Raw genomic sequence first — 62,307 nt, 5'->3', positions numbered from 1 at the left:
AGATCCTGCTGCTCTCTCTCTCTCTCTCTCTCTGTGTGTGTGTGTGTGTGTGTGTGTGTGTGTGTGTGTGTGTGTGTGTGTGTGTGTGTGTGTGTGTGTGTGTGTGTGTGTGTTGGGTGGGTGGGTGCAGTGGTCTCAGGGGTCTGGGTGCCACTCACTGTACAAATAAATACCCCCTAAAACAAATGAAAAACAGCTGCTGTACTTTGATGGAAAAACAAACCTGATTCACCCTGTTTTTGTTTTCCATCAGCTTGATAAATTATCTATGTATATATATATATATATATATATATATGTGTGTGTGTGTGTGTGTGTGTGTGTGTGTGTGTGTGTGTGTGTGTGTGTGTGTGTGTGTGTGTTATTTTTTTCTAGACTAGCTGCAGAGATACTCCTGCAGCTGCATAAAGTAAAGGTGTTATTAAGACGTCATGGTGAAGATTTACAGTGTCAGCCCTCACAGGGTCATTCCTGATGAGGGAGTGCCACCTCCACTGACAGCAGCAGAGCAAAGGGAGGAATAGACTGCTTTCCTTTGGGTTCACTGTCGTCCCATATTTAGAAAAGTAATATGACATTTATCAGATCTTAGTTCTCATCACTTAATCTTAAGGGGTGAACTTATAATTGTACAATCCTCCTCCTTCCTCTAAATGTCATTATTTATGGATCAAATAGGAAGTGGAAACCTCTGGCACTTACTACATCATGATTAAAAAATAAATAAAAAAAACACAATTTTCTTTTTATTCTCAGGTCCATAAAACGTTTTAAAGAAATTATGTCTTTTACATTGATAATTATAATTTATTCCTGTTGGATAGAAAACTTTTGATAATATGATTTATATTAATTGTGTGTGACGTGTTCATTTGAAAAAGAATATTAATTCAAAAAAAGTAAATAAATAAATAAATAATAATAATAATAATAATAATAATAATAATAATAATAATAATAATAATAATAATGAAATTATTCAGCGGCATATGGAAAAAAAAATTTATGACAAAGTTGAGTGAAATATCCTTAATTTTGTGATCTGTGCATGATTTTGACACCAGATTACTCAAAGTGTATACACAAATACTTAATATTATGCATGCAAGTAGTCTAGGTCCTAGATCATATTAAGCTGAACTTAGTACTTACGAGACTCTCGTAACTACTAAGTTCAGCTTAATATGAATCATGAACTACTTATGGAAAATATGTGTTTTTTAATTATTATTATTATTTTACGTCAGAGTTGGTTAAATATCTTTAAATTTGTGATCTGTACATGATTGTGACAGAGGATTACTCAAAAAGTACACAGTAGAAATCCTCAATATTGTGCATGCAAGTCGTATAAGAAGTGCTAAGTTCAGCGAAATATGCAACATGGACTATTTATTGAAAATAATCTTTTTATTTTACGTCAAAGTTGGATGAAATATCCTTAAATTTGTATATGAATCATTGACTACTTTATGGGAACTTTTTTTTTTCTCTCAAGTCGTCCTTTACTTTGAAATCCGGACGCACACCCTCGTGATATCTTCAGTTTATTACTGACTTTTTATTATGAATAATAATTATTACTGTAAACGTATCGTAATTTTCATGGGTCTGATTGTGAAACACAGAGTGGTCTTATTATCATTACCGTAATTCTTAGTATACTCACGCACTAGAAAACAACGTGCGGCTGATTTGACCAGGCAAACGCGAACCACGGCTGCGCCATGACCGCAGTAGTTTTAAGGAGTCTTTTTTATTTTTTTATTTTTCAATGTTATTGTAGAAATGTGTGAGGAGTCCATGGTAAATATTTAGTTGGTTTAATGACAATAATCACAATTTCACAACGTGGCTGTGTCCGCGGAACTACTTTCGAGAGAGTGGAGCATGCGCACTGATAACAAGTACGGCAACCGATAGGACACATAAGAGTCATTGTGACAGAGTGATCTACAGGTGTGCAGAAAGCCGTTAGTAAATACGTACACAAAAACTCAGGGCTGCGTTGTTATGACGACGTAGCAGCCAATAGGAAAGCGTCCTCTCCTGCACTCAGAAGTTTTAACGGTTGCTTTCATCAGTTGCTTTCATCTTTCAGCTTCTCATAGTCCACAGTGTCCACTGGTGTTATAAGATCAGCAGCTTATCAGCCTTTTACTGTACTTGTTACTTTATTATCACTTTACTGTAAATTGGTCTGTGCGTGTTCAGTTGGTTTCAATGGAGAGTTTTGTGGGAGGCACCTATGGTCCCATCTCGGTGTTGTTCAACACTCCTGTTTACGAGATGATTTTCCAGAACGTATGGAATCTGGTGACTTACAAAGATGACGTGGCAATTATGGTTGAACTCATGAGGTTGCAAAACCAGAACCAAGTGATGTGTGACATTACTCCAGAACACATGGCTCAGCACCTCCATGAAAAGAGCAAAAACACCCTGAGGGTGAAGCTCCTGGACTTCCAGCTGGAAGAATACGATGACGACGACGAGGTTAAGCTGCTTCTAAGCTTGGCGAGGGTTGTGAACAACAGTATGAGGATGAGGGACATCCAGAGAGACGCCCACAGTCTACTCAGCGCTCCAGAGCTCATGCCTCCAGCGTTTAGATGAGTTACATTTGACAGACATTTAGGGCCTGTACTACGAAGCTGGATTCCCTCCAGACAGGGTCTGTGCCTCAGCATGAATATTGTATAATCTCACTAATTTAAGCATTAACAGTCATTAATTCCTGCATTTATACCTTACTGCTTTTACTGCAGCAACAGTGTTGTTTTTGGTCTGAATCATGATTTTAATTCTTCATATTTTTTTTAATATTGGTCTAATGCTGCAATCTCCACCCCTTGGTGGATAGTGCGCACATAGCCAGGCTCAAATCACCTGTCTTAGGTAAATGCTGCTAACGGAGAGATATCCCGGATATACTTATCCAGCTTCGTAGTACAAAGTTAAAGTTTAAAGACTTGTGGTTGTGCTGCTTTTCTGCTGTTTTGAAACCAACTTTATGATTCCATTTCACAGGTTTCCAAAGATTACCAAAAAGGCACAGGTGATTTGGGAGACGCTCACTGAGAGACATCAACAAGCCTCCTCCACTGAACGTCTCCAACAGCCACGGGATGTGGTTTTGGAAGTTGTTCCAAAAGTTGTGCAGGTCTTGTGGGTGCCCAAGCAAAGGCGAGTCCTCACCATGCCTTCCCAGGAGCTGGACAAGGTGGCAGTGGGTGTGACCAAAGCAGTAGAGGAGAGTGTTCTAGCTTCCCTTGGCTCCACTCTACTGGAAATCACCATGTCACGCTCAGCCAGGGACGAGCTGATCGCTTCCATCATTGAGACAGTTGATGAAGTCTACCTCAAGGACATGTGGGACACATTTCCACCCCAGTTGCTGCGCCACATCACTCAAGTTGCAGCCAAACAAATCACTGCATTGTTTCAGCAACAAGATCCTAATGTCAGTGTTGAGAGTGACACCGATGATGGGCCCAGTGAAGACGTGAGCCAGTCTACCACACCCACACCTCCAATGACTGCTGATGAAGATCCGGCTGCTGATGAAAAGGTGGAACCAGAGGAAAACCCAAAAGTACTCTTGGATCCTCCTGCGATCAGCCAGCACTCAGAGATCCACCCACAGGAAGAATCAGATGGATCCATGACTGAACAGGTGTTCCAGCCTCTTCATCTTTCACCTGCATCTGTGATGTCTTCCGATGGAGCTCCTGTTGCTGATTCTGAGGGACCTGAGGAAGTCACGTCTGATTCCGTTCCTGATTCTCAAGCCATCAGCTCAGTTCCAGATTCCACGTGTCCCCCTGAGGCCCACGTCAGCGGTGATGTGGAGGGTCATGGTTCTGTTGAAGAGTCAGCAGTAATGGACGATAAATCTCCTAAAAAGAAGAAGAGTCGGATGCGTCGCTCCATCAGGTGGATGCAGAAGAGGCTCTTCAGCTGCATCTGGTCCCAGTTAAAAAATTGAAAACAAAACTCTGTTACGGACATTATACTGTCTCTCTGGGCACCAAGGATATATATAGTATTACATTTATTACATTTATGTGTAGACATTTCACTGTTCATATATTTACAGTATCTTTATCTGCTTTTTTTTCCTCTGTTTTTTATTATTATGAATTATTCTTCTCCTACCCCCCTTCCAGTTATTTCCTCATCTTTGGTTGGATTTGTAAATATTTGTAAATTTCTTACACTGTGTTCATCATTATCTTGTATGTGGCAAAGTTGAAAAATAAACAAATAATTAAATAAATAAACCCATGCGTACAGTATTTGAAAGATATGGCATCATTAATAACTCTATTACAACCAAAGTACAACCACTCTATAAAAAACAACAGTTCTGTTCTTAGAACTCAAAACCCCAATAGATATTAAACCCAACACTTTCACAGGATTAGTGATTACGCAGGGGTGTGAAACGAACATTCATGTGCCCGAGTTTGCACTTCCACGTATATAGATTATATTAATGATCCAAAGCAGTGACAACATCCAAGCAATAAGTGACAGACATCAGTCCCTGCAGGACCTTTACGTCTAAATCTCTTGATTTTGTGACACTTTTTTTTGTGCGTTTCAGGGGAATTTGGGGGGGATTGTTTGGGAGAAATTGCATTATTGAAAAAACATTTACAGTTCTTTACACAATTTGCAATTAAAAGTAACTGCAGTCATGTGATTTAGGCACAGAAAAACTGCGAGCACCTGCAAATATTGTACAATTCCTCTGAATTTGTGAATCTGGAAGGACTGACATAACGTCAGCTGAATTAGTGGGTAATAATTTACACAATGCATCATGCTTTCTCTGTCATTTAGATTTTCCCCATGCAGAGCCGTGTTGGATGTTCTGAAGGACCAGATTCAGCCCCCGGCCTTTGAGTTTGACACGTGTGCTCTAATGAATCAGAACCTTGGTGTTAATTGTGGAATTGGTTTTATCGTGACATTTTGAGTGAATTACTCAGTTTTAAGCTTGAACTATCTCATAACAGATAACATATGGTTTGTGTTTTAAATATGATAACAAACACGAGGGATTGACAATGGCTTTAAGATAAAAACCTACTACTTGCGAGTTCAAGAAGTGCTGAACTCTGGAGCTCAGCAGCAGCAGCAGAGTATGAAAAACACTCTCAGGTTTCCTTGAAGATCAGGTTCAAATGTCTGTTAAAGGCAACAGGTGGACGGTACTCATGCTTAGATTACTTGATGCTTATAAATATTTAATCTCAGCACAAAAGGTTGGTCAAAAGCCAAGTTAGATTAAAGAAGATGAGAGTTAAGTGTCAAATATCCAGTTGGTTTTCAGTTCTGATCACACTGTTCCCAGTTTATCCTTCGAAAATACACTAAACATAGCAAACATTTAACAACATTAGACTTTTTTTTATTGTCAAATACAGCTTAGTGCATGTCATTAATCATTTGAGTTGATGAAGGATATCAAAGGTGGCCTGAAATGAACAGCATTAACAGTAAAGGAGGTTATTATTTATAACAATTAACTTTTGTGTCCACCAGTAAGTCTTTCCTTCTCCTTCGGCTTTCTCCGCTGCACGCTGGACTTCAACCAGATTTTCTAGTTGAGGGATTTTCATTGGTGCCTAAAACAAGGCTCGATTGTTGTCACGGTGTCTGACGTGGGTGGCTGTCCAATATGAGGGTGCAGTTTAGTGTAAATTTGACATTAGTCATGTGGCTAAATGCATTTTACTGCACACTGCTGTGAGCCAATAAGAGGATTATTTCCCAAAAGGCCTTAGTTCTTTGATCTAATGATCAACTCCAACCCAATACTGTATATTCAGTTATGAACAGGGTGAAGAACGCTGTAGCACAAGATCTGAAGATCACTTCAGAGGTGGCATTAATATTTCACAGGTCAGTTCCACTATAGAAGTGCAGGGTTACAGTCAAGCATCACAATAGGACATCACACAACACCACATTAAATACAGGTTGGAAAAATCATTTAGAACAGCCACAATATGAAAAGCAAAGAGGATTTATGTGAAATGAATGCAGGGAAAAAAATACCCTGATATGGTTGAGGTGAATAACATGTTCCACTTACAACTATGTTTTCAATTACAATTCAATTACGCCTGCAATGACCAATATTTTTTTTATTCTCAGAAAGTAAATTACAATGACTTTCTCAGTTACAGTTAATCACAATTACTGGGCCTAAAATTAATAACCTAATAAAAGTTAACCTTCCTCTTGCATCAGCCTTCTGTTAGCATCTCTTTTATGATAATGAGTCCTAAATCAGCTGTAAATACACAAAAAACAAATACCTAACATCTAACGTTTTTCTCCTATCTATTGGTTTCTTTGCTAGGCTTCCTATTTAATGAAAATATAGGTTTCAGCATTTTTGGTGTGAACATCAGAGCGTTGTGTCAACAGATCCCTCGATTTCAATTTTTTTTTTAAATTAATTATCAATTACATGATTACGATTACAATTGACCCCAACCCTGATTCTGTTTAAAGAGAGTGTATGACTGCTTACCCAGGTTAAAGGTCATGAGAAAATTATTTTCGCAACCGTCTTATCCATATTTCTAATGGTTAACACTATTATAGACAAGTACACTCATTATTGTAACAGTCTATAATTACTAAGATCAGTGCTTCTCTAGTCGGGCACAACTTTCAGTCATTCTCAAGATGATTTGAAACCTTTTTTTGTTCGATTTAATGGTAAACTTTGTGTTATTTGAGATTATTTTAGAAAAGTGGCAGTTTGTATGATTTTTAAGTGTATTAAAGTACATGCACTAGGTTATCAGGCAAAAAAAAAAACATCACATCACAATGTAGAAATACTTGAATCAATCTTTATTATTATTAGTATTATAGATGCTGTACAATCTGATTACAAAATCATAATATATTCTTAGTGCATATCAATATATTTCGGTGTAAAATCATTCCCACTATTGATTTGTATAAAAGTTGCTCATTTTGTTCTAAACAAGTTCAAAAGAATTGTAACTTTTTATAAGGGCTATTGTCACATTAAAGGGTGCGTGTTTCACATTAGGCCAAACATTGTCGTTAAATATCTCACTACTAGTAAGGCACATAGCAAAAGGAAGGATCTCCTGCTTTTTCTAAACAATTCCTAAACATCTACTTAAGCTCTATGAGTTTATATAACTTCTACAAGTAGAAAAGTGAAGCTAATTACTACGGGGATTACTTGAGCGATAAGCTTTAGCTTATGAACTCTAGCTTCATCACCTTTTAGTGATGCATCATGGCTGCCTGTGTGATGAGATGAATATCTATTGTTTCCCAATACAGTCAACATTTTCCATGGTTCCACACACACCCACATCCTGTGAGTAAGCCTAGAACGTCTTTCCCCCTCGTACATTAACCCATTACTCAGAGTTAAAGTCAGCAATCACTGAATCGCAATGACAAGCATTACACTACAAGTAGTACATGATCAATAAGCCTGTTATTGCTCGATCCCGTTAGATCTCGGAAGCTAAGCAGGTCAGGGCCTGGTTAGTAGGTGAATGGGAGACCACTGAGAATTCCAGGTGCCACAGTGGGGGACAGTCGCCTCAGTGGTATCTGTCATTGTCCTTGGGCAAGACACTTCACCCACATTGCCTAGTATGAATTTAGTGAATGAGTGAGTGTTGGTCGGAGGGGCCGATGGTGCGCCATGGAGGCCTCGCTTCCATCAGTCTGCCCCAGGGCAACTGTGGCTACAATAGTAGTTTACCACCACTACGTGGGGAGTGAAAGAATAATCCCTTAATTCTGTAAAGCTACGGTGAGTGTCCAAAAAAGCGCTATAAAAAATGTATGCATTATTATTATTTTCTTATACCATGAGTTTTGCTCCCAGACATTGTATTGAAATAAAAGCATAAAAAATTCAGCAGAAGCCCATAATCATATTTTCTGTATGTTTTTGGATTTGCAGCTCACACTGTTAGGATTTTCCTTAGAAAACCAAAACATTTTTAAAACAAAAGTTATGAATTCAGTGCTGTAGCTGCTAAAGAGCATAAACCAAAAGGATACCTCGAGTTCCAACAGTTCAAACAAGTGTTATGCTGCCCCCCTGTGGTTGGACAAAGAGAAAAGTATTGGTTTAAAGTCGATGCTGAAAAACAGAACAAGTTTGTGTAGCGTTTCTTTAGCATAAGACACAACAGGCAATTATTCTCCCAACTTGAACAGAATGAAGGTAGGTTGTTGCACAATCTGTGTTGAAGTGACAGCGTTTGTGTGATTTAAAAATCTGATCTCTGTAAAATGACATTAAACAGAGACTAAAGCAGGTCCCTTCTGTCCTGCTAACCCAGCAGCACCCGCTGCAGGCGGTCAGCTGGAACGCTGGTCTCATCCTCAGAGTCTGCGTCGCTCTGTGGGTTGGAGCTGCAGGGGGAGGTGCACTCTGGGGAGCACAGATAGTGCATGAGGGGCAGTCGATACTTTCCACAGAAGTCCACAAATTTGATCTGCCGCACGCACGAGTCGAAGTACACACCTGAGACAGAGAAAAAGCCAAAAAAAACAGCTTTGTAAAAATCCCTTTTCCATTGTATGACATTTTATTCCTATCAAACCACGCTTTAATTAATATAAGTTGTCTGTGCTCGTGGGGGGGGGGTTCTCTGGTTTACCTGAAAACCTCAAAATCAGACTTTTTTTTTTTTTTTTTACAGATGCTCTAGAAAATATTGTTTGAAAAGAAGAAGCACTAAACAAAGAAAGAAAACGTACATAATTAAGTAAAAGACAGTTAATTAAATAGTGATTAAATTACAAGTGTACATTTTGTAGTATATTTTACTGGAATGTGTGCAAATACAATACAGATAAATACATATATAAAGTATGTTAGAAACATTCATTTTCTTTGATAGGAGCATGGCTGGGACTATTCAAATTAGGAAAAGGCATTAAATGTAGGGGTGTTCCGTTATAGTAAATATATAATATATATATATATATAGTCAATATATCTTGGATCACGATATATCGCCGAGCCCTATCACGCAGACAAACACCATTATTTGTCATAATCTGACTCTCACCAGCACATTTAGGGTTGGGACACTTGCTGCCGAGGTCAAGGTAGCGCAGCAGGTTTGAGGGCAGGTCGCGGGGAGAGTACGGGAGGTTCCGGCTCTTCACGGTTCGTCCTGCCAGCTCCAGCAGCGACGGGGGGTCGTACATCATCTCCTTGACGAAGCGCACCACCAGCGGGTTGCCGCGGAGACTAAGCTCTTGCAGGTGCACCAGGTTGAGGATCTCTCTTGGGAGGTAAGTGAGCAAATTGTTGTGGAGACTTAGAGATCTCAGCGAGTGCAGCCTGAGGGAGGAAACAGTTAGACTTTATATTATCCTGACTGTAGTAATCAGATGTAGCTAACTTCTATGTCTCTGATCAAACTGTATGAACTAAAGCACAGACTAGGGCAGAGGTAACTTCACCTGGTAAACTGTGGTGGGACACTTTGAATACGGTTGTCACATAGCACCAGATAGCTGAGGGAGGGCAGGTTGGCCACCTCGGGAGGAATGGCTGAGATAAGATTTCCTCCAAGATACAACACCTCCAATCTGGGAAAGAAAGAAAGGACACATGCAGTCTTCTTTAAATTTTCCTTCAATCATGAACGAAAGCAGTAGCAACATAAAAAGGTAGAAAATGTTGAGGTTTCAATATTAAACACTTTATTTCTCTATGTTAGGTTTTTAAAAAATATACTTTATATACATTGTATTATATATAATATACCACTGACCATACACCAGACCTGCAAATCAGAACATTTTAAGATGGTTAATTTAATACTAATACTTTACCAGCTGTAGTTAACTCTACTAGATACTAACTACGTCTCTTATATGTTTCGCGAGTTCGAATCCTGGAAAGCTAATCAGATTTTAGATGGAGCTCATTGGTGACTAGAGCTCCTGAGGGCCCCTCACATGCTCCATGTGGGCTACTTGGTGCCCGCGGGCACAGTGTTGGTGACCCCTGCACTGTAATGGTGTCACTGGTAAGAAAGACCCTATTTTTTGTTCACAGAAAGCACGATTGGAGATACCTATTCGTTTACATTGCTATGTTGACACTTATTTACAGAAATGTTGCACTAAAATAGCGTCACTGTCTCAATGTATTGTCTTTCAGAGATATAAAATAATTTTTAAAATTTTTTTTCTTGTTATGTCATAGATTTCTGACCAATATATCGATAATCGCAGTATCATCATATCATGAGATAATCGTCATTGTGGGCTTTGTATCGCGTATCTTTCCGTGAGGAACCCAGAGGTTCCCACCCCTACTATAAACTGTAATGTACAACAGCCTGGTGGTTTGTCAATAGATTCCAGATTAGTTCAAAGAAGTACCAAAACAAATACTTCCTGTTTTGGGAAAAAAAACAATACAATTCTGAACACCATATAATTATCCACACCATATTTCTTTGTGTGACGCTGGCTAATTGTCAGCCTCTGATGTCATTGTAAGCAGGTGTGTTTGTTATCGTTTGTCTCCATATGTTAGTTGTGTGATGGCTGCCGAAGCGTCCAGGATGTTTCCCTTTACCACCTCGTTTCCTGAGTAAACTGGATAGGCTTTAGCAACTAGCACCATGTGGTCGCCAAGATAATTAGATCAACAAATAAACAAAAATAAAAGCACCATTGATTCGCAAAAACCTGGTTTGAACAGATGATTGTGTTGGATGATGATCACACAAGAAACTAACAGTAACTGTAGGAAATACTAAGCTTTCATTTAGCTGTGTTATTTAAAGACCTTCAAGATCTCGGACACTTAGATCGATGTCCGTCATTGTCCGAGGCTATTACACCCACATGCCATGCTCCTGGTGACTGTAATTAGGATGTAGATTACATAGAGGTGTAAAGATCAAAGAAATTCAAAATATAAAGTTATTTTAAGCAAAGCAAAATCTAATTACCAATCTGACCATAAATATGAAACAAACGGGAAAAACTCAGTAACCATTCATTGCAATTACAATAGTCTTTATGGGCACATGGCTTTCATTTGTAGGCGAGTAATATGAGGACGTGCAGTACCAGCTACAATGACCGTGTTGACGATGTACTGGAAAAAGGTTTATGAGTTTGATTTTTGGCCAAACATTGACCAGAAATCCAACCACCTAGGTACTCACCGTAGTAACATTCATTAACAGATTTTACTACACGCAGAACTAATTACAATTTACTGTATAAACTTGCCTTCCACAGGTGTGTGTGTGTCCTAGTTGGGAAATCTCCCAAACCCAAGCAGGATCCTGGATATTTACTACAGTACTTTCAGGAGACAAATATCCTTCACACGCTTCAACTGCGATGAAGAAATAACGTAGAATAAAAAATGCCTAAAGTATGAATGTGTCACATAATTGTATATTTACAAGATGAAGTTGGTTTACAACAGAGAACCCAGCCCATATAAAGTAATCAAGAGCAGATGTGGTAAACAGTCAGCAGCAGCAACAAAGGCAAGAAAGCAGAGACTCTGGTAGGAGGGAACCATGAAGCATCATCTGCTGCCTATAACATGTTTTTTTTAGCTTGATTATTCATATTACAAACTCATAATAAGAATTTAGTGAGTTTACAAAGCTGTACAGTTGAATTTGGGATATTCTGTGCATTTATACAGCTTCACCTTTAGATAAGTTTAGATAAATCATCTGCTACGGGTGTGCCAAAATACTGATACAAAGATATATCGCGAGGTTTCGTCTAGTGGTACGTTATCGATTCACTGGCGCCAAATTTCGATATTCATTTATTTTTTCCCTTATTACAAGTTAAGAATAAGGCCATATAAAATCCATGTTAACGGAATCGTGGATGGAATCAAATGGACAGAATCAGCATGAAATGCGTCACCGTAAAGCAGTGCCTGCTTAACTTCAATGTGTGCCTGTGAAACGCCGTCCGTTTCTCGTCAAGCACTGAGGCGCTCTGAGCAGCTTCACTTGCTCAGTGTGTTAACAACTTCCATCAGAGCTACGGAAGATCCGTGGGAAAAGTTGCATGTTTTTGTGGACTAGATCAACACTACCGGAGTAATGCACTGACTGAAATGTTTATTTTTCATATGCAGTGAAATTTTCCAGTTTTCATAAAACAAGTTGATTCTGCTTGTTAAGCAGCACTGATATGTAGTAATGTAACGATTCACTCAACTCCCGATACGATTCACGATACCATTCTCTCACGATTTATTTTACAAAATGGGACTGTAGAAAAATTGTGACTGAAAAATATTCCTTTATTTTTTGGGGGAAAAAAACTATAAAAAACTATACTGTTTTCCTTTTATTTTTCATTGTCAAAAGAATCCCTTGATAAACTATTCAAAACAATGCAATTTAACTAAAAATAAATCTTGAATTAAATAAATAAAGGATTAATACAAATGTCATTTCACTGTATTTAGGTCAGATATTTGTTTGGACCAGCAGAGGGCGCTGGTAACCCAGTGGTCGGTTGGCATGCAGATATCTTGCAGTGAAGAAGAGATGCTATGCTAGCGGACAGAGCTAATAATAAAACGTGACTTTTACAGATATTCACGTAATATTACAGGTATTTTTTGGTGCTAAAGGGGTAAAGTATCATTTATGAACATGTTTAAAAGTAGAAGGCGGCCAGAAAGAAAGATTCCACTCGCCGCCAACTCTTCTGAATAGAAGAAAATAGAAGATAAAAAAAAGTACTGCGATTCAATTTTCACAGTATCGATGTGCATCGTGATACCTATGAATCGATTTTTAACTGCCTTACGATTAATCGTTACATCTCTACTGATGTGTCCATGTTTACAGAGAAGTTGATGCTACAAGCACTGAAATGTGTATTTTCTGCATTCTACATTCATTTCAATGATTTAAAGTTAATTTGCACAAACATCATTAACAATATTTTAGTGAAGCATTATTTTGTATCAGACTTGAGCATAAAACAAGGACATTGGACTAGTTGTGGTCAGTGTGTGTTAAGAAGAGCCACTGTGCAGTATAAACTTTGTTTTACTGGGCTGTCATTCATGTGAAATTGATTGACAATGTTTTGTAATTCCTGTGAAATGGAGTCAGTGCAGTCAATAAATTCTGAATTTAATCAGTGTCACAGGTATCGTGATGTATCGTGGATGAATTTCCCCATGATATATCCATAATTGCAGCATCATGATAATACAGTTATCGTGGGCAAAAATATCGCAAGGTACCTGGCCATACCCAGCCCTATCATCTGCTTACATATACACATCAGCAATCTCCCAACTTTCTCCTCTTCCAAAAGTTGCGTCATGTTTACACGACTGTCTACCCCCTCCCTCCGCCCCGGCTCATGTATGACACAAAGTCATGTGTTTTATGGACTCATGTAATTACATCATTACCTGCTTTTTTATAGGCCACAGGCATAATAAAAGCAGTGACCCTGGCAACAGCACTCAACAGTTTGATTGTTGGCTACTGTATCTACAAGTGCTGTCTCAGCATCATCCTTCAACATTACCGTGAGTAGATTCTCCAGCAAATCAACAACTAGATTTACTAAAGCCAGGTATATTATATGAAACCTCAGCTGATTTAATGAAAGTCAGACAGTCAGCCATTGTATTGACCCACAAAGTAGAGCCAGCATTTGTCAAAGAAAGACCCAATACACTGGGGGAAAAAAAAAAAAAAAAACCTTTGTTCGCCATTTTTGCTGAAACCGCCATTTCAAAGTACTTTCCCGCACAACTAACATTAAATAGAAATAGATGTGGGTTTTTTTTTTTTTTTTCAATAAATCAAGAATCAAATTTTACAGCTTTTCTAAGGCATGACAGTAATGTAGTAATGCAGTTAAAACATTTTCAAGCATTTAACTAGTTTCAGCATTTAAAAAAAATATACATTTTAAAGTTTAGATTTTTCTTTTGAAAAGTGTTACTTTCTTTGTTCAATTGTAAACCAGTCTTTTAATATTTCAGTCTTTTAAATATAATAATAGTAACCCCTGACCTTTAATAGACATTACAGGTAAGACCCGAATTAATGCAATCTGTGCATTTAAACACTTTCCTTTAAGTTATTTATTAGGGGTAGTGAAAAAAACGGATAACCGTCAATTAATCGCGATTTTATTATTGACGATTATGAATCAATTCATGGCTTTTGATCAATGATTTAGTCAAATAAACATCAAGATTCATTGCCATTTTGCCTTCCACTTTTATTTTTTTTTAATTTTTTTGTTAAAATACTAAACGTTAGGAGGTGAGAAGAAAAAAGATTCAAAAAATGTTTTTCGTGTAAATGCCTTAAACAGTAAGGCAATACAATCCTCAAAATGTATCAATATTGGTTTTTTATTCTTTAATGTGAAAAACCAAGCAGATTATGGTCTGATATCAATCGCAGGCCTCTAAATCGAATCAAATCGAAATCGTATCGTGGCAGGCTTTGTGACATCGGCAGATGATTTACACCCCTATAGTCAACATGCCCTGGATGACTGACACACTGAGACACAGACCACCTCCTTTACACATCAGCAGTCCAAACAGCATGCTATCAATGGACAGAGCTTTGTCCAGTGGTGGCTTTTGCTGGCTAAAGGTGGGACTCACTCACCTGCTGAGGTTTCCTATCTCTGAGGGAATGCTCGTCAGCCGATTCCCACCCAGAGACAGCGAGTGCAGACGCAGCAGTTTCATACACTGCAGCGGGATCTCCTCAAACCGGTTCCCACTAAAGTTCAACACCTCCAGCGGCAAGGAGCCAAAGTCTTTAGGCAGAGAAGCTTCCACCAGCCGGTTGTTCTTTGCTAGGAGGCACCTGAGTCTGCTCAGCCGCGTTATGTCCTCACAGATGGACGACAGCCCGTTGTTGCTGATGTCCAAAAACTCCAAGTTGCAGAAAACGGCGACGGACGTGGGCAACGAGGCCAGCCGGTTGTAGCCCAGGTACAGCTGCCTGGTGTCCTTCTTCTTCTCGTCGCTGATACTATCAACGCTTAAAGTGTTCAGACGCAGGCGGGAGAAGTCCAGAACACCGTCGCTAGTCGCCGCTGCCCTATCGTGAATCTCCATTTTGGTAACTTTAGCTTCAAATTGTAACTCTTGCAGAAGTTCGGCTGTAGCTTGAACGTCCCTGCCTGAACGCAAGTTAGCTCCGCGGGTTGTTAGCTGTTAGCCGATAGCAACATTGGTATGTGATGGTTTCCAATAGACACGCGTTGAATGTTTAACAGCATCTCTAGATGTATCGGCTGTAGCTTTTGTTACTTTGCTTTAGAAAAAGCAATAGAGGCCTCATTTAACCACGGGACGCTTCATGGGCTGAGGAGGACGTACCACGTTTACTGATTGGCTGATTCCTGAGTCCCGCCCACTAATGATGATTGGCCAAATTTACAATCCGTCATTCTATAGACCAGAGGTCTTCAACAGGGGGTCCGCGGAGGTACTGCAGGGGGGTCGCGAAAGTTTTGGTTGATTAGACATTTTTTTATATTCCCCCCCGCAATTTTTTCAATAAATTGAAATGTCTTTAAATACACATTAACATGAATCCAACACACTGTAGTGAACAGATAAATGGAGGCAGATGATGTCTTTCAGTCAGCAATGCTGACATGAATCTGTCAATTATGTTAATAGTTCAGTATTGTGTGCAAGATAACAGGTATGTTTATGCATGCCAGTGGCACTAACAAGCATCAATAATTTTCGTTTCCACATTTATGTTGAACAAAAATGTCCATTTGAACAGCTTTTATGCAAAATGTTGTTACATGCAATTTGACAGACATTGTTGATCTTGGCAGGTACCAGTTTATTATGTTATGTTATGTGTATGAATGGCAGTGGCATGGCCACCCTACTCACTGTACCTTGCACATGTTCAAACTAAAAACAAGAATATATAAACCTGTATGTTATTTGAATATCTTAGTATTGAATGCACAATAGTACATTTATACATGGCACTATAGGACCAGTTTAATATAAAACACAATTTTATACAATATATATACTGTAAGTAGGGGGTCCCCACTCCATCTCTCCATCAGTTTGGGGGTCCTTGGCCTGGAAAACGTTGAAGACCCCTGCTATAGACCCATAACTCGTTTTACACTTCATGCAGACATTAGTTACTTGGCAAATGTACAGTTGTGTGCGAAAGTCAGGGCACCCCTTTAAAAACAGCATATTTTATATATTTAAAAAGTTATATTCATATTTACTGTCTCTCTGGTATATGGGGAAAAAAAGACAATATTGTCAGGAAACATTAATGCATAGTTACATTTTATTTTATAAATTGAACAAAATTACAAAAATGAAAAACATAATTTTGGCATGTGCAAAAGTCGGGGCACCCTGAGAGTTTCAAAGTGTCAGATTCTTTTTACAAGCTCAGACCTCTACCAGCTCATTGGTCCTGAAGCATGTGTCAACAATTGTCATTAGGGAGTGCCAGCTGGTGCCAATTTGAGGGTTTCTTAAATACGGCGACTCCGCAAACCTTGTACAAACACTCAGCAACCATGGGTTCCTCTAAGAAGCTGTGTAAGACAGAAAAAATGAAAGTAATTGATGCCCACAATGCCGGGGAGGGCTACAAGAAGATAGCAAAGCATTTTCAGCTTGCAGTTTCCACAGTGCGAGGCATAATTAAGAGATGGCAGGTGAGGGGAACTGTGGAGGTCAAGAAGAGATCTGGAAGACCAAGGAAACTCTCGGAGAGAACAGCTCGTAGTCTGGTCAGAAAGGTAAACCAAAACCCACATTTGACTTCAAAAGACCTCCAGGAAGATTTAGCAGACTCAGGAGTGGTGGTGCACCCTTCCACTGTGCGCCGATACTTGCACAAACAAGACCTTCATGGAAGAGTCTGTAGAAAAAAACCTTATCTACGACCTCATCATAAAATACAACGTCAAAAATATGCAACAGAACATCTACAGAAGCCTGATGACTTTTGGAAACAAGTGCTGTGGACTGATGAAGTTAAAATAGAACTCTTTGGCCACAATAAGCAAAGGTATGTTTGGAGAAAAAAAGGAGCAGCATTTCATGAAAAGAACACCTTGCCAACTGTTAAATATGGGGGTGGATCCATCATGCTTTGGGGTTGTGTTGCAGCCAGTGGGACAGGAAACATTGCTCGGGTGGAGGGAAGAATGGATTCAATTAAATACCAGCAAATTCTGGAGGCAAATATCACAGCATCTGTAAAAAAGCTAAAGCTGAAAAGAGGATGGCTTCTACAACAGGATAATGATCCTAAACATACCTCCAAATCCACCATGGACTACTTCAAGAAACGCAAGCTGAAGGTTTTGGAATGGCCTTCACAGTCTCCCGACTAAAACATTATCGAAAATCTGTGGGTAGATCTTAAAAGAGCTGTGCATGCAAGACGTCCTAGGAATATTGCAGAACTGGAAGCCTTTTGCAAGGAAGAATGGGGAAAAATCCCAAATAATAGAATCCAGAGACTTGTTGTTGGCTATAAGAAGCGTTTACAAGCTGTGATATCTGCCAGAGGGGGTGTTACTAAGTACTGAATGTACTGATGCTGTAGGGTGCCCCGACTTTTGCACATGCCAAAATTATGTTTTTCATTTTTGTAATTTTGTTCAATTTATAAAATAAAATGTAACTATGCATTAATGTTTCCTGACAATATTGTCTTTTTTTCCCATATACCAGAGAGACAGTAAATATGAATATAACTTTTTAAATATATAAAATATGCTGTTTTTAAAGGGGTGCCCTGACTTTCGCACACAACTGTACATATTTATGCTAAGCTGTGAATAACGAAGCCATCTCATCTCAATATAAATTATTATTCGTACAGTTATTGGAGGTTGTTCTATCAAACCAGTTCCTACTGGCCTCCTGCATTATGTAACATCCACCCTTTGCTGCATTATGCAATTCCTAAAGGAACTGGTATCCACAGAATGGCTGATACAGAATATTTTAAATTCCTGTTATTTTCAACATTTTCCCTAACATCAGCACAAATCTACTGAAAAAAAGAGGCACTACTGTGACAATTGGCTATTAAGTTTCAATTTATAGCTTCAAAATATACACAGGTGTTAATAGAAGTGGCAAAGAGATCAATAACAACATATTAAAATCTTTCATTCAGTTAAGAATTGTTTTAGATTGTTTTTTGTTTGCATTGTCATAATCTTAGGTATTAAACAACTTAATTTATAGTTTCTTTCAATCACTAAATATAGCTGGAGTTTGCTTTCGTCCAAATAAACACTTTATATTCTATTTTTGCATTTGTTTATTTTAAATAACAGCATTCACACTTTCTCGTCACGCTCACAAAATAACAAAGTAGTGTTGTTGTGTACGGGCTTTATTGGCATATACATACATACACATATTTGTGTTTCCGCACTTCTAGTGGAGCGTGAACATAGCAGTCCAATTTGCACACACACTATATGAACCAGAGACAGAGTCACAAAGCACTGGTTTATTACTGCAAATCAACAATTGTTCAATGCATCGTAGAATTGCAGCCCTACGTGCACACACAGAGACTGATACTGTTGCAGGTCTAAGGCACTTAATCGTTACACATCTTAAATCAGATACAAGAGTTAAACAAAGAATATGTTTACCACACACTCTCGCACACACACACACACACGCGCTGTCTATCTGCATTAACGGTTATCGATGCATCTAAAAGCTACTTTAGCTGACAATGAGGCTAGTCCTTCGGTTAGAGTGATTTTGAAAGCACAGGTATAATGTTGTTGCTGGGTCCAGAGTAATGTTTTTACCTGGAGATTTATGCACAATTTTCAAATACTTCATCAATACTTTGGTTTCACTTTCTTTCTTTCTTTCACGTTATGCACAGATCAAGTATCGCTCGCTCGGGCCATGTTATGATCCTCAAAAACAAAGAAAGCTGGACTACTTTGTCTTTGGACCGCTGACAACCGCACAGCGCCAGAGAGACTTGAGCCTGAGCGTAACATGGACACAAAAATGTATTCCAACTCGGTTAGACAACATACTGAACAAATACGCTAACATTTTGTTACTAAAAAGGACAGTAAAGAGAGAAAGAAGCCTTTTGGATAAGCTGCAGCCTAAACAAGCTAACGAGAAAGAAAACGGAAAGTACATACTACAGGTCAAGTTGTTTTTCACCAAACATGCTTCTGTTGGTTTTTGCCTCCTTATTTCTTCATCACCACAAGCTCCAAATTTCACTTTCCTCCATTTTTTTTTGTAATTTTCAAACTGTGTAACTTGACAATTTTCCATAAAACTGTAAAAATACTAGGACTGTAACAGAAATAGCCTCACGGCTAATGTCAAACATAACAGTACTAAACACAGGGGAATCCATTTATACTTGTCGATTACCCCTGAATCTGACAAACGTCAACACAAACACTTAAACAATGTAAAAACAAACAAAAAAAAGTCAGATAATAATAATTAACATAATATAGAGACACAACAAAGTCAGTTTGATGACATGTGGCCATAAAGGCAAATCAAGTATGGAGGAAGGTGATGGCATGCATCCTCTCCTTCACTGCGTCCTTGTTTAGGCCTCTTTTGTGCTGGACTTCATCTTCTGAACGGTTTCCTGCGTTAAATAACATGGAATCAATAATCAAAAACTGTACAAACAAGGATTTCTAAGAGTGTGTCTGTCTCTCCAAACAGCATCATTTATTATCAGTATTTGGATACTTATGACTGGATTAATCCATCAGAATTTACATTTGATTTAAATTTGGATTCACGCCACAAGTGTAACCATAGAGACACATTTGTTTACATAAGAAATACACGCTGCTCCTCTGGGGCAAAGAGTGCTTGACCTTGCCTACTTGGACCAAGGCCAAATTCCACCAACAAACTAGCGAGTGTCAAAATCTCATAAAACAAATGTCACACACATTTAAAAATAACTAAACTAATTGTATACAAAAAAGGAGTGAAGTGTGAACAAAGTTTGCATGTTCTCCCATAGTAATATTATCCTCAAACATTTAAGGTTTGGTTAAAAATTGTGCTTTTCATAACTGGATATTTATAATAATATGTTTTGTTACTCTCTGACTCTGTGTTTTCCCAGTACGGATTCTGGATGGACTTTAAGTAAATAAGTTAGAGTTTCATTTTCACAAATGTGCCATAAATCTTTACTACAAGTAGGGCTAATAATTCATGAATTAAAAGCGAACGCGTGCGTCAAGATTCAGTCATAAACATCTCATTATTGAAGCCATTTATCGCCACCTGCTAACTAACTCATTGACCTCCTAATCTTTATTAGGTGTTGGCTTTTTGCATTGTAACATTAAAATGTACACCTACTGTAGCTGATTCAGTTTTTAAGAATTTAATATTTGTGCTACGAAATGACTATTGACTATATAAATAAAGTTGCATTGATAACTTAATGTTTCATTTATTTAGACAACTTTTTTTCAGGAAATTTACTTTGATCTCCTAGAATGTTTCGACTGTCAACTGCCAGTCTTCTTTAGAGGCATCTGCTGATCACTTTGATGTCTCCTTGACTTCCACATAATAATTCCAGCAAGTTCTTGTTGTCTTCTTCTTGAATAATATGTTAAGTTTTCATTTATTTTCGACAACTATTTTTCAAGAAATTTACTATGATCTCCTGACATGTTGTGATTTTCAACAGCCAGTCTTCTTCACAGGCGTCTGCTGATTGCTTTGATGTGTCCTTGACTTCTGCATAATAATTCCAGCAAGTTCTTTTTGTCTTCTTTTTTAATAATATGTTAAGTTTTCATTTATTTCGACACCTATTTTTCAGTGAAGTTACTTTGATCTCCTGACATGTTTTGATTTTCAACTGCCAGTCTTCTTCAGAGGCATCTGATGATCACTTTGATGTTTCCTTGACTTCCACATAATAATTCCAGCAAGTTCTTGTTGTCTTCTTTTTGAATAATATGTTAAGTTTTCATTTATTTCGACAACTATTTTTCAGTGAAGTTACTTTGATCTCCTGACATGTTTTGATTTTCAACTGCCAGTCTTCTTCAGAGGCATCTGCTGATCCCTTTGATGTTTCCTTGACTTCCGCGCAATAATTCCAGCCAGTTCTTACAAGGTTTATTAGGGTTTCAAATAACTCAAAACTTAACATGTTATTCAAAAAGAAGACAAAGGGAACTTGCTGGAATTAAAGTGGAATTTAATTGAATTAAATCCTTTTATTGTTTTGTGCTGGCAGGCTGATCGTCTCCAAGCAATGAAGGCTAATTTAGATACTTCCCGTAGACTTTATGAAAACTATATTGCTGCGAGCCCTGGACACTGGGTGGGATATATAAAGTTCACAAGACGAGACGTAGTAAGATACTATAGGCTCACGATAACAATACAAGATGATAGTTTTGGACATTCAGATAGGGAAAACAAATTAAAAAATGTTAATATGAATTTATGAAGTCATTATTATGATTTATCTGCAGATTTCTATAATTTATGGGCCTGTTCCATACACAAAAAACACACCTGGTGCTTGTTGAGTTCAGCAACACGGAGGTTCCACTCCTCCTCAGTCATCTCTGCTTCAGCATCTGGAGACTCATCGCCAGCTGTGTTTTTATCTAGCGAGACAAAAACAGAATATTTGTTTTCAGACATACAGTAAGGACTCAACCGAATTCAAATCATCCGTGGTAGAAATACATTAAAGGTGTAAGGATGGCTGTTGGTGGCTCACCAGTGCAGGTCATGGCAGTGCACACCCAGTTGCCGCATGCGCAAACGCAGCGATTACACTCGACCTGGGTCTCTGCTCCATCCTCGTAGGTTTCATCCTCTAAGGCACACTCTGCAGAAACACACACGGTGTGTGAGCCAGCCGTTATCAGATAACATTCTAACCAAATGATAGCAGGGGACGGAAAAAAAAAACACTTGCGTCACTGATTTTAAAGACCTGTCAGCAGTTAAGAACACATTATTCAGCCAGAGGGTTCATGCTGAAGGTGACTTTTTGCTGAGTCATGATGTGAATGGTCAGCACGTCTCAATGAGGTTGTGAGAAATGCTGGATAGAAGTTTCAGTATTTAAAAAGTCAAGGAATTTGGACAGGTGATAAATGTGTTTGGAGACCTTTTAAAATTAAACAAAATTTTAATTGCTCTCTCATTCACAGAAAGAAATTACATAAATACTGTAGCAAATATGACAGATTGAACTGAACTATCACCTTTGATTGTTGGAGGATAGCTTTTACAAGCTTGGAAACTGTTTTTACTGAACTCATAGTCAATAAACAGGAAACAAAAACAAATTCTTAGTTAGTCTTTGTGTTTAGTGACATAAACAAGAATTCAGTGCTCTCTGTGAGCTTTGTGAGCGAAGCCTCTGCTTCCAGTGAACTTTACCCTAGTTATACTGGCACCAGATGACTGAGCGGGCTGTGAGTGATTCTCACATTTTCTAGCAATAAGCAACATTCACAAGGTCCTTTCCGCTGTTTTCCAATGCAGGCCTCCCAACAGAGCACTATCCAATTACCATACTTATGCCCATATGTAAATGTATGTTAATGTATTTAAAGGTATATACATATATAGGTGAAGGCTCACTTTTCTCTGGTGGATTGAAACCAGGTTTCAGGCAGTTGAGGAACTCATCAAAGCTCAGCTTCCAATCTGCGTTCTCATCGGAGAGCTCGATTAAGGCGTCAACGCACAGGCTCCTGAGAGACACAAACATACAGAAACAAAGAGCATTTTGTAGAAATACTAATGAGAACATGGTTTCCCCCCCCCCCACCCCCCCGCACCATTAACAGATGATTACACCATCACTAGCTCCCACAGGAGTTCCACACTGCTGTTTGCTTTTGCTGAGATAAGGTTCACTGACATACTGTGTGGGCTAAAAATAGCACACAGATATAATTCTGTGTGTACAAGCATTACCACCAAGGAAATGTTTCAATGTAAGTGGAAAATATGCAAATGTTTGCTGCCGTTTTTCCACTTCAGCGTTAAATCCTGCCAACAAAATCCCTTCAAAAAACCCAAACCTGAGCAGCTTGTTGCTTTCCTGGTCTGCATAGGATTGCAGCTCCACGGCAGAATCATTGTGCTGGATGAATTTAAGCAGCTCGGCGGAGTCGAACTGAGAATCTCCATTATCGTACGACTGCAGGAACAAATAACACAGCCAAGTGAGACCAGACATTTTCATAGATAAGAAGACTTGTACTTCCCTACAGAAATGGATGTTTAAAGATCTCATACAACGCGATGGTAAAATAAAGTGTTTGAAAATGTGAGACAAAAGTATAAGTGCCTGTCCAGATGTATAAAGCATCAAAGACAAGAAGCACATAAATGAATGAAGTATCAATAGATTGTTTTAAAGAAATAAAACATTAAACAGCATCATTAAATCAAATAGTAAATTAAAATACTGTCAGTAACAGTCAAACAGCATGAGTAGTGGTGTATAGTAAAAAATATTGATGTCATGGTCTGTTGTTTTTAGCTTTATCAGGTAAATTATGAGTTTACTCCTCGATTGGAATGTCTTTCAGATGTGTTTGACTTTATTACTGTTTATCTAGTTTTGTTCGATACTTGTTATTCTGTTTTATTGATTCAGTTTTGTCTTTCGACGACCTTCTGTCTCCACTTCGAAGTTTCTCATCTCCTAATGACCTTACCTCACTATTTAAAGGATTGTTTGGACATAGAGTAATTAATGGATCATTGTCAATTGAATGTTGATGTCTTTTTACTTGTATGTCGGTCAGGTAAGTTTAGTTTGGTAGTTTTTTGAGTGTGTGCTTTGTCACTTATATTTTGCACTTGAGTTGATTTTTGCATTTCAATTCAATTCTTCATGTCACCACATGTCAGTTCATAGTAAAATACTATACTGTAGGAAAGCTATGCATAGTCACAAGATAGTCCATATGTTTGTAGGTTCTATGAAATAGAAAAGGATATCTCTAATGAAGAAATCAAAATATTTAAACAATAAATAAAACCTGAACCTGTAAAAAACAGGATTTCTAAAAATGTTTTTTCGATTTGTGTTTGAAATTGTTATGACCATGAAGTTAACGGGAACTGAAGTATTATTATGTTTTATTGTCAACCCTGTAGTAGACTTGCTACCTGTCCTAGAGCACATTGCTTTCAGCTACTCTCAAATACTTATTTACCAAATAATAATTCAAATAAAAAAAGTGGTGAACTTTGTGTGTGTTGTTTTACATTAATAATATAGTTGTGTTGGCCCTATTTGTTTTTATTTTTCCTTTCGCATTATTTATTTATTAGCCTTTATTTAGTCAGGAGAACCACATTGAGATTAATAATCTCTTTTACAAGTGTGTCCTGGATTGCATTGATGCAATAGTAATTCTGTGTCCTGACTAACCTTGTGACGTGAGCTGCTTTGAGTCTCTATAGACTAGAGACTCTGTACTCCAATTTCTATTGGGCAGCAAAACAGACACTGGACCGTTCTGCTTTAACGCTATTCATAGATCATCATGAAAAGATTTTTGGAAACTGAAATCCAACCATCAGAAGGTGAATTTAAAGAGTAACTAAACCCCTGCTGATTGCTTTGATGTGTCCTTGACTTCCGCGAAATATTTCCAGCAAGTTCTTATTGTTTTCTTTTTGAATAATATGTTAAGTTTTCATTTATTCAGACAACTGTTTTTCTGGAAATTTACTTTAGGAGGGAAATTCAAAAAAATGCCTTGATTATGGGCGTTACTGCTGTAGCAGTAAGACACGCCCTCTCAGGCAGCCCACAGTGCTGTGAGCAGAGAGAGATGGAAATGCACACAATGATGTGTCTGTACACACACATAGCGAGTGCATAAGCTGAGACGTGTCACTACAACCACAGGCACACACAATCACGACGTGAAGCTCACACACAGCCTTACAGACACCACTCAGGGGCAAACAGCCTTATTCTCCCACCACCTCGGGCACACAACGGTAAGGCCTACAGACGGACGGAAATACACACATAGCATAGCTGTGTCTGTAAATACACACATAGCTTGATGAACCCTCTGATTAGCGCAGAATCTGCTCTTTATAGAAGCTCAGAGTCAAAAACATCACCTCTACAGCGGCTGTTTCACATGGAGCACAGTGGACTTCCTCATTTAGGCTGTCAATCAATGCACACTGAGGGCTGTGATTGGAGGAAACCCTCCTCCCTCCTCTCAGCTTTTACAGGAGGGGCGGGGCCAACAGTGAAAGTTGATGATGCAGGGGAATCCAAAAGAATTTGTTTCAGCCAATAGAAAAAAATAAATTGTAATAGCCAGCGTTCAACTCTTAGAGGCCAGTAACTCTGACATTTTACAACTAAATATGCAAAATTAAAATACTTTTACTAAAAATGTGAAGAGTGGGACTAGGATTAATAAACAGCACTACTTAATACCCAAATACATATGTATTCAGCAGAAAAAAGTGGGCTTGGGGTTTATTTACTCTTTAAACACAGCATCACGTGAACAAAATAGAGAAGGTCAGAGGCAACTTTATCCTGAAACTGGATCATGATGTCCTGCTATACAAATACACAAACTAAATACGGCATTTCAATGAAAAACACACACTAATGGGGGGGGTGGGGGATTACAGGGTGGCTCTGCATTCCAGTGAGATAAAAAAAAAAAAAAAAAAAACCCAAACCAAAACCATAACCTACCTTAAAATATTTGAGCAGGATGTCTGAGAAGTTGGAGCCTTTGACAAACCATCCGTCTGGGATCACTTCAGTTTGCAACCACTGGATCACACGACTCCTTAACTCATTGCGGTCAGCAGCGTAGCACACCACTGCAGAGGTTTTTCAAATTTTACATACAGTTTTTTTTTTATTCCCTTTGTATTATCTACACAAAACAGTTCTCTGTATAATTTTTTTCTAAAAAGCAAGAAAATCCCATTTTCAGACACTCAAACATACCTGGGCTGGCAGCGGCCTGGTCTGTTTTCTTCTCTACGCGTGATAAACAAAAGAGATAAACACAAGAACATTGTGAGTTGCATTCCTTTGCTTCCGAATGATGCAGATTAACTTGCATGTCAACAAACATAACAGGGTCAAAGGTTTGGGGGAAAAAAAACCAGTATAACAATGATTTTCTCTAATGACCTTTCATACTGCTGATCAATGTTCAGGCCAGCAGGGACAAATAGAGCGTGACATTTGTCATGTTTAAAAGGTAAAAGTTCACTTAAGATAAGCATATGTATTAGAGTAATTACTAGAAGAAAACAGGTGAGATGTGCAGATTAATAATAGATTGGTTTATACAATGTGGTCTATATGCAGCCTCACTTACACGGCTTTTACCACAGCAAACACAGATTTATCAGTTCCATGAATACACTCGCTCAGAGACTCAGACTAATCAATATGATTGATTGGACAGAAATATCAGCACTTACATGATATTTCTGGTTAGCAAGCTACTCTAAAGTGGTTTTTACGTGCTCTGGATCCACCCCTCCCCCTCTCATTACAAGCCATGAACAACACAAGGACATTTCAAGAAGTCTGAAATGATGTATGTTCACATAAAAAAAATATTCAATGATAAATTGAAATGTCAAGCATTGAGATGACTTTTTTTTGTAATTTGCGCTATACAAATAAAGTTGAATTGAAAAATGTTTGGTAGATTTGGGAATTAGACGTCAGTCGGTTAAATCTCTGAGAAATCCTTCTACACAAACAATCTCTTTGAATGGTAGAACTCAGCAGACTGATTAGAATCAAACTAAAGCACACTTTGTAACATTTCACGCTACAAATTAACCAATAAAAGTATGTATGAGCCATGTTGACAATGTATCGGATCGATATCTTTATCAGACAATTCTCAAGGCACTAGGTCGTATCGGAAGCTACATGCTAAGTTTATATGCATTTCATTCCATTTTGTCTTCTTTTTAAAATTAATATATTAAGATTTAATTTATTCAGACAACTCTTTTTGTGAAATTGACTTCGATCTCCTGGCATGTTTGGACTGTCAACTGTCAGTCTTCCTCAGAGGGGTCTGCTGTTTGCTTTGATGTGTCCTTATGAGTTCTTTCTAATAAAAAGATGTCTGAAAAATGAAACCTTAACATGTTAACACATAAATGCATGTTTGCCCGTGATTGGCTTGACCTTTCCACGTTGAATCCAGACTGTTTTCATCAAAGTGAATACATGTTTTATTGTTTAGGTTTAAAGTGTAAGTACTCCTATTTCCTGATCTTTGGTAAGATTATTGATATGACAGTTATAAGTGTCCTCTTATATACATGTACTGAATAACTCATTGACCCCGAAAGAACAGCATGCAAACATCATTGTCACATTAAAATAAAAAGAAATTTGAACACTACAAGATTAAAGTTGTGATATTTTGAGAATAAAGTCGTAATTATATGAGAATAAAGTTGTATGTTTAAAAAAATTGTAAAGCGCTCAAAATTCCCTGTTGAAGTGAACGCAACTCACACCAATAGCCATGAAGTAGGCCACTTTCAACCAGTTCCTCCGCCACAATAAAAGAGGCTATTTGGTCCAAATCAGCCTGGTTCTTTCATGGGAACAGACACAAAAATCTGCAAAGTGACTTTAAAGTCCTTAAACTGATAACAGTGTGTTAATGATGGGCCAAAAGGCTAATTATAAGTATAATCTCACTAAATGCAGACCAAATCCTGTTTGTATTCCAATTTTACTCTCATAAAATTACGACTTGAATCTCCAAATATTACGACTTTAATCTTGAAATATTATTACTTTAATTTCATAAAATTATGAAGTTATTAATATACAACTTTATTCTCATAAAATTACAACTTTACACTTGAAATATTATGACTTTATTCTCGAAATATTACAACTTTAATCTCGTAAAATTACGACGTTATCAAGATATGTCTTTATTCTCATAAAATTACGACTTTATTCTCGAAATAACACGACTTTATTCTCCAAATATTATGACTTCAATCTAAAAATATTATTATAAAATGACAATGTTATTAAGATACAGCTTTATTCTCATAAAATGACGACTTTATTCTCAAAGTATTACGACTTTAATCTCATAAAATCATGATGTTATCAAGATACAACTTTATTCTCATAAAATTACAACTTTATTCTCAAAATATTACGACTTTATTCTCGTAGTACTCAGATTTTTTATTTTATTCTTATGTGGCCCTAATACACCGTCGTGGTTGATAGATTCCTTTTGTAATTGTTACCTCTGCAGTGTCCATCATGGGCCACTTGGATCTTCAGGCCAGTCAGACAAGCGTCTCTGTGGAGCTCACAGTGGTTCCTGTAAGTCTTCCTATTGCTGCCACACACTGACCTCTTGTGGGGTTTACAACTCTAGGAAGAGAAAGAAAGAGCATGAAAATGTGAAGTCGACACAACCACACATTGTAACACCTCAACTAGTAATGCTTCTTTGTCAATATCAACACTGACCTCTATACACAGACAGCTGGGCTCGCCCTTCTCACTCACGGCACACTCGCGGCCGGCCCCACAGAACACATTTGCACACACTTTGCTCTTGCTCTGCAGCTCCTGGTGGATCAAAAAAATAAACACAATTTATGAATAAATACACAAACCAACCAACCATCGAATAATGACAGTTTCTATTGAAAATTTGTGACAAATGTAATTAATCCTACAGTGAAATGAATCGACGAAAGCATCAGCACAAGTGCAGCTTTTCAGCACAGTACAAACTGAATTCAGAATATGCAATGTACTGTAACATTGTTGACATTAAAGTGGCTTAGAATAATGCATAATTTACAGTTCTCACCGGGATCACTTACACACAATCAGAAAGGGGTTCATTATGTTGGTGCAAGTGTGTACTGCTTCAACACAAGGCGGCGCTGTTGTAAAAAATATCAGAAATACTGTTTTTGCTTCAAAAGGCAACCAGAAATTTATATTTTTGCAACAGCGAGGTAAAACTAAAGGTGCACATGCTGTAGATCAGCTAGACCAGTTAGAATCAAATCTTCTGCAAAGATGATGTCAGTTGTAAATGTGTGTAATATCTGATGACATTTCTTGACTTGACATTTTAATGTCACGACCAGGATAAGAGACATTTACAACCCTTAAAAGTCACGTTTTTGACAGGGGAAAATGCTCTGCTAGCTCACACGTGAGGTCAGTGAGGACACACTAACCGAGGATTTGAAAAAAAAAAAAACAGCCTGACCTGAATCAAGATCATGTTGTAAATTAAAGGTAATAATGCAGATAAAAACAGTGACACTGTTGTATGAGAGAGCAATGTGCAGTGGGATGAAAGATGAATAGGTTTTACAAGACTACGTCAGCTCATAAAAAAATAAATCAATTCGAAGAGTTCTATTGAGTTCATTCGAATGGTTTTTCTTACATTTATTAGCTTGAGAAAATAACCAGCAGACTCAAAATAATTATGGTCAACCATATGAGTCATCCAAAATACCAAAATGCCAAATTCCCCCCCAGTTTGTTTGAATTTAGTTGAGTGTTTGAGTGTGGACCTATAGGGTGTTTCCGCATCTGCAGTCTGAGCTGTGTTTTCCTTTGGGTCCATTCCAAGGGTCTGTGAAATCTTTTCCCCTCCCTGTTGCTCTACAGTCGCCCTCCCTCCTCCCTAAGTCGCTGTTTCCTGTGTGAGCGAGACAGAAAGTTGGCCTCCTCCGAGCAAAGTTTTTCAGAGCGCAGTCTGGAATGTAGGTTAAAATGAGGGGGGGGGGGGATTCATGTCACAGAGCTAAAGGTGGATCTCTGGGGTAAAGGAGAGAGTCACATCAAGGAGAGAAAGTCACATCAAAGCACACTGCGGCAAACTGAACTTAAAACTGGCTCGAGGAGAGAGAACGGGGAGATTTGCTTCATTTCAATAACTGGTTACATACACACACCAGTTAAGGTCATGGAAAAATGTTCAAAGCAATTCTTTTGGCTTTGGGCATGTTGGACAATTTAGTTAGTTTAGTTAGTCTCAGCTGCAGGCAGAGGCTGGTTGAGACCTGCAGAAACTGCCACAGAAAAAAAGAAAAAGTATAACGGATGAGCTTCAAGGTCAATGAGGTGCAAACAGAGCCCTGTCTATATTTTCTCTGAGCACAATCAGCAGAGGATCCCTGACATTTAACTAATGAACACAGGCCCACAGCATCCTGCCTGCTGCGGTTTCAATTGAACTGTTGCCATGGTGAGTTGGGTTCAGTTTCTATAAGTGATACAAAACATACAAGGCCCTGTGTGACGATCTGAGAGGAGCACGTGGTTTGGACGTTTATCATTGATAGAGACATAAATTACGACTGTAAAAAACAATGGAAACAGAACAATAGAAGCCCAATGTGCCACCTGCAAAATTCCCTGTTGGGATTTTCCTGCCATTATTGAGATCGTTCAGAAGAAAACTATAGCTACTCAAATCCTTCTGAGCTATATCATAACCCAGCTTTAGGGTCATGGCTATAATATAGGAAATAGACAAGAGGACGTACAGCAAATAAATACATTTTTCCCACAAAAATAGAAAATTCCAAGTCCCAATCCCTTGTTTTTTCTGAGATGAACCATCAATAAACACAAAATAATACAGCATTTAAAGTTAATCTTAGAAATAATCTAGGAAATTCTAACAAAAGAATAAAATAGTGGAGGTGTAAAGAGTAGAAGTATTGTTACTTGATTGAAATTGTACTTAATTGAGTCATACATAAAATACTATACAAGTATATAATAATATATATATAATAATATAAGTATAAGTAAAAAGTAGCTCAATTCCAAGTAAAAGTTACTAGTTACTTTCACCCTCCACATTTATTTTTGGTAATAAATCTTGCCATGGTTTCCTTGCATACAGTAAACATCTCATGTATAAACTTAAAAAGGAAGAGACAAAATCTTACACAATTGGAACTTCATTTATTTTCCACAAAGGCATCAGTGTAAAATAAAAAGTTTGTCAAAATGTACAATTCTTTTTCAAAAAAAAATAACACCAATGACTGCAATTCAAAATAAAAGAATGAAAGTGTCTATTTGTTCGGTTGCCATACGGACAACCCTCAGTGCTATTGGTACAAGTACGTAGCGTGTTAGGGTTAGATTATAATCCAATAGCGCAACAATTTTTAGGTTAGGGTAAGGTTTAGTCTTAGTCACGCAAACTAAACTGGCCAATGACTGACCTATCACGTGACCTAAACCGGCCAAATAGGGGCGCTGCGTACGGATAGAATGTCAGTATATTGATACGGCAACCGTATGGATAACCACTGCCTTAAAAAATTCTCAGGCTCTAAGTATAGCTAAATTAATGAACTAACCAGCATACACTGTTGTTTTAGCGTCGTACATTATGTTTAATCTGATTGGTCGGCTATGATGTGATGCATTTTATTGTTGTCTGGTTATTTCATTTTTTGTCGTTTCACAATGTTTGTTGATAATTTAAAAAAAAAATAATAATGTACTCAGTAGCGGTTGGGTGTAGAAATGTAACAAACTACTTTACTTCTTTTAAAACATACTTAAGTACAAGTAAAATGGCTTATTTAGAAATATACTCAAAAAAGTACAAGTATCCATTAAAGCAACTGAGTTACACTAACGTGAGTACTTGTAATTAATTACTTTCACCTCTAGGGAACAACAACTCACAACTGATTACATTTTATAGCTCCTGTCATTGAAACTATGAACAATTTGAGCTACTTGACGGGTAAAACTAAATGTCTTCAGAGAGCAAAAAAACGTCCTGAGTCATTTTCAGGTTCTTACTCTGTGCTCAAGTCGTGCCAGCTGTGTGATGTGTGCTGGTGAACTAGAACCAGCTTTGCAGGGCTTAGAATGATGTCCAATTGGGAATAAAGTACGAATTAGTATTAGAACCTATATTAGGAAGACCATAAGGGTCTGCTTTACAGGACAAAGCAGGTAAAGAAAATGACCAAGTGAGTGGAAGGGGGGGATTGGACATCAAGACAAGGTGAGATGGTAAGAAAATAATCAGAAAAGCAGCGCTGTGTTCAATTTCATGTCAATTTCTCCTCTGCTGCAGTGAAATGATTCATGCTGAGGCAGACTAGAGTTAAAGGGCAACACATCCCTGCTCTGTGTGATACAAACATTATATTTGCCCATAGCTCTGAGAACACTGGCAGTGCGACAGTAGTGAGATGGAAAATCTGCTTCAAGTCACACATTAGACACAACATGCTAATTTCTACCTGCATGCCTCTCTGAGTGCCAGAGCCCTTCTGTATGTGTTTGCATTTTTAGCATCTCCTGCATATCAGCTTGCGTGTGCGTGTGCATGGGTGTGTTTGTGTGTGTCGAAGACGCTCGATTGATCCAGCGAGCCAATCAATGCCTCGCCCCTGCAGATGTCACTTTACAGCCACCACAAGTTCCAATCCCACAAACCACTCTGCCTCCATTAGCATAAAAACAATTGATTTACACATGGTCAACATGCTTCTGAGGACATACTCACAGCGGCAAATGACAAAATGGGACCGTGCACAACACATCACGCTGAACAATATGCTAATATGAGGAAAAACAAGAGCACTCGAGTGCAAACCTCAGCCAAGCGCCAAATATCCTCTTTGCCAGATTTTAGCAGAGGATCACGGTGCAATGATCATTCACACTTTAACGGATTGGACAAAATTTATATCCCCCATTAATAATAAAATGGTAGGTCGAAATCTATCATTTAATTTCTTTTGAAAAATTGCGATGAAATGGACAATCTGGATGAAACTCAAACTGAGTCAAATTTTATACGTACCGGCAGGTAGGTCAATTATGAACCGAGATATGAATTCTTAAAATGTTGCCAAAATAGAGAGATTTTTTGATTTCTCAAACTAATCTAGAATCAGTATATTAATCCAGATCCACTCCAAAAATGTAATGGAATCTTCCACATTGTAAGGTCTATGTTTGGTTCAAATTTTGTGAAAATATATTTTGTTCTTTTGACGTAATCCTGCTAAAAGACAAAGAAACAAATAAATAAACACCATTGAATATTTTACCTCCATGGCTGGAATCAGTGTGATTTATTATTTGGGTGGTCCTCTAAGGCAGGGGTTGTCAACTGGTCTCACCCTGTGACCCACATTTTTCCACGGCCATTAAAACGCCACCGACGTTTTTCAAAAATTACTGTTGAAAACACACATTCTCTTTTTTTTTAAAAACATACATCTATATATTTGCCTGTGCAACATGCACTTCACAGCATGACTGTCAAAAGAAAAGTTTCTTTCAAAATAAAAGACAAGTCCAACATGAGAGACTTTAAGTGTCTAATTATTTTTGACCAGCTGCTCGCGACCCAATCAGTATAGGTCCGTGACCCACTTTTGGGTCCCGACCCACCAGTTGAGAATCACAGCTCTAAGGTACAATCATTACAATCCAACACCGTAATTCAGTTTTAATTTTTATATTACTTTTATATATTGCAACAACACATTATCAATAAGGTAAAAGTAACCTGTCTCACGACGGTCTTATCCCAGCTCACGTTCCCTATTACATTTCCTATATTGGAAAATGGTGTTATTCATACTAACAAAAGCTAAGTGTTGATTTGAAATTGTATTTGAAATAACTCTATTACTACGACATCTCATTAATAACTAAAAACACAAATTAATTTATATCTACCTCCTGTTTTAATCCACAAAACGTGGAAGTAAGACCCCACACTTCGTGTCTTGTCCTTCACTCCTGACAAACATTTGGGTTTTTACTTTTGAACATTAACTATCGGATCAAATTAGCTTTTCGATTAGCACTCGGTGCTCATAAATTCCTTCCTTGACCCCTTGTTGCAGGACTAAAAGGCTCAAGTTTTTAGTAAAGCTTCGCTCGACCATGATTTCTAACAAAGTTAAAGAAAATAAGGGTGGGATCACACAGAGGTCTTGGTGGAGTTAAGCCCCGACTGCTCCACCTCTCCACAGTCAACAGAGCCAACAAAGCAGAAGTGATCGTCATGGCCAAGGGTGGAAAAATAAACAGTCCTTTTAATTTGCTGTGTAATGGGACAAGAATGTGACTGTAAAGTGCAAACACTGCGGCCAGCTGAGAACTGTTACTGTAGCATTTTAACTGTTTAGTGTCGTTTTTTTTTTTCCCAACAGCCTTATACAGTATTTGCATTAAGCTTTAAAAAAAACATCTGGATTGCCTCAGATTATGTTAGAAATGTCATCTGAATGTAACAAAGTCAACTGAGGCACACTCTTTAAAATATCATGTTTGTTTTTCCTGAAAAGCTTCTTACACAAAATGCAAATTTTTAAAATCCTGCATTCTAAGAACAAAACAATTCAATACCTGTCTGCAGCAACTGACATTGCATCCAAAATACTTTATACTAAAATCTTGAGAAGATGCCATAAGTATGTAGAATTGAATGAATTGAAGTGGAGGCTTACTCTAAATTCCACAGGCAGCTTAGTTTAGTAATAACTGGGTAAAGCTTGGCTGGGTTTTTATGTTATGAATCCGCTAAGAAAAGACAGTTAAAAAAACTAAAAAATTAATGTGCGTTACAGGAATGTTTTTTGAGATTTTGAGACCTTTGGAAAAGGTGTGATTCTTCCTGTTTCTTGTTTCCATTATAAGACTAACTGGATCTTCAGATAAAAAATAGGAGAAAACAGCATTCATTTTTGTATTCTTCCCAGGAAATGGGTGAAGTATGAGAAATATCCTGTTTATCAAAGCAAGACATGGACACATTTGGTGTGACAGATGGATAACGTTGCCCTGAGAACCTTCAAATGCAGTCTGCTGTTTCACACGTTGCTTTTTACATTAGGATGTGGTGAAATAAAGTAGGAAAAAAACTTAATGTTCAGGCAAGGAGGAAGTCAGGAGCAGAATCGGGGGGCTGAGTCGGCGGGTGGGGGGCTACATTCCTGAGCTACGCTGTGCTTCAGCTGTGATCGGACACAGTTTGCCCTGAGCCAAACTCTATCTGGGTCACAGAGGTGCCCCTGCTGTCCCCCCTGCAGCTATTCCTGCTTTTCCCCTCCGGTGTATCTCCAGTTCATGGGTCTCCAGCATTTGGGGTTAAACTGGACAACTTGTTTTCCATAGCCATTTACGACTTTCTTCTCACTTCTTTCTATTTAGTCAGATTATCCAAAAAGGAATGACACATTATATAATAAACCCACTTTCCTTCATTTTAGGAACTCATTCAAGCTTTTGGAAATCTGTTAGTTGGGAGATACACATTACAAAGTACTGCTGCTACAGAAAGCTGTCGTCTCCTGGGATCAGTTATACTTCCACTACACACAAGATAATCCCCTGACAAGGATTATAAAAGGAGTGAGTGGCAGCTGACAGCAGAACAGCAGGATCTGTCTGAATAATGAGGCCAAAGTAAACCAGAACTGAGTCTCCAATAAAGACTCGAGGACTTTGAAAGCAGTCTATGGGTCTGCAACGCTCTCGGCGCGAAATCTGAGATTAAACACTGAGAAACAAAGGGACATTGGGTAATGGGCGCTTTACACGAATCAGCCTGTTATTCCTCTCCCTGTTTCTTATTCAGTGTGAAAGGAATGTACCAACGGGTGGGATGATGTCACCCTTGTCTGTAGCCTCTTATGCTGATGAAACCAGAACAAGATGAGAAAAAGGCGACTACGGACACCAAAACAAAAAATAAACGTAAAAAAAGAAGAGTAAAAGAATAAAAAACAGGAAAACATCTGAAGGGGGACTCAATGCAAAGAAAAACAGGAAATAGATCCCAGTCTGAGCCGAGACACATCTGCTAGCAGTTAAAATGTCACCAGAGGAAATAAAACGCAGTGAGGGCAGCACCACCCCCGGCTTTTCTGCCCGCTCAGCCTGTTGTCACACCGACACCAGTGTCCCCAGTCCTCACCACCTGTCCCAACTCCCTTCATCCCATACATATATGTTTGCCTAACTGTCATTTTCAGGAGATTCAGCCTCCTTTTTAAAAATAAACACTAGCTTCCCTCTGCTTCTTTACAGGGAACCATGATACGTTAACACACCTATGAAAAATTCTTTCTTTTTATAGGTTATCATATTTCATTCCCTTCTGTCCGTCTTCTGCTCTGTTCTGGACATTTTATTCACCACTGGGGAGGGGGGCGGAACTAAAGGCTAAACATAAAACAAGGCCCTCCCCTCTGCTCACGCTATGAGGCCAGAACAAGGAATAATGGCTAAAGTGTTTGTAGAAGGAAAAGAGGTTTTTAACAGACTGCTAGGCGTGTTTAATGGGGGCAGGGTTTGTAAAGTGTGTTATTCTGTAAAAAGAAACAAGCATTTACAGCAATGTGGTAAAACTAATAATACAATTTCAATCGACAAGACATAACATTTTGAGAAACTTCCGCCTTGCAGGAATTCATGATTGAATCGATTATCGCTGGCCAATGAACGGAAACATTATGATGTAGGCTAAATGAATGTTCGCTTTCACTTGTTCCAGTTTGTCATTCACTTTCATAACTTGAAATAAGTTTGTTAAATATAGTTGGGCAATTTTAGACAAGACAAAAAGACAGTCAGGCAATAAAAATATAATAATATATATATACACACTTTTAGAACACCACGCTTTTTCCAGTTTTTTTACTGAAAATTATTAAGTTTATTGTGTCATTGCACTCTGAAATGAAAGTATAGAACAATGAAGCAATTTGACTTATAAACAAAATCATGGAATCCATGAACAATACTGTTAACCTGATGCTCATGAGGATCTGGTACCACAGTGCGTTCCAACACTGCGTTTATGCAGACAGAGGGGGTTGGAAGTAATCAAGAAAATTTGGAACACCTGTAGTAATTAGTAGCACCAGCTTTCAAGGCTGATTCAACCTTCATTGCTGCAGAACAGCTTTACATTGTTAACCCACTTTGTGTTCCCTGAAAAAAGCCTATTTGTATAATTCTGAAATGTACTTTTTTTTTTTAACCTCTGGCTGTTCAGTACTTATATATATATACTTTTTATAAAATGTTTTCTATTTATGTTTCCATTTATGTTTCTATTTATATATAGCCGCTATAATTGTACTGTTCATTTGTACTATTTTTCCGGTGTCTTTTGGGTATTCTGTGTTGCAGTCCTTTTTTTTTGCACTTTATCTGAACTGTAATGACAATGACAACTCTATCTATCTATCTATCTATCTATCTATCTATCTATCTATCTATCTATCTATCACAATGGTGTTGATTTATGTTTAACTATGACTATGAAGTATGGTTAGTGGTTTATGTAATTGGATTGGGTCGGTCTCATTTATTTCATTGATTTATCAATAAAAACCAACAATAAACATTGAAATCATCTTTCGACCCTCCTGGCTGCTTTCATTTTATTTCCTATTGCTAATCAAACAACATTCTTTGTTGAGTGTTGTTTTTTTTTCCTCCCAGCATTGTCTATTTCAAGGCTTTATGGTTCCCCACAGACCTGCATTCAGCACTGTCCAAGGCTGACCTCTGGTGAACTCTACCACAGCAATAGTGACAAGTAGGAAGGTTTGGTTAAGACGTCAACCAAGGCCTGATAGAGAGGAGAAGGTGGGACATCTGTGCCACTCTTAGTATCAAGCAATAAACTATTCAACTTTTTAAAAAAATCAGAAAAAATACTCTTATTTGTATTCACTATCTTTTAAATCATTATTGGCCATTGTCCGTTCATTGCCCAAAACATTACTTTATCTAAAACAGGCATGTCGAATATGGTTTTTTCAATAAGAAAGAATGAGAAAACATGGACAATGAGACAGAAAGGTTTTAGGTATTTCAGATTAGTACTATAATGTGGGGAAAAGCAATACTGTATCTAAATTGTAATCCCTCTGGATTACAATACATAATGTTGGGCAGTAAGAATTTAACTCAAACATTCCTAAATGTCTGTCAAACTAATTTTCATATTTGTAATTGCAGATTATGTCACTTTTTATAGTTTTGTTTTTTTAAATGCTTCCATATTAGATCTCACAGATAGGTATTTCAGGCATGTCTTGCCTTGGCTTGTTATTCTAAAACAACAGACAATTGGAGGCCCTGGTTGAGTTGGGCCAGGTTAGTGCTCTTTGTGTAAATCTGACTGCAGGCACATCAAGTGCAGGTAATGATAGGACACCAGTAAAGCTGGAAGCTAATTGAAGACTCTTTTTAAGTAAAGCCAGGAGTGAAGAGAAGACACTCCTGAGACATGAAACACAGCCTCCCCTCTCACTTCTTCCAGTCATCCCCCTTCTGCACACCCAAGCCATCCCTCACTCCTGATCTTCTCTGTTATAATTGCGGGAGTGTGCCTCTGTCCCCGCTCTGCTTTGCATCACTCCATCTCACTACCCTGCAGAATCCCTACACAGGAAGACCATGACTGAAAGCAGAGCTCGAGTAATTAGAGCAGGATGATACAGAGGACACAGTGTCCCCCACATGCTCGTGTTCCCTCCACCTGGGCAGATATTTTTAGCACACCTTTAATGAGAGAGAACAAGCATCAAGATGGCAACATGGTGGTGTGCCTGAGAGGGCATGACTCAATACCGACCATACGTCCTAGCTTTGTCTGCTTCCTTTCATCATGTTTTATCTTTATTTTTTATCATCTCAACCTCTAACGCAAAAAGAAGAGCTTACGACCTTCCTTCTGTACTTTGCCCAAATTTAGAATAACTAAATGGGCACTATTTGGAATTGCCCTAAAGCTGAAAATAACCTTCTTTTCTCTCTTTTTCAAACACTCTGTTTATATTCGTTTGTGTGCAAGTCCCCTGAGGCCATGAACTCATATGCCTGCACCCAAACTCCTTTGCATATCAAGCTCCTGGTGGGTTTAAATAAAGCATCAACAATTTATTCTCATGAAGTCCGTCTTGCCCCTTTTCTCTACTTCTGTTCTCCAACACACACATGCACAATTTTCCATGCGTCTCAGCCTTAGCCACCATGCCACAGTACATTTCTGAGCAGCTTATCTTCAAACGCACCAATTCCTCACCCCAGCAAGTCACCCAGTCTCCCTCATTAGAAATCAGGCATTAGTAGAGAGTTGTTCAGCCTGCACTCATGACAGCATATAAAACATCAGTACACATTAAGAAAATCTCATTTGGATTTATTTTTCTAGCTCTTTGGGTGCTGAAGGGACAGTAAATCTAACATTAAACGTCTTGTCTAATGATACAAAACATCCCACAGAGCAGCAGATAAGATTATTTTTTTGTAACTTGTTGACCTCCTTCTGACAGAACCCTGGTATGCCACGACTTCCCACAGCCTGTCATCCGACCATATATTATCAAGGTAATTACCACTGGATAATAGATGGCTCCCCATTTGCTTTGTTTGGCTGCCTCAACAAAGCCCGCTGTGTGCTCCACCTCCACCATGTCATACCTCACAGATTATGGTCAAGGATCCAATAAAGATGCACACAATGGCACATTTAACAGCCGGCAGGCAAAGACAAAAGCAGCAGTGGAAGGTCAGTAAAGGGCCTGCAAGCAATGTGTGTGACGGTACAGTGGAGAACACTAATAGCTAGTGTTGAACTCAAGACCACGCTATCCAAGACAAAGACTTGCCCAAGACTAGAATGAACAGAGACAAAGACAAGACCAAAAATTTTTGGAGTCGAGATCGAGTCAAGACAAAAATCAACAGAAGCCAAGACCAAGCCAAGACAAAGACTTTCAGAAGTTTAGACTGAATCAAGACCAAGAACAAGAGAATCTGAGACCAAGACAAGACCATGGCCATAAAAATCCATTTTAAAAACAATGACAAGGTTGAACAGTTAAAGAGTAATCTTGCTTTATTTTTTTGCCGACTTTAATGTTCTTATTGATTTTCAGCTGTTGAATATTTTTTGTTGCACTTTTTGATCATGTAAAGCGCATTGAGTTGCCTTGTGTATGAAATGCGCTATACAAATAAATTTGCCTTGCCTTTAGTTCATGTTTTCTTTTTACCATATTTGACAGACAGAAATAAGGTGTCTGCAACTCTTTCAAGGCGCAACATGCAAAAATCTTAAAACGTGACAAATTTGCAGGTGTCTGACAAATGAGGGAGACAGATCAATTAGTCTGTTAATGGTAAAGGATTTAAGTAAAATTACATCATTAATTAATCAGGACCAGTTCCCAATGCTTCTTCTTATTATCATGTTTATGAAGTTAAACAATAGCAGATCAGTTCTGGTCTTGACTGGTCTAGACCGAAATTCACAGATCCAGCCTGTCCAAGACCAAGACAAGTAAAAATGCTCTCGAGCCCAAGGCAAGATAAAGACCTTCAAATTGTCTGCAGCACAAAACCACTCCTAATATTCATCTGCATCTCGCCAGACCCAGTGAAGTGGTTTATCTCACGATTCACATTTGGTGAAGCTGTAAGGATTTGAATAATTGAGCCTTGAACAAAATTAATATGCAGCCTTATCCCGTAATTATTGAGCTGGTCAACAGCAGTGTCAGCACACAGCCAGGTGTTGAACAGCTGTGTTTCCTGAGGGGACGGTCGTCACACAACACCTGGTACACAATCTGAGTTCAGGGAACTATTTGGGAAAAGGCACTCGTCCGTTTCCTTTTCTAGTTTTTTCCATTACCCATTTAAGTATTTATGTTATCTCTTCACAGAGCAAAAGTATATTGAACCAAACATAATTATGTAAAGGCATTGGGAGCTGTTTTTTGTTCCCAGGCAACCAAAGGAGACTCCAGTGACTTAATAACTCATTTGGGTTTGTTTCTTATCCCCACTATTGTCATTTAGGTCAGAAATGGCATGCAGACCTTAATGAACTAGTCTTCTCTCGTCAAACTGTCAATAACCTAAAAATCCTACCCAACAAACCAAATGAACGAGAAGCAAGCCATACATTGATCGTTCTTTTATATCAGTCGATTTTGTTATGAATGTTCTGCGTTCATTACAAAATGTATCACTTCTGAAAGCCATTTTTTTACATAATCTCTTTCACAATGACATAATTGCATTTTGTAAGTGGTATTTTGAAAAACAAGAAGTACTTGCTCATTACTGAACAATTTAAATAGGTTTCAATCACACTGCGGGATTCTTCAGTTGCTTTAGGGAGACAATTTTATTCGTTTTTAAAATTATATCGAAACATTTGCTTTTCTTTTCTCTGCATCTATGAATTTTTGAAAACACAAGATAATCAAAAAAAAAATAATTTTCCTAAATGCTTGGCAATGAATTCCTAATAAAGTATATGGTCTGATTACAGGTGCGGCTTTATGAGTGATAAACTGATAAAATAAAAAAATACAAATTGGTTCAATTGATAAAGACCATACAAGACAGTGAATAGATTATTTCTGTGCTCCGTTCCGTTGAAGCATTAAAAATTAAATAACTTACAATCGTGTATTCCTACCTACAGTCATGGCTCCTAAAAGAAGCAGGATGAAAAGCTTGATTTGAGAAGATCTATCGGTAAATAAACAAAAGTATCTCTTGCCCATTAGTCATAAAGACTAATGGGCATTGTGTTGGTTTAAAAGGGTAAACCCGCCCGCCATCAGACGACTCAACCTAACAGCACATTACCTCAGTGTTTACTCCGGAGGCTGGACTACTTAGCACTACCATGTGAGAGCCATCAGGTGAGTATTCTCACAGCCCTTGAGCACACTCCCCTACCCCTCTGTACACGTGCCTGAGGACTGACCACCCAAACTCTGTGTTTGTGTGCCATCAGAGCAGCTGCCACTGGGCAGAGCATTTTCATCCACAACATCCTTTAATATTGATGAAGAGGGCCATCAAACCCAGAGGGTGTGAGCTATAACACCAACACCCCCGTCTTCAGTATTAAACCTCAATCACAGCTGGAGTCACACTCCTGTACTCTCAATTCATAATCCTACAGAAAAAAAACTGATACGGCAATCTGTGTGTGTGTGTGTGTGTGTGTGTGTGTGTGTGTGGTCCAGCAAACTGGGATAAAGGAATGCTGGTGTGAGGTCACAGATACTCTACTCAGTTTAACGGTGTCTTATAGTCAGAAACTACAGATGCTTGTCAGTTCATATGTCTGTCAATATGAAGCCTAATCCTGCCCAAAGAAATATAAACAGATTTATTTGTCATTATAGCTACAAATAAACAAACAAACCAAATCTGTGACATCAGTGCCTGTATTCACAAAACATCCTACGGCTAAAAGTAGATCTTAGTGATGTCACTCATCGAAAAATCTTAGAATGCCTTGAATTTTAAGTTTTTTCTTTAAATTTTTCTTTGTTAGGATAAAAGTAATTCACAAATCATCTTAGGCCCTAAGAGAAAAACTGAGTCGTGAGCAAGACTTTTAAGAAGCCTAAAAGTGTCTTAGGCAGACAGAAACAGAGAGGAAGGCAAGATATTATCTGTATGTTTAACGATTGCAGCAGGTAAAAACGCTTCACACTCGTATCTTGTGCCACACAGGAGAGGGAACGATGCATTGATTAGCAGGGCCAGCAATCACAGTAATCACTGACAGCTGTGTCTGTTCCGCAATTAATATCAAATACATACTAAGATAAAAAAAATTTAAAAAAATTTGTCAACTCCTTACTGAGAGTTGCTCTCAGAAACTTCCTCACTTTTAAGCTAAAATTCCTTGCTAGGAATTTTTAGGCTAAGTTAGGAGCTCTCTGAGGGAACTCTGAGAATCTTAGTGAATACGGGCACAGGAGTCTAACAAAACATTCTTGACTTAGGGGTGTCCCGATACAATGTTTTCACTTTCGATACAATACTTATATTACATCCTTGGTTCTTGGCCAATACCACTGGGCGACCATAGCTCAGTGGTAGAGTGGGTCGTCCAATAACCGAAGGGTGCTCTATCTAAGTCATTGTCGTTATGTCCTTGGGCAAGGCACTTTACCCACATTGCCGCGTATGAATGGGTATGAATTGTGCATGAATGTTGGTGGTGGTCAGAGGGGCGAAATGGCAGCCACGCTTCTGTACCACCACCCACTGGTATGACTGATGTGAGTGACTGGTGTGAATGAATAATGGTTTCTGTAACTTCAATGCACATTGACATAAATTCAAACCCTTTCAAATACCGATATTGACGCAAAATGATATCGGGACCAATCATACTTAGAGCTGTCAATTTAATGCGTTAATTGCAATTAATTAATTACAGGGAAAATGTACGTGCTAAAAAAAAAAAAAAACACCGTTAATCACATTTTTTAAGAATTCCAAACAGGGCAGAACCTTTCTTATTTTAAGAGTTCCCGGTATATCCCATAATACTAATGCATAGTCTGCAGTACAAGATGGGAGACTGATGAGCTGCTCAGCATTTTTTGCGTTAATTTTGGTTTTTTAAAAACAACAGATAGAAAACACAAGTCTAGTTGTGTACAAATTGTGCAAGAATGAGTTTGTCTTATCACCGGAGCTTTGCAGTTTCACTACCACCTCAATGTAGCGGCTAGCATGAACAGCTAGCACGGACACTCGGACAGCGCTAACTGCTACATGCTGCACGCTGTGACTAACAAATGAACCGTGGCTCAGGTGGTAGTGGGTCGTCTTCTGATCGAGAGGTTGGGGGTTCGATCCCAGTACCTGACTATGTGTCGAAGTGTCCTTGGGCAAGACACTGAACCCTAAGTTGCTCCCAGTGGTCGACTAGCATCCTGTCCTGTCCCACTGGTGTGTGAATGTGAGAGTGATTGGGTGAATGAGCTGATGTGTAAAGCGCTTTGAGACTGCTTCAGTGTGGTGATAAAGCGCTATATAAAATCAAGTCCATTTACCATTTACAGAGGAATGTAAATGACTATGCCTGCATCTGTTCTAGTCTGTTAAAAACAAACACTAAATGACTTTATAAAGCCATCACTATCAATATTTTGCGAATAAAAAAGAGATGAATCAGATTTATTAATTACAGAGCTTGAGTAATTAATCGCACATTTTTTTTAGATCTCTGTCTTGACAGCCCTAATCATACTATTACTTATTTTGTAGTGTGGAATGGTAAAAAGGTGTTATTAATCAAACGGAGAACAATAGTCAGCATCAGTAGGTGTGACTCATTCAGCGTTAACCAATGGGTTATACATTTTAACCGTAAACATAACAGAATATTCTACAAGTTAATAAAAAAAATGTAATAATAAATAACAAATCAATTAAATACAATACATATTATATTAAAGATTTTAAATGGGGTATCCCGATCCGATATTGATATCGGATATCGGGCCGATATCAGCCAGAAAACGAATATCGGATTTTAAAATCTCCGATATATATTATATTTATTCAATTGTAGAACACTGTAGATTTTATGTTGAAGGTTTAAAATATACGTAACCAATTGGTTAATAATAAATGGGTCAGTTTTTCTCATACCTACTGTTGCTGACTATTGTTCTTTGTTTGATCAAGCCTTTTAATAAAAGCGTGTATGGTTGGTGCTGATATCGCATATCGATATCAACCAACACCCATTGGTGCAATATCGGTATCGCATCGGAAGTCAAAAAGTTGTATCGGGACATCCCTAATTTTAAATGCAGGTTGATATAATCCGATAATAGTTTTTTTGTTTTTCGTTTTATCTTAAATCTGATCAATAGTGAATCGGAACACTTTTACTCTTCACAATTGTCAACATGCATTTTAGCCAGTGTGAAGTATGTGAAGTAGAATACTAGAGGAAAAACCCTTGAACACAGAGAAAATCACCACCCCTGGAATCAAACCCTCGACCTTCAAAGAAAGTGCTACTCTGACTCAGTTTTATCACCGTGCTGTCTCACTCCTTTGTGGCGTTATGTGGCACACAGCAACCTTTTCTCCCACTGCGCTGTGTTTATCTTTGCTTTCAAACAGATGTCGACCTTGTCCAGATGTGCTCGTGAACAAAGAGGTTGTTGCGCGAAGCAGCGGTGGGAAAGTGTTCAGCTCTGGTGTTAGAAAGCGTTTGGTAGGGGACATTTAAAACATGTGTCATTGTTTGAAGTTATTCAGTCAAACCAAACTTACCTGTGCGTTAGAGCACGCGACGGTGAACAGAAGGAGCGCGGCGACGCTTCGCAACATCTGGACATTAAAAAAACAAAAAAAAACAAAAAAACAGAGAAAGTCTGGTTCAATGGGAGAAATATAACACAATACGCATCCATATTTTCATTGGTTCGATAAGGAAAACTTGCGGATAAATACAAATGGTGTTTTATCGTTACCGTGAATCCACAGCGGCTCGAACAAAAGGCTGGGTGGTGGATGTGGAGGAAGAATATCCGTGTCTCCAGAAATTTGAGGAGAAGAGACGAACTCCTGGCAGTCCGCCTTCCTCCTCCTCCTCCTCCTCCTCCTCCTCCTCTTCTTACACCAATGAAACCCCAGGAGTCCTCAAAGCCGAGGAGCCACAAACAGTCTCATCGTGTTTTTGTGTAAAAAGTGATCCATGCAAAAATATTTGACCGCTAAATTGTATTTTTGAGCAGCAACACTCACTATTTCCTTAGAAATATCATTTAGGCTTTTATTTTGAAATAAACACTGACGCTACGTAGCATCCGTATAGCTTGGCGACCCTAAACATTTGCACAGTTTAATATTAAGTGGTGTAAAACTAACTGATTAAAAACAACATGTAATAAACATATAAGAGAGGAAATCATTTTTTCACAATAAAATTAAACCCAGCGGTCAATCAATTTGGAACTCACATTTTCAAAATATAAAGAGGAAGAATTTAAGCTTGGTTATGCCCCTTTTGTATAAAATCAAGGAAGTACATTTCAAAATTTCACATAACATTTATCTTTGTAACATTTTAATTACCAAATATACCGATCAGTGATAAATGCCATTTTTTTGAGAGAAAAAGAAAAAAAGGCGTTATTAAATTAAATTAAATTAAAAAATTAAAAATAATAATAATAAAAACAAACATTTTTATATTTTGTTATATAATTTTGGACAATTTGAATTTAGATTTTGCCAAATATTTAGTTTACAAAAAACAAGAATGAGTACAATTTTAATGACATCTCTAACAATGTAATGAAAGTAATTACTTATTACATATTGTCTTTTATTATTCTTTTATTCTTTTTAATTAAAGCTGGATTGTGCATTTCATCGCAGTTTTTTGACATAATGAAGGTTCCCACTAAAGTGACCTACTGCATTGTTATTATTGGGATATAAATTTATTTCAAGCCTTTAAAGTGTAAATGATCATTGTACCATGATCAGGATCACTGATCCAGATTACTGTGAATATTTGACAAAGAGGAAATTTGATGCATAGCGGAGGTTTGCACTCTCTGAGTGCTCTTGGTAATATTATTTCTATTCTATTTAATTAAATAATTTATTTCATTATTTGCTGCTTTAACAGTAGATAATGTGCGTAGTATTCTTTGCTTTTAGTGTAATTTTTCTCTCTTTGTAAAAATGTATCATGGGCCAGATTGTGTGCTATGATGGGCCAAATTTGACATGCAGACCTTATATTTGACACATTTTATTCAAACCACAAATGGTGACTTTAGGGGGCGATTAAGACAGTTTTGTAGCCGTTTTGGGGGTGAAAACTAATTTGCTGTGTACAGCAACAACTTCACAAGAATTATTATAGTTTCTATTTCCAAACAATCAAAATGCATCAAAGCATTTTTTTTTCTATTAAACATTTCTGGCGACACCAAATTTGACACTTTTTCCCTCTGGAATTAGTTTAGTTTATATTATTGAATTACAAATACAGATTTTTTTTTAGTGCATTTTATTTGAGAAAGTAAAAGTATAGGATACAGTAAAAAAAAAAATAATAATAATTTTAAAAATATATTTTTTTCATCACTCACTAGATATTTCAGGTGACCCCATTTACATTTCAGGCGACCCCACATGGGGTCACAACCCCAAGGTTGAAAAACCCTACCCTGAAAGACTTTTCTACAATTTTATTTGATTATTGCTCTCATGGCCTGATTATATGAAACAAACCCTTTGTGGGTTGTTTTTTCCAGTGACGAGTGATTAGAGTGGCACACACCAGTGCTCTGCATTATGAACAGTGGTATAGTAATTACATATAAAGTGGTATGTTTTCTACTTGAAATGAATAATTAATCTCAAACAAATGAAACTCAATAGCTATTGTTCTCCCACCAGGTCTCACATAAATCACTCAGATCTATGCTGCTTTGTTTTGTTGCTACGCAGGAAGCCGTGTGAACTGGAGGAAGCCGAAAAGATTGTTTTCTCGTTATGGGTCTCCTGGGAACAGTTGCTAAATCGAACTTTGGGAGTGCAACAATGTCAACCATACATTTAGCCAACATTACTATTGGTGCTATTTCTTAATCTGCCCCCAAAGTTCTCATCAAAAAAGCCTTTTTTTTTCTTGTGAATTTTAAAAAGAAAGCAAAAAACCTACAAAACTTATATGTGAAGCATATCTCTGCCTTTTTTGCACATCCAAATCTTTATACAGACATTTGGATGTATGGTAAGCTGTGGCTGTGTGTCATCTGATAACATGCCTTAAGCAATTAGTAATAATAATGACAATAATACATTTGATTTAAAAGCGCTTTTCGAGACACTCAAAGACACTTTACAGCATAAAAACAACAAGAAAATATGACAGAAAATATAACAGAGTCAGCACAGCTCAAGGCTTCAAATTTGAATATTAAAGAATGATAGGTATAATATACTCGACTGTAAAGAGTTTAGCAAACGTGGCAAACAGCTAAAAGTTGTTGATTACTGGTAGATACTTGGGTTTACACTTTTGGTTTTACTTCATCAATCGATTTTTCTAAACAAATGGTTAATGATTGAAACTCCTAAATCTAAAATATTTTATTTTAGTTCACAAACGTCACATTTTCCAATCAAAATGTAATTGATTTTTAGTGAAACCAGCCAGGAAAGAGGGACGCTTTGGCCGCAAACGGATGTTGCTATTTAAACACGCGATCAATAATTTGTTCCTCACACTGGATCATTATAAAGTACAAATAACAGAATCCTAAAAGAAAACCACAGCCAGCCTGTTTATTGTAGCTTACATGCACACATGACAGTCAAAATACTAACTTAACAATAAAAAAATACAACAGTAAGTGAACTATATTGTAGAGCAGAGGTGGGCGACTTCTATCAAGCGGGGGCCACAAAAATGTGTTTGTTTGATTGAAGGGCCACATTATCAACATTCATGTCATCATTTAGAATAATTACCAGTCTGAGCATTAACACAGGAAACAACAAAGACTTTTTATACTAATTTTGTGTGTTTGCCTGTCATTCTGTGTATTTTTGTTATTGTCTTGAGGCATTTTGTGCATTTCTGTTGTCCTTTTGTGTATCTTTCCTGTAAAATGTATGTTTTTTGGAGTCATATTGTGTATTTGTGTTGTCATGTTGCATTTCTTTGAGTAATTTTTGTTTACTACTGTTGTTGTTTTGTTCATTTTTGCAGTAGTTTTGTTTGTTTTTGGAGTATTTTCTGTGTTTTTCTTGTCTTTTACTGTCATTTTTAATGTATCCTTGCTTTCGTGACGTGTATTTTTTCTGTCATTTTGTACGTTTACTTTGGGGGCTGCTGTAGAACATGCATCTGAATATCTGAATAACGTAAAAACTGATGAAACGTTAGTTCCCTGGGTGAAAAATCGAAAAAAATCTATTATTCATTTACGAATAAAAACACATAAAATTGCATAAATAGATGAACAACACAGTCATTTCTGATTTCATCGTGTCCTCCATCAACATCTAGAATTTCCAGTCCTGAGGGAAGTCCTTGAAGTCAACCTCTCTCTGTTACCACATCATGTACATTTAATTAGGTTTTTTTTTTTTTTTTTTTTTTTTGTGCTTTGGGCTTTTAATTTGTTATATTCATTTTCTTTCTGAGGTCTGCAAAGCCAAAAGTGATTATGTCCTAAAGGCAACCATATATGCTTGCATTTGGATGCACTGATTCTGAGCATTACGTGTTTAAAGTGTGAAGCTTTAGCCTTTGTGCAGCAGGCAATGAGAAGATTGCACTATTAATGCTTATAAATGAGCATAAGGACTAACTTTCACCAACAGATATTCTTGTTTGACCTTCATAAGTTAGTTGAAATTGGCTTAGGGGGCCTCCTGAGTCCACGGATACCAGAGATCTCATCCATTAACCTTGGATTTGATGGAATAGGAGGCAAACACCAGAGTATTCATGCACTGACGCACATATAACACAATACAGATGAACAAAGAAATAAAAAAAGAGTGGGAGGGAGCATGTGAAGATGCACAACAGCCGCAGAGCACTAATGCATATCCACACAAATGCTGCACATAAATTACACACAATTGTTAGATGATGTAAAATGAGGTGCCCTGTGCACAATAGATTGGTGCCTTTATAATCCCAGACAGCTCTGTCCCTCTGCAGCTGTGATGTCAGCCTACAAATCACTGGTAGTAACAGTAGCAGCATGCACCATGAACCTTTATATATAATTTAAAATTATATATATATATATATTTAGTAATTACTTTACAAGTGATCATCAAATCAAACATGACAGATGAGATCATTTATTCTCTTTGTTGAGTACATTGGAAATGCATTTTGCCCTATGGTGTGACTCCAGATAAAACAGTAACAGCAAGACCATATAAAATAAACACTTATTATGACATTCATAAAAAAAAAAAGAATTAAACTAAAATGTAGCAATTTGTTTCTTTAATTTTTGCATTTGCCAACTATATAAAAATAATTACCTGCTATATGCACTTTTAAAGTGGGGAATTAGAGATATATAATTATAATTATCTAGTTATACCTGCTGCACAGCAATTGATGGGGCCAGGTAATTTCGGACGAAATTTTGCAATTCTGAGCAACAAGCAAAGGAAAATGGAAAAAGGTGGCATTTTAGTGAGCATTCATCAGTTGAGGCTTGAACTTAGAATTTCTGGCACAAGAGACAGTGCTCTATGTCATTGATTCTCAACTGGTGGACCGGGACCCAAAAGTGGATCACGGACCTGTACTTGGTGGTGAATTACTTAATTATTGAATTACTTTACTTCTTTTAAAATGTGCAAGTAAAATCCCTGAATTCCAAATATACTTCAAAAAATACAAGTACCCATATAAGAAGTACAGTAATATGAGTACTTGTAAATTGTTACTTTCACCTCTGCTGCACAGTCACCTCTGGTTAAATGAATGAACATGGCTTTAAATGAATGAATGAATGAATGAATGAATGCATGGATGAATGAACGAACGAACAAACGGACGGATGGATGCATGAATGAATGAATGGGCGAATGAATGAATGAATGAAGTAATTGATGAATGAATGAATGAATGAATGAATGAATGAATGAATGAATGAATGAATGAATGAATGCATGCATGCATGAATGCATTCATTCATTCATGCATGCATGCATGAATGAATGAATTAACTAATTCATGAATTAACTAATTAATGGATGGTTGCATGAATGAATGAATGAATGAATGAATGAATGAATGAATGAACAGACAAAGGAATGAATGAATGAATGAATGAATGAATGAATGAATGAATGAACGGACAAAGGAATGAATGAATGAATGAATGAATGAATGAATGAATGAATGAATGAATGAACGGACAAAGGAATGAATGAATGAATGAATGAATGAATGAATGAATGAATGAATGAATGAATACCCCGCGGTCGGCTCTGAACATGATGGAGGATGATTGCTGTTAGTCATATCTTTGATTTTTAAGTATGTACAGTATGTGTTTCAGTTTCCCATGTTTCTCAGAATCAAAATCCTTTAAATCCGTCATAACAAAAAGTCTTTGCTTCCAGCAAAAAGAAAGATGACATAAATAGTCAGGAAAAAAGTCAGAAAGAATAAAGTATAAACATAAAATACTGAGTATGCAGGTTGTTGTGTGAAACAGGAGGAATATGGCTGCCTAGCATCCAGGTTCTATAAAATGAACAGCTCATCTTACTAGTGAAATAGCCTATGATTTAAGACAACATTTTGGTTAAATTGCATGTTTATTTTCACAATAATCTGCCCCTGGTTTACGTATAAGAACCATGTGAAACACTAAGCCTTCATGTGAAGGATGAGTTGTTTTTTTGTTGTTTCAGAGGTTTTAACTCCACCTGAAAGGCCATCTGATTTTTTTATTCTTCTACTAAATATACAATTTTGATGGTGGTAATGGTAATAATGTGCATTGGCAACTAAGTGATATGCAATGTAACTGATTATTAATATCATTGTTATCATCTAGTGTATATTATTAATTACCATTGATTTAAAAATAAAACACAATTAAAAAAAAATGTAAGGGAATACACGTCTCGAGTTCAAACCCGTTTATGAATATACGACTGTCATCTTTTTGTTCTCGTTGATAACACAAGCCATTATTCAAATTCAAAAATGTGTAAAGGACAACTCACGTTAATATGTTTGACAAATCCGTGATTTATGAACAGTTCATTCCTCCGGCACAAGATGGCGCTGCATAGTCACGTTTAGCTCCAACCAGCAGCAGCTGTCATTTGTCTCTTTGAAAATGTACATTTACGAGGTACACCTGCATTAACCAGGTCCATGATTTTTTTTATTTCTTTTTTTTCTTTTTATTAAACTGTTTATTTAATTCGATTGACAAATTCAGCCATCAGCTGACCCAAGAGAGTTGCGACAACTTCGTTCACTCCAATGGTTCGTTTTTTCACAGCAATGGCGGCTCATGGAGCCTCACAATTGTTCCCGGAAGTGTTCAGTTTACTATTGTAGCGAATGGAGCTATAGCGGATTAGATTTTGTGATGCACTTTTGAACGGTAAGACGTTATTATTATTATTATTATTATTATTATTATTATTATTATTATTATTATTATTATTATTATTATTATTATTATTATTATTATTATCTCTAAACCCGTTCATGTGTGCATTTAGGCATGTTAGTCGATTTTCCCCCCGGTGAAACTATATTTTTTTATTTAAATTTTTAAATTTTTTGTATTTAAATTTTTTATTACTATTATTATTATAATTTTTTTTCATTGTGAGATACACTGCTGTTGATTTCATGTTCAAAAGAAAAAGAAAAAAATTCTAAATTCTTCTTAGAAAATTAAGGGGGTCATTAGCAGATAAACAGCGTTTACTTCACACAGTTTTATCTACCCACATAGACTACATATCTTCTTCTTTCTAATCAAACAATAAGCTTTTCAATTGTATTATTTGTGGGAAAAAGTGCAAACGAAGTGTTTGACTATGATTGAATATGATTCACATTTTTTTTTTCATTGTTATAATCCTGATTTTTTTTTTTTTTTTTAGATTGCACATAATGTAAATCAAGCAGCAGTCATTACCTTTCAAGCAGAAAAGTCACCAATTCCATCTTGTACTCCTCCAGACCATACACTGTAAAAAAGACGGCGCTATTGTTATGTTTAGGAACTGTTCTGTAGTAGAGTTAAGTATGTTAGCAACCGTTCAATGTTGCTTCTGCTGTGTTCCAAAGAAGCCTTCTGGAGATGTGTTCATTATATTTGTGGATATTAAGGTAGCACAGTCTGGAGTCATACTATACTTAAAGCCAATTAATCGACCATCGATTGTCTGAGCCGATGAGAAAAGGTGCTATTTCTGAATGAAGCATGGAATAGTAAAAGCTTAAACTGTTTAAAATGTTGCCCACAAATGTCATGTCACATCACAATCATGTGTTGTGAGGTCTTTAATAGTGTATTTCAGCATGCTATCCTTTTGCGTTTGCACAGATGAGGCCAGGATCCTGGGCATTTGTTTCAAACAAGGTGGATTTTTTATTTATTTTTAGATGCCTTGTGAAATGTGCTATTGCATTGAAATAGTATCAAGAAATGTCATTTTATTAAAAAAAATATTTAAATCCAATTGAGTTGTCAATAACTTCTGGAATTTTTGTCAGGATGTTTCAGCACAAGCAGGCAGCGTGGACTGTGGTGTGTTCATGCTAATGGTAAGTGATAAATAAGTGATGGGACTGTGCATCTCGACATCAACAAATATAATAACATAAGCAGGTAGCAAGGGAAAAGGATCATTGACAGAGATGGTTTATATATCAACTCTGTTCTATCATATGAAAAGAATGTAAACAGTTGGTTATAATATGGATAACAGTATGCACTCAGACTGTGACACCTGTCTAACATCCTGCCCCGCCCACATCCAATACCATAATGGGGATTTCGGACTTCTTGGACTTCTATGAAACTTGCTGCATTTACGATACCTACGAACTGTAGGACTTCGTAATTTTCTTTTTTATGTACATAAACGTTGTCCTCCATAAAACTAAACGCAAAATATATAATTAGATAATATATCAAAAGATAAATGCAGGCCTGCGTCTCTACTTCGGTCATTTGGTATCTCCGCGCTATTTAATGGCAACAGCATTTAAAGGCCTACTGCCTTTAAAGGCCTACTCCTATAAAGAGCCATTCAACACTCGTCAAATAACATTAGCTTTGAACCTTAGCTTTGAAATTACTTTTTTTTTTATCTCAGCACGGCGGAAGTAGAAAAAAGCTAAGCGGAAGTAGCATAAACTCATTTTCCAGTAGTGCGCATTCTCATAACCGATCTCAGACCATTTGGCAGTTTTTTACAGTGGAGATGTTGGCAATTTCATCAGCGTTACAGTGGATAGAAGAATCACAAGTGAAAGAAATATTAATCTGTTCAGACTCAAGCTCTGTTCTAATGGCAACTCAAAATTTGAAGTCTTCTAGTAGACAGGATTTGGTGAATGAAATTTATGAAAACTCGTACAGACAGCTTTCAATATTTTATTTTTATGGATTCCAGCACATAAGCGGTAATGAGGCAGTGGATAGATTAGCAAAACAAGCCCTTACTTCAAATGACCCTAGTATAGACATACGTTTTAGTAGGACAGAGGCTAAGTCATTTATTAAAAGAAATATCACGGCAGAATGGCAGGAGTGTTGGGACTCATCAAACACAGGGAGACATTTAAATGCTATACAGAGCACCGTGGGTTCTAAGAGGTGCATCACTGGAAGTAACAAGGAAGAGAGGATCTTTACTAGATTGAGAACAGGACATACGAGGCTGAATAAAACTTTACATCTCATCAAAAAGCATGATACAGGATTGTGTGAGATTGTGGAGCATGTTCTCCTAAAATGTAGTAGATTTGCAAGACAAAGACAAATTATGCTTCAGGATTTACACCGTCAGGGGATGCAGATTAATGTGGGTAATGTTTTGAATAAAGTTAAAATGAAAAGGGTAATCAAATTCCTTAATGATTCAGAAGTTATGGGAAGAATATAGTTTTTTTTTTTCTTAAGATATTGTTATTAAGAATAATGATAATTATTATGACTTGGGAAAAGGATAAAACTCTGATTCATACTCTGATACAGTAGGTGGAAGAATACCACCCGCCAATAAACTACATACGAAGAAGAAGAACTCAGACCGGATGTTGAGGGCTGGATGTTTGTATGTAAGGGTTTTCCGCATTCTGCAACTGTTACTAGCACTACTTGCTTTAAGGAGCGTGAGGGGCAGATTTTCCCTGATGGTTTGATGGAGGATATTTGTTTCTGTTTTTTATGGATAGTTCGGTGTGAGCTCATGTTCATGCTGCTGCTCAGCGGGCATTCAGAAGGTAAGCTATATCTAAAATCACCATATACACTGCACTGTGCGCAGTGGCGGCTGCTGGTCTTTCATGCAGGGGAAGCTCATTTTCTGCCTACTTCAGAAAATGTATCTGTTTATTTAAATGTGAATTCTAGTAGAATTCACATTTTGTTGTCAACAACTATTTGTAGATTATCACACACGCACGCACGCGCGCGCGTAGCTGCTGCGCGCTGGAGTGTGAGTGTTTGGTCAAAAGTCTCACAACACAAGCAGTAACAGTCTCCACAAACACCAAAAACAGACACTAGGTTTGTCAGAAGTTGATTCGCTATGAGAGGATCAGCAAAGTCTCCGTGTCAACACAGAGCAACGGACTGAAATATTTGGAAACCCCGCCTGTGTGTTTACGTCATACTCTCTGATTGGCTCATTTCGCTGTCAATCAAAATTGAATTAGCCTGAGACAGATCATCCAATCATCATCCATTATTCCAGCGTCCGGAACAGACAGATCCAGCCCACTGCTCCATAGACCTCCTGTGAAGCCCGGCGTCCGATGGGCGGGACTAAGTGCGTCATAACCGAGCATTTATCCAATGAGCGTCTAGTTTGACTGCAGTGGATCAACCACTAAATCCTCTCCCATTGAAGTCAATTGAAGCTGAACTTCACCACTGTTTATTAACACTGTGACGCTGCGGTAATGAATGAAGAACGTCACGCTGTCACTGTCAGTTTCCTGTTATAAGAAGCTGATTCTGAACTAAACATACATGTGTTCTGTCATATATTTAGTCAATGAAATGTACACACAACACTACATATTTGACCACTGATTTTAGGGGAAGCTGAGGTTCCCTTGTAGTCTTGAAGCATCCGCCACTGACTGTGTGTGAGACCGTATTCACACAATCATATCAGTGTAGTTTGTTAGTAATCGATATCATCGACATTAAAGCCGTTATCGTTTTAGTTTGTACGGGTTATTAACCCTCTGGGACCGACGGACGCGCCGGCGCGTCCTGATCACGTGATCGCTTAAAAGAGCCAATAGCGGCGACCCGTGTCGAAAGTGCCGATATCAAACTACAAACCAGTTTTTAAATCATGTCGATAATTTAAAGTGAAGTTATGAGGGGAAAAATGTGCGCGTGTTTTTCTGTGACATGTTCTTGAGCTGTCAAGAACAACCAGCAACAATAATAATAATAATACTGATAAATATAAAGGATGAGGGATAAATATAAAGGATGAGGGATAAATAAAGGATAGATAGAGTTGAGAAGCAGAATTTTTGTTTTCTAGCAACACAATGAGGCACAAATAATTTGTCTTTTCCTGTATTTGTGATTCATACTTTGTTAATAGTTGTACGAGACATTGCTTCCATTTCACTGTAAATAGCTATATATAACTGTTTTTTATTCATCTGTATATACGTTATTGAAATATATAGTTTAGATTTGCCACACAAGCAATAAAAATGCTTCGTTAAAAATGTTAGTGACTTTCATAGTTAAAAAAAAAAAAAAAAACTAACTTTTTCCCATTCGAATTTGAGTTTTTATAGTGGTTTACGTAACGTAACAAAAACATTTTAAATAACAGCAAAGCATAACAACAGGTTACATGTATTCTGTTTTTTACTTTGCAGAAATGCTGTACTTGAATTAACTTAACAGTAGCATAACCAACTTAACATCTGCATTGCTTCACCGCATGGAATTCAATTCAGAGGGTCCAGCTCTTATAGTGGGGTCTCCTAACCATCTTCCCCTGGTCAGGGGTCTGCAACCTTTACTCTCAAAGGAACTATTTAACTTCATCTCACCTGGATTAAAGTCCTCCTGGAGCCAAAAAAAAAGACCTTCTGAATGAAGACAATAAAGTGTATTAAATTCTATACAGTTAAAATGATATAGAATAATGTTTTATTTAATTTGATTTAAATTGATCATGTTGTAAATGGCAACTTAAAAACAGTTTAAAATAAAAGAAATAAAACAGTATCTTGCATCTTCAATTTCTTACGCATCTCAGTTTACATGAACACAATGTTATATAATTATTATTATTATTTATTTATTTTTTTAGTTAATGTATTTGAAAGGCTATAAAGCAACTTGGATTTGAAAATGCATGATCATGTGGTCAACACATGCTAAATGTTCATTTCTTGCCACACATAAAGCATGCATATTTAACCAGCAAATTGGTGGTGAAATGAATCTGTTCCCACACAATTAAAATCTCTATTTTCTTCCAGAATAGTGTTTTTGTTAGTTTAGTTATCTTACCGGGGATTTAAAACGTAAGGATAGCCACAGGTGCAGGAAAGTTGATGGTCTGTAGATGTTGGTAGCTCTGCTCTTCACAGTCTACCTGAAGCTGTGACGATCACGCACCGCTACTTGGTTCAGACCAGACACCCACCCAACAAAGTGAACCAGTCTAGGTAGCAACATAGAGCAAATAAATGTGTGATTTGTCATTCGATTAGTCGACTAATCGTTTCAATAATCGATGACTAGTCGACTATTAAAACAATCGTTAGTTGCAACCCTCCATTTACACGCGTTCTCACGCATGGTTGATAAATGAGCGCCAATATGTTTGGAAAATGTGGAGACTTGAGGGTTTTAAATGGGTTTGGTTCCAATTCTAATTTGACTTCCTGTTTATCTTGCAGGGCTTCAGGTGATTGGTGGAAGGGTGACTGTGGTACAGGGGGCCACTGTCACCCTCCCCTGCCAACTGACAGACTCTAAGGAAACGCTAAAGCAGATTTTATGGCAGAGGAGCACCCGGGGACGACCTTTCAGAGACAACTTTTTCATTATCCTTGAGAAAAATGGAAAATATCCGATTGAGTTAACGGATGATAGGTTTAGATTTGTTGGGAATTTCACCGAGAAGAATGGATCCCTTCAGTTGTCCAACGCATCTCTCATGGATGAAGGAAGCTACAGCTGTATCTTCTTATTGCTTGAAAGTGGAAATCACAAGACTGAAGTGTCGCTAAATCTGCTGGGTACACAGTATTTTACATGGTTTCTGAACATTGAAATTCTATATTTTTCCATTTTTTTTCCCAGTTAATGTTGATGTTTTTCCTCATTCTCCTATAGTGCCTCCTGTCACAAGCCTTAAGAATGAGAGTGTGGTACTGGGTAGTGAAGAGGTTTTGCTCGCTACATGTACAGCCGCTGCTGCCAGACCCCCTGGAGAGGTGAGGTGGGTCACTGGCAATGCAAAGGTTAGAGTGACAACCAACTCTACCAGACATGACAACGATACCACGACCACAAAAAGCTCACTGTTTGGAGTGCCCACAAGAGATTTAGATGGCCAGCTGATCCAGTGCGTTGTCAGCAGTGTGGCACTGGACACAGACAAGTTCCAGCCCTTCTTTCTGCAACTTTTCTGTGAGTAAAACTGAAACACAGTCATTAAAAATCAAAGAATCCTGTTCTACTGGAGAGTAGCAATGCACACTCCCTGAAAATTATTTGAAAATAATGTTATACGAGGAATTAATACACATTATTGCTTTCACATCAAATGTAAAATAGATTTTTTTCTATTCCAAGTTTTACGTCCCTTTAACAGACTGAATAACATCACCACCATCCCACAGTCTTTGAATGTCTGTTATTTGTGATTTACTAATGACGTGATGATGTTCCCTCTTTTTTTTTCTTCTTTTTTCAGTTTCACCCTCTAATGTCAGGATCATTGAATCTTCAGATGACTCTCTGCTTTGTATAAGTGAAGCTCGTCCTGAACCAACTTTCAACTGGACCAGGTCTTGTACTCCCAGTATTTAATCTCTTAGTTTGACAATCCAATCTAAGACAATGATATTAGAGCTTCATTATTTTGATTATGGGCTTTTAACAAATCACATCCACAGCAATGCAATGCCATACACGCGGAGTTTGCCCCCCCCCCGGCAACAATCTCAAACCCCGCCTATGACGCCATACCTGGCATACTACTCATATTCTGTTTTAAAGTGAATGGACTCGGTATAAGAAGTGCAAAGAACATAGAATACTCAATTAGATGTTGTTGTTAGCCATTGTCATGTTAGCATCTTAGCTCGATTTATTTGCTGGAAAATGAAGAAATGAAGATGATCTCCAATCTGGAAATACACGTTTTGTTTTTTTTTGGTAATTTGGATCCAGCTGAGTCTTTGTTGTGATCTTTTAGGTCCGGACTGGCTTTGCCTCTGTCGGGTGTCAGGGCTGAAGGTGCACAGCTGAAGTTTCTCAGTAGGTCCTTGGATCTGAAAGGCCTGTATCATTGTGAGGTTTCAAACCTCTACGGCCGACAAAGTGCTCAGGTCTTTGTTCATGTGCTTTCAGGTGAGGTTAGCTTCATGATCATTTCATCGGAACTTTTCAGGACTTAGTTTGACTTTGTTAGTACACGTTTAATTGTGTGTTTTTTGTGTGACTAAAATGCACAGCCTAGAGTTGAATTCCATTCTTATGAAGTCGTCCTAATAATAATAACAGCTGAACATAAGTCTGGTTCAGAAGATTCCTATGAATGACCAGGAAAATCATACCATGTGACAAAGCAAAGAATGAGCTGATGAAGTTAATGAATGACTGCTCAGTGCTCACTAGTCTAAGAGTCAGTCATGCACAAAAGCTAGAGCATGCTCAGTCATGTATATTGTCTTTGTTTCATCAGTGTCGCCACCGAGCCTCGTCATAGGATGGAGCCTTTTTGGGCTGTTGCTTCTAATTGTGGCAGCATTTACCTGTTATAGGTTTGGATTTTTGAAAAGGTAAACCCCTATTTCCTGCAGTGACACTCCACAACTGTGCTGAGGGTTACCTCTACCTATATAGGATAACTGTGATCTGTGTTTTGTAGGTTCACGGAGAAGAAGAACTTCCAAGGGGTTCCAACTACTGAGAGCACACCCAAAGAAGAATCAAGACAAGCAGGTGTGCTTTAATGTAACAAAAACACATTGTTTTAAAATGCAACACATAATCAAATTATTTATTGAGTTTATTACCATTTACACAATTTATTTAATAATTACCTTCATTTTTTTTGACGGTGGCTCACTTTCTGACTATCTTAAATACTTTGAAGCTTTACTTTACCCGCAATTGATTTTAATTGTGTGCTCATGTTGTTTCTGACAGCTGCAAAAGTGTTGGACGAAGCTGAAAGTCATCTTTGAGAAAAAAGTAAATTGATCAACAGAAAGTGGAGTTGAACAATCAGAATGACAAAACATGAACTGGAAGCTGAAAAAGCTACACAGATATAAATAAACAGGAAGTCATAGAGACACATGAAAGCCATCAGAAAATGTTTTGATGCTTTCCTTATAAGAGAACGGGGACAAGTTTGAATTCTTGACTTCCAAACAGTTTACAGTATAAAAAATATGAAAAATACACTAAGGTTACCTTGGACTTGCAGCCTTATTTGTATCAGCAATGAGTTTTACAACATTCTCTCTCGGTTTTGAAACCACCTGCTTTAGACATGTTGGCACATGCAACAGGGGTTTTTTTTATGAGTGTGTTTTGACAGGTTGCTTATTTATCTCAAGAGTTTTTAGAAATTTTTTAAAAAAACACAAAAAAAAAACCCCACTTTTGGTTGCAGTGCATTATCGTTTGTTACTTCCTTTGTCTGTTTCAGGTGTCGCTGCTTTTAACTGTTGTTTTTAATGATATTTGAAACTCTAATTTCTGTCGACACCTTGCACTTGTATTAATTTCTCCACAGCACTTTGTGATTTTATCTGCAAAAAGCGCTTTATAAATAAATTACTTACTTAAGAATTCAGAAACAATAAATGTATTTTGAAGTTGCTACATATGATAACTCTGATATAAAAAGAATTACCGGGAACAAGCTTGAATAAAAATGGTGTCAAGAGAAGTAAAAACACTTGTATGCATGTTTGTTTACAGTGGAGATGAAGATACTTTTTATTGGCAATTTCAACTTTTTTCCTTTCTCTTTGGACTAAATGATGTTTGATTCATTGATCTATGAAATATATAATATGATTTTATAAAATAGTGGGCTGAAGCTTTAAGTTTATAATGATATTAAACATTTTATCTGTCATTCAACAAGTAATAAGAGCTGAAAAAGAGTACAACATTTCCAATGCCAAATAATAATAAGTGGAATTACATCTATTCGATATTTGATAGTTTTCATAGAATAAAAATGGTGACTTGTACTAATAATATGAATAATAATAAGCTTAAGGTCTTTGTTGTATAAATCTGTGAATGGGTTTGGTCCAGAATACATCAGTGAGATGTTAGTCAGATATGAACCCAGCAGGTCTCTCAGATCTATGAACACAGGTCAGATAGTGGAGCTCAGAGTTCACAGCAAATATGGTGATGATGTGTTTAGTTGTTATGCTGCAAAGAAGTGGAACAAACTGCCAGCAGAGCTGAAGTCAGCATCTAATGTGAACATTTTTAAATCAAAGCTAAAGGCACTTTTTTTCTCTACTGCGTATGATTGAAAGAGAGATTTTTGGTGTTTGTTGATGATTTTTATTGATTTTACTGATGATTTTAAATGTTCTTATTGATTTTAAGCTGTTGAATGTTTTATCATGTAAAGCACATTGAGTTTCCTTGTGTATGAAATGCGCTATACAAATAAATTTGCCTTGCCTTGTTGTTAAAATGAAAGGTTACTAAAGCAACAAGGCAGTTTTTATTGTTGCCATCATAGTGACTTGAGAAGGTTTTCCATTACTGGTTGTGTGAGGGTTTTAGTCTGGAGTCAAATGAAAATAAAAACCAGGGTAAAAAAAAAAAAAGCAAATTCTAGAAAATGAAAAGTTAAGATGGTAGCAGGGAAAAAAGTGGGATGTTTTAAACAAGAAAAAACAAACAATAAACGTAGTGATTAGAATTTAAATACCTAATGATAGATCAACGGACATAGTTAGTAGTAGTTCCTGCTTAAATGTCTGTAATATGACCTTTGGTTTGGTGTTTAAATAGTGGGTTTTTGAACTTCTGGGGTTTAGTTGCTGCTGGTGTTTCAGTTGGAGCTTGTACGTCTAGTTTTTGATGAGCTTCATGGTTGATCTGCTGTGGGTAAACACACTAAAGACAGGGTGAACACACAACATCTGATATTTTATTGTATTTTTTTAAATGCAGACATGTTTTACAAGAAATAACTACATAAACTGATAATTGTCTACTCTAGTTTAGACCAAACAATAGTTTTGTTTGCAGAAAATAATGTTTTTTTTCTTTCTTTTCAGTTGTCAGCTAGTATTCCTCTGTACATATTAGAGGAG

At 37.4% G+C, this 62,307-nt stretch overlaps 3 protein-coding genes across 3 annotated transcripts; 1 reads left to right on the top strand and 2 right to left on the bottom strand.

Moving 5' to 3' along the window:
• Positions 1-7,765: 7,765 nt before the first annotated feature.
• Positions 7,766-15,422, bottom strand: LOC114458935 (leucine-rich repeat-containing protein 58-like). Its single transcript, XM_028441316.1, has 4 exons — positions 14,706-15,422; positions 9,505-9,633; positions 9,105-9,382; positions 7,766-8,554 (listed from the first exon to the last, which is right to left on the bottom strand). Exons 1-4 carry the CDS (start codon positions 15,161-15,163, stop codon positions 8,361-8,363), a joined length of 1,059 nt encoding a protein of 352 aa, XP_028297117.1. The 5' UTR covers positions 15,164-15,422; the 3' UTR covers positions 7,766-8,360.
• Positions 15,423-18,446: 3,024 nt separating this feature from the next.
• On the bottom strand, positions 18,447-45,632 carry LOC114458942 (follistatin-related protein 1-like). Its single transcript, XM_028441331.1, has 11 exons — positions 45,485-45,632; positions 45,285-45,341; positions 28,638-28,739; positions 28,409-28,538; positions 26,100-26,132; positions 25,839-25,969; positions 23,170-23,288; positions 22,724-22,836; positions 21,849-21,959; positions 21,638-21,732; positions 18,447-19,721 (listed from the first exon to the last, which is right to left on the bottom strand). Exons 2-11 carry the CDS (start codon positions 45,339-45,341, stop codon positions 19,680-19,682), a joined length of 933 nt encoding a protein of 310 aa, XP_028297132.1. The 5' UTR covers positions 45,485-45,632; the 3' UTR covers positions 18,447-19,679.
• Positions 45,633-54,869: 9,237 nt separating this feature from the next.
• LOC114458929 (nectin-4-like) lies at positions 54,870-59,462 on the top strand. The gene is made up of 6 exons (XM_028441309.1): positions 54,870-55,005; positions 57,673-58,014; positions 58,112-58,408; positions 58,695-58,788; positions 59,199-59,353; positions 59,458-59,462. The coding sequence occupies exons 1-6, from the start codon at positions 54,972-54,974 to the stop codon at positions 59,460-59,462; spliced, it is 927 nt and encodes a 308-aa protein (XP_028297110.1). The 5' UTR covers positions 54,870-54,971.
• The last annotated feature ends 2,845 nt before the right edge of the window (positions 59,463-62,307 follow it).

This window comes from Gouania willdenowi, unplaced genomic scaffold (genome assembly GCF_900634775.1).
Source record: "Gouania willdenowi unplaced genomic scaffold, fGouWil2.1 scaffold_215_arrow_ctg1, whole genome shotgun sequence".
In the NCBI taxonomy this organism is placed as follows: Eukaryota; Metazoa; Chordata; class Actinopteri; order Blenniiformes; family Gobiesocidae; genus Gouania; species Gouania willdenowi.
This window is presented reverse-complemented; position numbering and strand designations above follow the sequence as displayed.

Excerpts from the sequence above, each read along its gene's own strand:
- LOC114458935 (XM_028441316.1), bottom strand. The coding sequence starts at position 15,163 with ATGGAGATTCACGATAGGGCAGCGGCGACTAGCGACGGTGTTCTGGAC. Across the intron at positions 9,634-14,705 it reads GAGATAGGAAACCTCAGCAG|ATTGGAGGTGTTGTATCTTG; the intron begins GTGAGTGAGTCC and ends TTTCTTTCCCAG. Across the intron at positions 9,383-9,504 it reads GTCCCACCACAGTTTACCAG|GCTGCACTCGCTGAGATCTC; the intron begins GTGAAGTTACCT and ends TTCCTCCCTCAG.
- LOC114458929 (XM_028441309.1), top strand. The coding sequence starts at position 54,972 with ATGTTCATGCTGCTGCTCAGCGGGCATTCAGAAG. Across the intron at positions 55,006-57,672 it reads GCTCAGCGGGCATTCAGAAG|GGCTTCAGGTGATTGGTGGA; the intron begins GTAAGCTATATC and ends TTTATCTTGCAG. Across the intron at positions 58,789-59,198 it reads CCAACTTTCAACTGGACCAG|GTCCGGACTGGCTTTGCCTC; the intron begins GTCTTGTACTCC and ends GTGATCTTTTAG.
- LOC114458942 (XM_028441331.1), bottom strand. The coding sequence starts at position 45,341 with ATGTTGCGAAGCGTCGCCGCGCTCCTTCTGTTCACCGTCGCGTGCTCT. Across the intron at positions 28,539-28,637 it reads CCAGCTGTCTGTGTATAGAG|AGTTGTAAACCCCACAAGAG; the intron begins GTCAGTGTTGAT and ends TTCTCTTCCTAG. Across the intron at positions 19,722-21,637 it reads CTGAACTCAACAAGCACCAG|GAAACCGTTCAGAAGATGAA; the intron begins GTGTGTTTTTTG and ends TATTTAACGCAG.